This window comes from Aythya marila, assembly GCF_965140915.1.
Source record: "Aythya marila genome assembly, chromosome: 5".
NCBI classification, from domain to species: Eukaryota; Metazoa; Chordata; class Aves; order Anseriformes; family Anatidae; genus Aythya; species Aythya marila.
In genome coordinates, this window is record NC_139046.1 from 13576210 (window position 1) to 13648298 (window position 72089).

General features: G+C 35.6%; 1 long non-coding RNA gene across 1 annotated transcript; it reads right to left on the minus strand.

The window, feature by feature from the left end:
- Window positions 1-700: 700 nt before the first annotated feature.
- Window positions 701-35686, minus strand: LOC309879012. The gene is made up of 3 exons (XR_014317643.1): window positions 35622-35686; window positions 24518-24591; window positions 701-896 (listed from the first exon to the last, which is right to left on the minus strand). It is a non-coding gene; the product is annotated as an uncharacterized lncRNA (long non-coding RNA).
- Between the last annotated feature and the right edge of the window lie 36403 nt (window positions 35687-72089).

Below are 72089 nucleotides of genomic sequence, written 5' to 3' on the forward strand. Positions count from 1 at the left end.
AAAAAAAAAAAAGAAAAAAAAAAGAAAAAAAGTCTTTGTAAGATGTTTAAGAAGAAATAAATCTAATAGTATTATATTTACACTATGACATGATATAAAGCTTACTTAGTCTTCCTTGACAATATAAACATTACCCCAAGTCACTGTGACTAAAAGAGAATAAAATATTTTACCATGTTTTTAATGAACAAAACTGTTCTGTGACTCTTCTTCATATCAGTATTGACATACAGTGTGCAAATACTTCATGAAATATAAAAATCAATTCTTTCCCCCTACTACCAGTAGTAACACGAATAAAGTATAAGTGATATAACAGCTGAAAGTAGATGTAAATTGTCCATTCCCCAATACCAGATAAACAAGGACTGACTTTATGTCTTAATTAAGGATTTTTATGAAATTTGAAATCAGTACTAGACATGGTTTGAACCACCACCACCATCCCAACAACAAAATATTTGAAAGGTTAAATCATTAATATCCCAAATCAACAGCACAATGCTTTCTTTTGCAAGCAAATGAGCAGACTGGAACTGTCATCACTACAAGTATTTCAGAAGAGATTCCACAATCACCTGTGAAATAAACCTCGCTGCACTGATCCTGCCTTGAGACACAAGGAAGGGCTACATGATTGCTTGAATTCCTTTCCATACTTCTTTTCCAAGATTAAATGGTTCAATTCGTAACTATTGCTCTTATCAGGAAAGGCAAATAAGTGGATTTCCCTATTTTAGATGAGAAATTCATGGCTGATTTGCAAGACAGGGTACAAATTTATGATGGGATGTTGTTGTTATTGTCGTTATCAGTATGTCTCATGGTTGGTTGGTGCTGATTTGTCAACCTGGCTGAAAAAAATTATATTCTGGGTGTCCCCCTGTTACCACCTCCTGAAAAAAAAAGAAAAAATGTTCTGTGTCAGGGGGACACCTTTAAAAAGTCTAGCCAAAATGACAAGAACAGCATAAATGGATAAGACTTTCAGTCTCTTGTTTCCAAGTGAGTGAGGAATGGAAGGCTTTTGACCCAGAATCCTTATCACTGACAATCAGTATTCTCCAAAATGTTAGCAGTATTGGGAAAGCATGTCAATGACAAACGAAAGAGTAGAAGAGAAAATACACATATTCCTAAATTGCTTGGGATTTTTGGAATTCCCTCTGAGGTGCTGAAGAAAAGCAATTGATGTGTGTAGGACAGGCAGCCAAGAAGGACAGCAATATTTTGTTGACAGAACATTGCTTTGTAAGTAAACTTGTGCTGGGAGGCACAGAAATTCCCCCATTTCCCCAGGGCACCAAAACCTCTGGAGCCAACACTGGATTTGTGGCAAAATCTGCAGATGGCTCTGCAGGAGGAATGCATACAGCTGTGTACAGATGGTTTATAGCTGTGTGGCTTTGTATTGGCAACTCAGTTAACTAGATAACTTGTTGGAGGTGGAGACACAAAACAATATCCACAAATGGCAATACCCTCCCCCTCAGTTGGTTTAGCACTTGAACTGAAATCATTGAGCTTGTTCCTTACCTTGATAAAGATTTAATGCTACTTTATGCTGTCCCTTCAAGTAGGGAAGGAGGGCGCTTTGAAATAAGGTTGTCAGCTTTCTTTAGTTCTAAAACATACTTTGAATTAGTTCTTCTATTTATTTGTGAAAACACAGGAATAAAACACCGGGAATAAAGTGGAATTAACTTATATATTACTGACTCTTTTCACTGCTTCTAACATTGGCCAGGAGTACCTTGAGGTAGATAAAGTCCCAAGTTAACATGGAAAAGTGTCTGACCCAGTCAAAATGCTAAATTTCTGGTCCATGTGAAAATAGCAACACTTTAAATTTGATTCCCATTCTTTATTACTTAATGTTGTTTTAGAAACTTCCTTTATTTTGGAAAGTGTAGAAATGTTTAAAAGCTAATTTTATATTCCTGTATTCTTTTTAAATTATATCAACACATGCCAAAAATACTTATACATGATCTGCTGACAGATTATTGTATGGCATTTGTTAAAAAGTTCTACGGCTTTTAGTTTGTTCATTGTTTTTGTAACAAAACACAAACTTGTAAAATTTGGGATCATGCAGAATGTTTCAATCAGTACTAAGTAGCATCTGCCCTAAAGTCTAAAAATAATTTATTTAAATATTTTCTGTTTTTACAGGAAACCTAATAATATCCATGTAGCTAGCTTTGGGAAAAAAAAAAAAAAAAAAAAAAAAAAGTCACTTGCCTTAAAACCATATTTCTAACAAAATGTTCTGTATTAAAATTTTCCATATAGGATATGGATTCTAGTCAGCCTGACTGTGTCACTAAATGGAAGAAAAATGTACTCGTACAAAACTGACAAATGTTTATAATTCAATAATACTTGCTACTGGACATTCCCAATCTCTCTGACCAATTTTAATTCAGACATTCTAGGTCACTGACCTAGTTAATGATATAAAGTCTTCAAACTAATTTTTTTGAACTAGAAATGATCTCAGTCTATGCAAGTCTATGCAAGTCTTTTAATATGTTAACACGTTAACATATTAAATATGGCCATGACTAAAGGATAAGTATGAAACCCTAACACCACCAGATGCTGATTTTATTGATGATGGATGATGGACCTGTGACTCCCATACAAACTGCTAATTCATGCTGGAATACAAACTGTTTCTTGAGGCTTATGAATGCATTTCTTATTGCTAAACAATGAATATGGTGATTGAACAAAAACAGGAGTATTGGAGATCCTCTGCAATGTCACATGGCTAATCACAGTTCTGCAGAATGGATTTTCTAACAGTAGATAGGCAGAGAAAATGGGGTATTAGTTCTATCTCAGAACCAACTTAGCTCTACTTAGACACATGCAGATAATTCCTCAGGAAATAACACTTAACTGTAAGAGTGTGTGAGTGCGTGTGTCTGTGCAAACATGCTCATAGGGAAAGAGATGTATGTCTTCCAGAACAAAATTATGCTGGAGAAAAAAGTGCTTAGATATATTATACGGAACAAAATAAAAATGCACAAAAATAATTTCTCAGGAATATAACATAAATTTAACATAAATTTAACAATTTGTCTCTGAATAATTTAATTTGCAGTTTTAAGCCTTTAGAGTTATAGTCTATTTATAATTGAAGCCATAGTCTGCATGTATTTTAAATGCAAAGAGAGGTTCCAACAGTCAAGTTATTATATTACTCGAGAGTTTAATTAATAACACACTAATTGTAGAAGCCAACATCAAGAGCCACACCATATTGTTTCCATTACATTTTGAAACTGTTTGAAGTGATTTAGTAATAATAATAATAATTAAAAAAAAAAAAAAACACCACTGAGTAAAGTGTTATCTTCTCATGAAGACAGCATTTACTCTATGACTTCTCCTACTTGCAGGATGTAGAATTCTACACCAGGTTCTGTAGTAGAGCCTGGTTTTGGAGATGAATAGCAGTGCATACTCTCACTTTGACAGGGAAAGAAAAATAACTCAGTCCAAAGGCTTTTTTTGAACTTTGAGCTCCCACAGTACATAAATGTTTAGTGGCATAATATTACTAAAAATATAAATGATTCAATGCCAGAAAAATACTGTAAGATTATGCAAAAGCAATATATCCTGAGAAAATAAATGCCATAAATTGTATGTTAACATATAAACTTATTTCTAAAATACTGATTTGTCTTCATCTATGAGTATTCATTTTAGTCATTTCTAACCAAATGCATAGGAATCTCAGTGGCTGATAAATATAAAATCACAATAGGTCTTTTTTGCCATCCTCATCAGTAAATTGCCACCACCCTGTAGCTAGAGACACAACAGGGTGCTGGGAAATAGGGCAGGAAGAGACCAGGGCCCTCCTTTAACCCACAGTCTGCTGCTTCTTAGGGGACTTTCTCCCCTTCTACCTAGAACCCATGAGACAAAGAGCAGCTATAGTAACAAGGCACTGACTGGCATGTAGAATACATGCCATGAGGTACCTTCCCTGAAGATTTTCTCTCTCTAGCTGCCTTGCTTTACCCGGTTCTACACAAGTAGACTGGTTCTTCTGTCAGCACCCCACCACTCCCCCCTCCTCAACAACCATATTGCATAACAGCAGGATTTTGCCCTAAGCTGTTATGCTGACTCCAGAATTTCTGGTCTTATAAACTCTCTGTAAATTGATAAAATATTCCTCTCCCTCCCCCTGCATTGCAAAAATAACATCCTACTAACTTAGTGAGATCTTAGGGGCAATTAAAATTAATAAATACCATGGAAACCTGATAGTAGTGCATTGCAAAATCAACAATAAAAATAATATATATATCCTATTTCTGACTGTGATATAATAGGAATTTGCTCTAAGAATTTGAAATTGCATATATTATTGAAAAGATTGATACTGTAACAGTTTCTCATATCATATTAGCAAACAACAAATTCAATAACACTGTACATGCAAAACCATTAATAAGATTAAAAAATAACACAATATTTGGAAACCTACCATTCTGATAGGATGTGTCAGCAGTAGTACCAAAATTAGCTATAAGTCTGCTGCAATAAATGTTGATATTCTATTTAAACCTTAAACCATTCCATAATGATAACATTTTCAGTACCTCCAGTGAGGTGATGTTCCACCTCATGGGACATAAAACATGGTGTTTTATGTGTGCAAAATCTTTAAAAGAACTTTATTTCACTGTTTCCATAGACATGTCATGTTGTCATTTACATGAGAAAAGAGTGAGCCATGTGGGAACTACCAGTTTACAAAGGGCTATAATTTGATGTTCCTTCTTGATGGAGGATCAAGATGTTTTGTTTATCTAAAGAGTAACAAGTGACATTTAAAAAACTAGTACATTTTTTTTTTGATTCTCCATTTAGCAAATGGCAGCTCATCATTAAATATTTCTTAAGCCCGTTCAGCTTTAAAGTCCCCACTGTTCTTCAAAGGCCTGATGAAAGAAATACTTCTGCAGTATATATGCCAAAGGGCTTTGTCTCAACAGCAGGAGCAAAATACATCCATGTCTCCTTCAAGATGTTTTTTCCTTCCCAACAGCAGGTGAAGGACATATTGGATAGGTCAAGAGGTTAAGATCAAATTATCATAATTTAGCAGGAGTTCAATGCAAATACTGATTCCATAGAAGGTCTGGTTCATTAATAAACCAGAGGTGGAAATGAACATGGGAAAAGACCCCTGGAGAGGCTAAAGAAAAGAAGGACTCAGTACAGTGTTTGGTGCAAGAGGAAAATTATGTTCCTTTTTATCAGCTTTCTTTATCCTTTTACCAAGGGAAGCCACAGAGGTCCCAGCAACAGTTTGGGTCCAGTCTGTAAATTGAGAATGATCAAGGAGAGAGAAGTTTCTTACTTTGTAAGAAACTTTGTAAGAAACACTTTTTTCCAGACAGTTTAATGAACTTGCAACCTAATTAGACCACATCTAATCTATCCTCCTGCATTAACAGGACAGCAGGCAACACATTACCTTACAACTGAAGTCTGAGCTACTATTGACTGGGGCACTGTGGCCTTCCATGTCCTAGAGCCAAAATCTGTCACTAAGGAGCTTCCTTCTCTTAGTGTCAGGAAACACCATGCATAACCTCATGCTTGTTACATACAGTGGCAATGGTCTTCCTTGGAGGGTCAGGATCTCCTGATGAGGTTGGCTTCAGGCTGTCTGGGCATCCTTTACTTGAGGCAGGATTATCCTAACTCTAATCCAGGTCTAGTAGAAAAGAAAGTATTCAGAGCACCAGCTGTAAACTGGAAATTCAAGTCACTGTAGGTTGCTGTCCAATTTGCAGCAAAACTCAGCAAAAAGTGAGAGTTTTGTTGCAGAGGGCAACATGAATCTTCCACATTGTGCCTAATAAATCAGTTAGGCCATCCCTTCCTGAGAGTTGGCCCACAGCAGCAAAACTCGGTTCTGGCAGGCTCTTCAAAACTCTGGAAATATCAGCGCTCACTAAATATCCCCCTGGAGTATGTTCTGGGCACAGAAGAGAAATACATAACAGAAAAATCTCATGTATGGTAAAGCAGAGAGCAGCCATATGTGAAATGGAAGCATATTAAAAATAGATAGAATACATATCTTTCTATGCATCAGAATAATACTTAAAAAAAATGATTTGAAGGTTTCATTTCTGTATATGTAATATGCGATTTTTGCTATTTTTTTTTGTCTGAATTAAATATTTCAAACAGGGCAATGAAAGTAGATTACAAACTTTTTCCCTTTATTCTCCAGTTTCTCTTTGAAATTAATATAAACATGACACTGAATGCTGGTAGAAAAAAATTAGAGGTAAGCGGGAGTGTTAACTCCCATGGCAGGAAGAGTCAAGCAGTAAATTGTTCAACACTTAATAATTTCAAATGAGAACTTCAGTGCCAGGCTGCGTACCGAGACTGGTTAGTTCTCTAGCCTGTATTATTTATAAATTTTACAAAGTTTGAATGCAGGTCTGACTTTTCAGTTCCATGTTTTATTTGCTGTCCTCTGGTGGTTCATGTATGGAGTCGCTTGTTTTGGTGTTCACAACCCTCAGTTATGTGAACATGGTTTAAATATATTTAATCAGTATTCTTTTTGAATTGCATCTGACCTGCTTTTTGCTTTTAATGAGGAATAGTAAGATTTAATTTTAATTTACTCCATGGCCTTGAGTCTTGTCTCTTGGATTACCCAGAACAATAACTTCTTGGAGGTTTTAGAGGGTTTAATGAGAAAGTCTTCCAACAAGATTTCTTAAACTTATGAGAGCTTCCTAAGAAATGGTTTCTAGTTAACCTGCCCCTAACAAAAAATCCTCTTACATTCAAATGCAAATTCACTTTATATTCCTCAGACACAGATTGTATCTTCTATGCAAGTTTTTATCACATTAGCAGTATTTAAAGTTATACTTAGTGATATTGTTGGCCCAACAGTCCAGCAGTTAAGGTGAGGATCACTAGCAGAAAGCCATGAAAACTGAGAGCATGACCAGGGAAGAGAACAAGCTTACAGAACAGGTTTGTGCCTCAGTCCCAAAGGAAATAGATTTGCAGGGTTTTCTCACCTCAGCTAAGAGCTGGCAGTATCACAACTTGCACAGTAACTTAGCATAATTTTATGACTTCATTTGAAAGAAGCCTGAGATTAAAAGGCAAAAATAAGCCTCTGTCATGTAATAAATTGTTGAAATCCTGTAGCGAGCCTTTTCCCCTTCATATTTGTGCTGAAGCTGTTGGCAGACCAGGACAGAAAAGAGTGATGTACTCACAAGAGCTGAAGCCTGTCTATAACAGAAGCACATGTAAGTCTTGCAATCTCACAAGAATTCACTTAAACACACTAATAAATTGATTTTATTTCTTATTGATTTTTTCATGTAAGGTATCATTTATGCTTTGGTGAATGATGCTTTCAGATAGCAAGTTTTAGAGGGCTACAGTCCTTTTTCTCTCCCTATGTGTTTGTTTAGCACCAACCACATTTTATGTGACTTGCAAAAGCAAAAACTGAGAAACAGGAGAATTCAGAGGATACTGAGTAATAACAGGCTAGTCTTTTGTTTGCACTGTTTTATTTTGACTGTTTGGTTTTGCTGCATAACTGCTTGGTTGTGTGTTCTTTAATAGAGATGTCCATTTCTATTAATACCCAATCACTTCAGCTGCCTCTCATAACAAAATCCAATATAACGTGGCAGGGAACAATAGCTCATCTGTATCATTAACAAATAATACCAAAGGAATATACAGCAGAGATAAAATGTTCTATTAAAAACACATATGTTAGCTTTCAACTGTTGTAAGAAAACCATTGCTACTAAACTCTACAAGTTTTCCTTTTAAGTCCTTTCTGTGGAACTACATTATACGTTGGTATCACCAAACCAGCCTCAACCCTATTTAAATTCTTTACTGTGACTTACACAGTACATTCTGCTTCCTTGGTTTAGGGCTGGGAACTTGAGTACTGCTCAAGTACTGCTCAAGTACTGCTCAAGTACTGCTGTTGCTGCTGCTCCACTGGGCAGCAGGTAAGCAAGTCTCCTGTATGGCATGGTCAAATTCTTCTGGCTGGGCTTTTAATTACAGTGATTTGATCTCTTCACTACCTCCGTCACTGACAAAAAACATCTGAAATGTCTACCTTTCACCTGGAGAATGACAAGGCTGTTTGACTGTGCCAGGTATAAACTTTGTGGAAGGGCTCAGTGCTCTGTATGCTTTTTTAGGCAGAGAGTTCTCATAACAGTATCAGGCGCCCTACCTTTCCATAGTACTCTGCAGAAATCTGTCCAGACCTCAGGAATGTTTTTATTCACTTGAAGTGGATTAATATAATATGTTTATTATCTTCTATGTATATATGTCAATAACTGCTTATAACATAACTTCAAGCACACCATCAACACTAAGTTCTTGTGTATACTGTACTGCAGTCCACTACTGTCTGTCAGAGGAATCAGGAATTTAGCTGTAATATTTCTTTACAATTGCAAGGACAGCCTTGTTTGAAATAGAATATTTGAAACAGAAGAGCTTCCAAACTATATTCATTAATGTTTCCATAAGGAAAAATATTTTTAGGTTTAAAAAAAAAAAAAGGTGGAATTTGATTTTTTTTCACTGTGTAAAGGTCTAAAATACTGTTTCATTTTTCAGAAGAAAATATGAGTTCTTAAAAAAAAAATTCTTTATCTAAAAATTGTGAAATAATAATAATAATAATAATAATAATAATAATAATAATAATTATTATTATTATTATTATTATTATTTTCACAGCTGAAAATCTGAATATTGTTAAGCTCCATTTTCTACCTGTAAAATGTACACAACTCAACAGCTTGAATGTTCAGTGCAATTGATTGTCCCTAAACCATTCTCATTGTTCTTGTATGAGTGTGGAGACACAGAATTTTTGTTTATTGTAGGAGAAAGAAGAGGAGAAAATTTCCTTTTTCGCTTCCAGGCATATTAGACATTACTTAATCCAGTATGATTTACATTGTCACTTCAAAATAGTTGAATGCTTCAGGTAAGAATTTAAAAGCTTTAACAGAACTCTGGGGATACTGTACAAATTATGCCCTATATGGTCCTCATTCCTGAGTGATGGCAATCCATTTTTGGATTACAATTGATATAGTCCATTTAATCTATCACTGTAGATTGTAAACAATTTACTGGATCAGTGATTAATGCCATATTCAAACCACATCCTAATAAGTTTCCTAGTATACCAGATTCTGAAATTTGGCCAAAACTTGCAAAGATAGTGGGAACTGGGATTACCAATATTTGACAGGTTTTAATGACCTCTGAATTTTGAAAAAGTACAGAATTTGAAACTGAGATAATTTTTAAATCATACGAGATTGGGCACTAGATACATTTAACAATCTCCTTCCTTCCTTCCTTCCTTCCTTCCTTCCTTCCTTCCTTCCTTCCTTCCTTCCTTCCTTCCTTCCTTCCTTCCTTCCTTCCTTCCTTCCTTCCTTCCTTCCTTCCTTCCTTCCTTCCTTTTTTTTCCGTCAGAGGTTCAGTAAGGTTTTATCTTTTGCCTTAATACCAAGACTTGCATATCTGAAGGCTTACTGCACATGCTGCATGTACCATAAAGGATAAGCAGGCTACAACTTTTGCTCTATTTACCTCACCCCAGGGCCTATCACATGCAAGTGACCGTACTTCCACAGAGCCACTCAGGACTCCATCCAGCCCTGCTTCCAGTAAACACGTCTGCTTTTTCTTGTGGCTCACACTACACCTGCACTGTCTTCAGGATCTGTGCCTGCGTAGGTTAGTAGCTCAAGAAACTTTTCTCTGCATCATCTCCTGGGAAAGAGTTCAGAGAACAATCTATTAACTGGACCTTGATCTGGTACTAGTATACACATCTCTTCCTTACGAACTGGCACAGTAAGCTAGGTGGTTAGAGTTTCGTCAAACTACTTGTAATAAAAAGCAAGGAGTTTCAATAAATTTGACTTTGCTTCCCAGACCAGGTGAGTATGGAAAGTAAGTGGCAATGTGGATTCTCTACTGTCTAATAATGGGTGAGAGGTATTTAAGCTATTCTCAGAGAAAGGACACAAATAAGATCTTCATCTTCTGCCAGCTGTCTATGCTGGCAGGACTTGCTGAAACTCATTATTTTTGAAACTTTATCAAATTTAGTTGATATTAACCATTCGGTTCAAAGATTAGGGGAAGAGCAGGTAAAGAATTGGAAGACATTGGCTAAAACTTCAGTAGAAGGTCAACTTAAAAATTCCCAAATAGCAACATAGCTTGGGGTTATAAAAGATGGATCTGTTTGTTTGTTTGTTTGTTTGTTTGTTTGTTGTTTTTAAATAGATCTATAGTTTCTTTAGGAGAGAATCAGAACAGGACCCTAAAAGCTGAAAAGAAGCCAATGGTTGTGCTGCCCTGGATCAAATTGAGGTTCTGGTGTAATAGAAATAGGCAATTTGAGGACCTTCTTTAACAATGCTACAGGAAGGATTAAACTAGGCGTAAAATCTACCTGTTGTATCTCATAGCCACCTTTCATGTTACCTCTGTAATACTTTAATAATTTGGTCTTTGTCCAGGAAATGTAGGTATGATATGCAAACATATCAGGAAATGATATATGTAATGATGTATGTAGTAATGTATGTATGTAAACCTATCAGGAAATGTAGTTATGTTATGTTTACTGTTACAAAAGTGAGTAAAGAGACTTATTTTCCTTGTGTTGGCAAATTATAGTTTTACATTCTTTGGTATAAAGGCTTCATTGCATATGTTCAATCTTAGGAACTACTGAGTGAAATTCTATGTTTGGGAATCTCTAGTAGGTTCTTTATCCCAGTCATCACAGTCTGAATTTTCCACAAACCAATTCCTTTCCAAGAGAAGTACAACTTTCATTATTCACATTGACCACAAATATTTGCTGATCTTTGACAGTGACATTTTATCCAAAGGAAAAAGTTTGGAGCATCAAACAGAAGCTGACATAGTATCTTATTTTTGAACCTTTTTATTTTTAAAAAAATTGAATTTACCAAAGAGTGCCCCGAGTTTCCCTGTTACACCATTTTTCTTAAAGCCAAGTTTCCCAGTGGATGTGTTAATCATGTGTTTTACATGCTGTCATATCACATAACATTTTGAGTTTGACTTAACCTGGTATGATATGTCACAATCCTACAGTATGTGTGCCCTAGGGAACTTTAAATCAGTTTGCTGAAAAACACCATTAAAGACCCACAGTGAATTGAGTTTTCTTAAAAACTCAACACACACACAATACCACATCTCTTTCTCTGTGAAACAGTGCACACTATCTGTGAAAATATTACTATTACATACAACCTTTAGAATTTGCAAAGAAAATTAAAAACATTATTTTATAACTGCCATATCATCTAATAAAATCACTTGTATACAGTGCAATTTAATACCTCTAACTATCCTCCCCTTATACAGGAATTAAACTGATTTTCTTGTGCAGCCGCAAAATGAGATTGGAAGTGGCACTGGGAAACCCATTTAGAGTGCTTTATCATACACAATACTTTTAAACCTATAGGTAAATGCTTAAAGCATAGAAATGTGAGTCAGGAAGTCTCTGAGACAAGCTGAAAAAAGAATTTATAATAAACAACTTATTATAACTCTTGTTTTCCAAAATGTGCCTTTTGCACCTATTTCTTAGCTGACCAGCTATTTCTTAGCCCCACAATGGTTTCTTGCAGTCAGACTTCAATGTCCTGCTACTGGCTTGGGGACTGGTTGACGGACCTTTGTGAGTTTCTTTAGCCTGTGTTCAAAATGAATGTGTTTTCTCCCTAAACTATTTGAAATTTACCTGTAGGTCTGAATTCTTTATTTCCACAAATATAATGAAAAATATATTTTTATTGTTAAAGCATGACATTTGTTAATTTTTATTTTACAAGGTATTCTCAAAGTATTTTTCATGTAGTTGTGTTTTTCAGTTCTAATGGTGAACCTCTTGTTTGTTTGGTTTTGTTTTTATTTTATATCATATTCTATTGACAGTATAAGTAGTGACATACCTAAAATAGGTTAAGTGTTTTTCTTACAAATTTATTGTCTATAGTAAATGTGGTTTAAAACACAAGTGCTACTCCAAGCAAGAAGAAACAGACTTTATGTTCAAATTTATTTTACTGAGGTTCTTATTTTTTTGTATTAAACTGGATGTATGATCATGTGCAACAGTAATAATCAAAAAAAGACTAACAAGACAACATACTGTCTAAGCATGTGGCCAGGTTTAACAGTACGTATTTTGACACACATGTAAATACAGGCAGAGGAAAACAAACACGTCTTTTTCACTGTATATGATAGATATACAAATTCTAAAGGGAAATGACACATTTTGTTATTCATTAACATCCAATGATCCTTTCACGCAACACCCTGGAGGCTGAATGCTGTGACAGCATAAAAAGGTATACACCCACCAGTACTTGGCATCAGGCATCAAGCAGTTTGCTGGAAAAGAGCTGGCATATATTCCTTGATAATATGTCTCATAGGTTTGTTGGATGGCAATACACTGAAGTGTCTGACCATTAAATGACATACCAAAATGCTGACATTTAACCATGTGTGCCAGTTGCCAATCACTCAAGTTTTCCTGAATTTCTATTCTTTTTTTTTTTTTTGCTTGGAATGGTTGAAGTCCACACTGGAAGCAAGCAGAGACTGAGCAAAGTGTAAATATGTTTCATATGTGTTATGAAAAACAAAAATGTAAATTTACAAGGTAAGCATGGAAGAGAGAATTGTCTTACACTGCTACACACTAGATTAAACATTGCTGAAAATGATAGGCATAAAAGTTATTTTTTATTATGTATATAGACAGATAGATATAATATTTAAACTTCATTTACAGAACCAGACAGCTGCCACCAAATTAAACTTTTGTTTTTGTATTTATGCAAAAAAAGGTATGAGTGTAGAGAGGTACAAAAGGTACAAAGACAAGAATGTCTTTGCTCTTAATGTTTTATAAGAGTTTGTGTTGTATGTACCTACAAAAGTTACTGAAATTGAACTTTTCAACCACATTTTAGCTAAAAAGGGCTCTAGAGTTGAAAACAAATAAATTGTTTGCATCTTTACATCTTCCTCTCTTCAGAGGAGTTGGACTTCATGCAATCTTTGTAACTGATCAGGCAATACAACCTTCCATAAAAAAGTTAAAAATAATCAGGAAATTTAAAGGGAAACCCAGACAAGTATACAGAGTTTCGCACAATTGTGTTAAGGTAAGTTAAGTTCTCTTACTCTTCCCAAAATGGGAAAAAAAATAAAAAAAATGGCCAAGCATTCAAAACTGATCAAAGATAATTCTTTAAAACTAATGGATAATTAATCCCTGAGAATAATTTCTGCAAAATATCTTTGATGCAAACATCTGTGTGAAGTGCACATGGAAGGAGACAAAGTTGGCAGAGTACGAATTCTGTAAAAAAGCAAATTAGGATAGCAACAGCAAAAAAATGGATGGGAAGAACACAAAATGAGCAATGCAAGGAAACAGAGAATCCAGGGAAGAAATTCCTTCCAGAGTAAAATGAAGCAACATACTATTACTGGAGCAAGGGAAGAAGTTTTCTAGGTATCATTGTTATCAACCATTAGCATAGTAACCAGTTTCTGAAGCAGGGGCTAGTTATATTAGTCTATTTTTTTGTGTATGTATAATTTTCTGGAAGTCCAGAAAAGATACAAAGAGATTTGGGAGGAGAAGGATTTATAAGGCAGATATTTCACTTCTGTGCCATTTATGGTCAAAATGTCCAGTGCTACCCTTCATTTTTGTGTACTCACTACTGTAAGCAGAATCAACTGAGAAGCAACTCAGGAATTCACATTGGCTTTGTTCACAGAGGCACCTACAATATTCATGTGAAGACCTGTGAAGAAATCTTTTCTACATGTAAAAGAACATTGTCTTTGTGTACTGCATGACACAGACAGGCACTCTGAGCTAAAAACCTCAGCTTGTCACATTGCAACCTGACTCTGAAATGGCTGTCCTAAAAGTTTCCCTGAATGTGCTATTACCAGGCAAACTTCTTTACTTTCTTGTCTGTAATAGATATATATATTCCCCTGCAGGAACTGACATTCTGCTCAACAATTCAATAACAATATAAAGTGATCTACCCTTTCAGAGGCATGCTTCCCGAGCAAAATTTACTTTCTCTTACATGTTACATGCAAAAGGACATTGAAAGCAATTGATGAGCTCAACCACTGTCAGTCAGAAATGACATCATTTGGGAGTAATATTTAAGAGATTAGTAACATCTGCTTTTTTAAATATGGTTAGTAGCAACCCCTCAGCCTACTCCAACCATATGGGATGCTTTGTATGCACAGATAGGCACTGAGCACCACAAAAGCTTTGCCAGAAAAGAAGTATTTCCTCCAAATAACACAGTTAAAAAAATAAAATAAAATAAAATGAAAAACTGCATAAACTCTCTAATTTGGTCAGAAAGACAAAAATCATACTGCTACACAAGTTTATTGCTAGATGACACCTTTGCACTATGACTACTATTAATAATATAATCACTATTATTTAATATTTCTATTGTGTGGGGAAAAAATGTAATTTAACAAGACCATCAAATTAGGAATAAGATTTTGATTTTAAGCACTCTATTCTGTTAGTCTGCTTCTCGGTGATCAGCAACCTGTTGTTAATAATTGTGAAGAAAAAGCCTGAATAACTGCTTCAGAAACCCAGAAATTCTAACCTATAGCAACAGCCCCACCCCTGTCCCTGAACCCTATTCTGTCTTTGTTTTCTAGAGGTCTTCTTTATTTTAGAGAGCTTCTTTTTCAAGCACACTTTAATTCCACTGATCCTCACATAAAATAAAAAATAATGAATAAATAAATAAATAAATAATAAAAAATAAGAAAAAGACTTTATCCTACTATTAAATAATTGCACTTCAGACTGTAGTGGGCTGTCCTTAGACCTCTACACATTAGGAGAGATAACATCAGGTAGGGGAAGAGGGAGAAGGAAAAAAAATAATTTTCTTTTGGTAAGCATTTCTTCATCTAACAGATCTGAAAAATTCAGCAATTTGAAAGGATATTAATAAAAGGATATGAATGCAGTTTTCTCTTGATTTGTCTCAACATGTGTTCTCTCTTTCCAGAATTCAAAGTGGAAGGTGTAAGTTTTCCAAATGAGCCTTAATAGTTATAATTCAGTAGCTTTCATTGCAGCATAAGTTTTTACATTAATTTTATTGTTCTTTTTCTCTGCAGAGTCTCTACAGACATTCCTGAGCAATTTTGGCATAGGATAATGAAAAATGATTTTTTGTGCTTTTGTGTCTAAACCAGTCATATCATATCTATTACATAGAGGGGAGTATTTTGGAAATTATCATAAACTAGTATTGAATACAGTCCTATGCTTTAAAACATAACCTCTTCTATAGCCCTCTTTTTATGCCTTGCATTTTATTGCTAGGTTGTAAGTAGTGTCTGCTTTGTTAATATGTTTTACACTTTTGATAAATTAATAGCAATTATATCTGCTAAAAATGGGCACATTTCCAAAACATCTGGTCAGAACAGGTCAGGACTGGCCTCCTCCTTTTCATGCAGGAACAGTTGGGGCTGATGCAGTTGTAAGCATTAGAGTTCCCAAGGGAACATCATTTTACTTAATGTACTGGCCGAATGGCATGGATCACTTCCACAACACCTGCTTACAGATTCCTTTCTGCCACTCAAACCCAAGCCAGCAGAGCATGGGAAACTGGGAGCGGTGATAGAAGCACACAGAGAATAACTTGGGAGACCATGACATGGTGAATGGGAGCAGAGTGCACTGAAAAGCAAAGGCATACAATGGGGAAAGAAAGATGTCCAACATTTAAGTGGATAATGTTGTTTGACTAATTATGATTAATAATTATCTTTTCTTCCTACACAGGCTAGGTGTGGTATTGATTTCCTTTATGTTTATGGTTACACCAAGGCATATTTGACCCACAATGAGCCATTTTACATTCTTAAGCTTTTTAACATTATTACCTTCTATTTTGTCAGGAAGTATCTTTATTCTTTGGAAACTCTAGGGAGAAAAGTCAGGCCATTTTGAATTCAGGTCTTCAGCATCTGGCCTAGTAATGTGTTAGCCACCATTGCAGCCTTATAGTTCTGCCTATTTGAGGTAGTGATATTTGCATAAACTCATTCACTTGCTACAGAGTGGTTGCTCTCAACTCACCTCAAGTAGCTTTCTGCTGGTTTACCAAGTAGTCAAATGGCAGTAATTCTATTTTATGTTAAAAAAAATAAAAATAAAAATAAAAATCACTCATTAAACATGAAGGAGAATCAGACTAACACTAACTTCTCTTGTGAAGCTTTGGTGCTTTGGTGGAATAGAGAGCTTGTGGTTGGCATTTCTTGTTGGGCAAGAAGAAAAGCTGTAGAACTGCCTGTACATTTCTGCTGGACCAAACTCAAAATTTATTCTTCTCTCAGATTCTCTTTGTGAATACTGAAGCTAAACAGGATCAATCTACTGTGCCCAAATCTGGATTTAGATTTTCCAGAGTCTGCACTTCAGTTTATTGCTTTTAGATTGGATCCTTACTAACACCAATTGCAGGAGTTGTTGAGCTGCAGGACAGGAACATAATTATATGCAAAAAATTGGATTCTACCCTGACAACATTTAAAAGAGACATGACCAGTAAACCCACTTTATTTATGATCTTTTGGTCTCTTATTTATGAAATGAATGAGTTAATACAAACCAACTCTTATTCAGCAGTCTCATGCATGCTTCTGATAAGAAGATATTCAGAAGATATTCTTAGCAGTGTCAAAGGCAATACTTCTTAGTGAAGCCTAGTTTGGGGAAGTACACACCATTACTACAGACCTTTTTGATTGTACTGTTAATTGCTTTATAAACCTATTGCCCATACAGAATTAAAGCAATTTCATAAAAGCCAAATAAAGGTATAAATTAAATATTAGAAGGTCTGAATATGAAATAACTACCTATGAAAAACAGCTTTTGCTCTCTGTTCAATCTTTGTTGCTTAATTTTGTAAGCACCTTCTGGTGGCAGTGTGATTTACTGCTTTTGAAGTCAGCAGCACCAACCTTACAGTATATCATTGAGGTCTGTAAGTTGTTAGGCCCAGAGTGATTGGGTAGTTTATTTTCCACATTCCCCTAATGTGTCAACTATATGCATCATTCTGATTTACACACTGAGCAGCCATGGACTAATAATAGTGTCAAAACTTACCTTTTGTCAGCAGGCATTATGTATGTTATAACAAAAATGTCCATGGGAAAAAAAATCAGCCTAGCCCCAATTTGCTTCCACTTGTACCTTTTTTACACTATTTATATTAATTGGCTTTCCTGGAGTTTATCCAAGTGACTCTTAGTGATGTTCTACATCTCACTTAGGCTGAGGATTTGGGTTTGGCATAGAATTCTACATTAAAAAATATCTGTTACCAGATATTTGCTGGGGAAGGAATAAGTGGACAGATGCTGGTAACACTTGTGATGCAAGTTCTCTCTCTAGCTTGTCTCATGGACATATATCAAGTGCAAATAAACCAAAAAAGGAAAATTACCCCTTAAAATCTACTGCATATTATATTTACTAATGATTATTATACTTACTAATATGCATGCATATTAGTAAAGGCAACCAGAAAGTCTATGAGACTTGTGAAAAGAGGTATTTGATGGATTTTAATCCTTGTTATATAACCCTTCCCTTCCCTTCCCTTCCCTTCCCTTCCCTTCCCTTCCCTTCCCTTCCCTTCCCTTCCCTTCCCTTCCCTTCCCTTCCCTTCCTTTCCCTTTTTTCCTTTCCCTTTTCCTTTTCCTTTTTTTCCTTTTCCTTTTCCTTTTCCTTTTCCTTTTCCTTTTCCTTTTCCTTTTCCTTTTCCTTTTCCTTTTCCTTTTCCTTTTCCTTTTCCTTTTCCTTTCTTTTTCCCTTTCCCTTTCCCATTCCCATTCCCATTCCCTTTTCTTCTTCTTCTTCTTCTTCTTCTTCTTCTTCTTCTTCTTCTTCTTCTTCTTCTTCTTCTTCTTCTTCTTCTTCTTCTTCTTTCTTCTCTCCAAGCACCTGCCTATCTTTTCATAGACTACATGCAAGAACACATCCCATTATATTTTTCTATATTAACTTGTCATTGTCTAAAACCATTGGTCCAAACTATTATTTGTTTATTTATTTTCCTGTTGTTCTGGATAGTTTCTTTCACAAAGAGATTTCTTTCTTTAGACTAAATGTGGATGAAGAATTTGCAATTGAGAGATGTCTCAAAAAAAGATGAACCTATCACTCAAAACATTTTTTTCTCCTGACGCTGTCTCCATTCTCCCCCCCCCCCCCAGTTTAACTTAAAGTTTGCATGTCTTCATGTCTTTGATGCTGTTCAAGACAAAATCTGAAATTTAGATCAATTTCAGGTTCAGTTCTGTATTCATAAAGCCTATTTTAAGTTAATGAAAATCTGATTGCATTTACTACTTCCTTCTCATCTAACCATCACTTGCTACTGCTCTACTATATCTAATTCAGGCAGTTTGTGAATTAACTATGAGGGGGTTGTATTTATTTTTCTGAGGAACAGTGAAACTACCTTTTCTCACTTCAAGTCTGCCAACGTCATTGTGTGCACATCCTTCATTCCTTTCCAATCACATTGGAGGTTTGTTGTAATTTTCTAAATCCAAATCTTCTACTCAGTCAGCAAAATAATTGCTGGCCATGTACAGAGTACTCACTGATCTTTGGGGATTTTTGTTGTTGTTGTTGTTAATAATCTAATTTTAAGCGCTTTAGACATTAATTATATATCAATGGAAGCCATTACATAGTTGGATTGGCTTAAAAGCTTTATGCAAAATGTTGATTTGCAAATTAACTTGCCTTGGCAACCAAGGGAAAAGTCAATTTGAAAATAGGTGGCAGTGTAACATTTCACCTCAAAAGACCAGGGTTTGCTGAAAAGTGATACATACGTTCTCATGATGAACGATTTGTCATACTATTGACCATTGACATAAATAAGTAGTAAACCATTATCTTGAGGACAAAAATAAAAATAAATCAAAGTTCACTTTCAGCTGTCTATAAGAAGAATAACTTTCTATTGATGTAATTTCTGGCTAAAATTACTTAAGCATGTACCAGCTTCTTTGTCAGAAGTGTGTTTCTGGAAAAAAAAAAAAAAAAAAAAAAAAGGAAGTCTTGCTTAAGTCTCTCCTTACAAGTAAGGACACTAAAAAAATATTGTACAGAAATACATACACAAATTCACACTGCTAATTCCTTCATAAAAATCCTGTTTGCAAGTATGTTCCTTTATTTTGTAGTTATGGGGGGCTTGTGTGGCATGGGTTAGTGGTATATGAACTGTTCCACCAAAGACAGTACCCTCTCCAAAAGAGAGTTCATATTGGCTGGTTTGAAACTGACTGGTATGAGTATGACTCGAATGGGGTTGTGTCACTATTGACAGCTAGTTACAGAAAGCAGTACTGTTTGCATCACAGCATTATCTCACTGAGAGGATATGGTGAAGAGGTTCTTTGTTCTGGGAACTCAGCCCAGACAGAGGAAATTGTGGGGAAAAGAGAAAAAACTTTTTTTTGCTTTAGCTGTCCTTTAAACTTGTCAGCCTCCAGATTCACCCTGAGATTGCTGTGTGCAAGACCTAACTCCTACAGGGAAGAGAGGTGGCTGAGAGAGATGTGAAACTCAGGCCAACATCACTTTCCCTATAAAGTAGAGGTCCCACATCTCCTCTCAGTCTCTTTCTTTTGGGCAAAGAATTCAGACATGAAATTCCAGGTGATTCTCTAAAAGTCTCAGTCACTGCAGAAGACTCAGCCTGACCCAAAGTGGCTGAGAGTAGTGGTGGATGAACCCTGTTTCCCTGTTTCAGGGCTTTCCCCTGCTCCCTTGTAAATCTGTGATGGGACAGGAATCCAGCCTTGCCTCAGAAGCTGTGGTTACTTAATAATCATGTGTTGGACAGGAGCCATTTTGCTCAGCTCTATGAATTTTGAAAGCTATGTTTCTACTTTGTCTGAATGGATTATTATTATTATTATTATTATTATTGGTAGAATGAGAACAAGTGATGTTCTCATTCTACCAATAATAATAATTATTATATATATATATATATATATATATATAAAATGTACTTATTCCTGACAGCCCTGTGGTTAGAGCAGTGAACAGTGGACTTGGACGTAGAAAGACCAGGTTCAGGTTCCTCCTCTACCTAACTCTGAGTAATTACAGATAAAAATCAGTGATGAAAATGAGTAAAATGTGATTCAGGCTAAGAAGGGGCTTAGACTTCTTAGTCTTGGTCTTTTAGTATCCTTGGCTGGAGTGCACAGACATACACATATATGGGCATTTTCACCAAAGTAGTATAAGGGTTTGTGGTTCTACAGAAAAAAGAAACAAAAACATGCCGAACTAAACTAGACATGAAGTCTTGAAAATTAATATAGCATGGGACTATTGTCCTCCAGTAAGCTTTAATTGCTAGTGCAACAATCATTGATTGTTGCACTAGCAATTAAAGAATTCACATATCCCATGTGAATTCTTCAATTTTTGTTTATAATTTGTCCTCCCTGCAGATCGTCCTTAAAGTAAGTTTATTTATAAGAGTATTCATGGAAAGTGGAGCCCAAAGGGGATGTAAATCCAGAGTAAGTGAATTTGTTTAAATATTTAAATGAACATTTTTATGATGTATTTTTCCAGCTCCAGTCAGCATTCAGGACTTGAGTGGGATGGAGAATAATTTTCATAAGAAAATTTTAAAGATGGAAATTAATTACATTTCAAACATCTAAAATGTACTATGTAAACTAATGTCTGTTTCATTTAGGAATCAGGAAAGTTGTTAATATCTGCTATGAAACAATATTTACATCATTAAAAAAATTAGGAAAATTAAATATTTATATTAAGTGACAATAATTTGAGCATAAAATATATCTTGAAATTTTTATCTTTTATTTATTTATTTATTTTTAATTAAAAAAAAAAAAGTTTTAAATCTATTTTAGACTTTTCAGTTTGTTAGGAACATGTTAATTTAACTTGAACATTTTCCAAAGATATTGAAACATGATACTAATCTACTACAGTGAAACTGATTTTATACACTGTGTAAATGCAACATATTAAAGTTTGTTCATCCAGAAAGAAAAAGAAAAGCACCGCTGTAAGAAGGCTAGTGCTGAGGAAATGTTTTGAATTGTACTGAAAACTCTATGCAGTGGGTGGGGAAATTTGGGAAGCTGACTGTAAAAGTCCATGCTTGCCCCAAATGTATTTCTGTGGTCAGCTGCACACTTTTTGCTATGAATTAATTTTAGGCATGTTTGCAATTTCTTGGGCTTACCTGCTGCAAACGTAGCAGGGATTAAAGCCATCTATGTCTACTAAAGTAGTTTAAATTATTTTCTTATTAAATATGTGTTCTAAATGACTGGCACCACAGAGTACATTCCCACTAGAGTGTTAGTGTAGATTGAGAGCTACCCTAACATCAGGAAGGCACTCTCATTATGTAAAATCAAGAATATGTTTAAGTGTTTGTATCATTAGGGCTAATCCATAAAATTCAGAGAAAAATAGAATATACAAGGTATATGACATTTCTACAGAAGCCTATAAATGAATAGACTTAAACTGAATGGGTAGTTTATATACATGTATTAATTATGCATGTGTTTGTATGCATATGTATATGTATTAACATGTTGAACTTCTGCACTCAGATTTTTGGAATTGGAATGACCAGTGCTAAATACTAAATACGTGCCATGATTAACATAATGACTCCTTTTCTTCTCCTCCCCCCCACCCAGAAGTGGGTTGCAGTAGTACCTGTTGCAAGGAGATGTGATTAACATTGTGTGGGCCCTGTGGCATTATACTTCTTATTTATTTTTGACAGAATCCCTAATCCCTGCTTAATTTTATGAACTGTCAAAATGATTCTAAATATCTCTCTGGTTTGTATTTTCACCTCAGGACAGGAGGCCAGAGGTAGAGATTTGTTGTACAACAGTGGACTTTAGGTAATTTTCATCTTTTAATGCCTGCAGCATCCAAGGTTGAATTTGAAATAATCACCAGATTATCTCTGAAGGATCTTTCTGTTATATTTGCAAATGGTACTGCAGGAAAATGCAAAAGATATAGAAGAAAAATAATTGATTAGACGCAGGAGATTGTTTTGTCACCTAATCCCAGATGGAAAAGAAAACAAATGCTGATTTTATATATATATTTTTATATTAAATGACAGTTGAAAGATAGTATGGGAAAGACATTTGCTATTCTCGTAAAGCCAGATGCTGGTCTCAGTCCCCTGGTTAGACCTTAAAATGCAGTAAGAAAATATGTAAAAATAACACTGTGGCTAGAATTTTGTTTTAGAATGGGAATAAATTGTTCTAGTGGTGTTTTTAACCATAGCAGCTAACAAATTAATGTGGCTACACTGTTATTGACAGGCATATAATGATAAAAGGTGTATATATAAATTTACTATAGATGATATGATTATTATTTCTTTAGACTATGAATATACTTTATTTTGGGGGAAACTATAAACAAATCGGATAATACCTAGCATCAGAAAAGGGAACAGAATCTGACAACAGATTTCACATATTGTGTGTACGGAAGTCAGATGATGGCACTCATTAACATTTAATAAATGTTGATAAATAATTTACATTTATTATTGGTATCACAAGTGAGACCCAGTTCAGATGCAATTTGTGGGCTGACAAAATTTTCTGAATTTTGTTTTTTAGTAAGAAATTGAACCCCATTTATTTCTCAGAGCCAGGATGAGGATACCATTTTGCTCATATTATCAATTCATTTGAATTCCACTAATGGCATCAATACAAATTTACAACAAAATAAGAGAAAAAAAAATGAGGAAGTTGGGCTGACAAAAATTGAAGGATAGGCTCTTGAATTGGAATGTTCATTCCTTTATACATAGATTAACATCACATGGATTTTAGGATTTTTAGAATATTTGAGGAGGCATCATTGGTGCTGGACATTGAATGAATGGTCAGCCTGCAAGGGCAGAAGAAGTACAAGAGGGCCATGGGCAGTAAGGCATATTTGTCATTAGGGGAACCAAGAAAGGACAACTTAATGGGCATATTAAGAGGCAAAAAGAATTAATCGGTCGTTCTGTGTTTGTACATTGAGCAGGTTCAGTGGGTAGCTGGTGCCTGTGCAGAAGGAAGTTGAGAGTTGAGTTCTGTGGGGAATCACAAAGGATAAATGCATAGGAATGACTAAAGAGACAAAGATGGTTTTCATACCATCACTCTATCTAGCTAAACTTCTTTTGGGATAATGCAAAAAAAAAAAATAAATCCAGAGATAGCACCTGCACAATAAATCTAACCAAGCCAAACCAAACAGACAAAACCAAACCAAACAAACAAACAAAAACAAACAATAAATCCAACAAAAATGCAGTGGTTCAGTGGTTTTTATTGTTAAGTAATATGTCATACTAAAGTCACCCTGGATAGCCTGTTGCCTGAAGCATGGGTCAGGCAACCCAGAGGCACGGTGATGTCTCCAGTCATTTTTCTTGTTGCTCAGAAATGCAGGATGTCCTGAGCATCTTTGATACTTGAACAGGAAAGAAATAACAATGGTTCTCAGAGCTCCACCCAAAGCAGCTTGTAAGAAACTAAAACTTATGAAACCAGTGGATAATTAAAACAGAGCCAGCAGCAGAAGGGTAGAACGTGAAATCTATCTGAAGCAGCATACATACCTACTCCCATCCTACCACTGAGTATAAAGTGTCTTAAACTGATGAAATTCTAGTTCTCATTTGTTGTTTTTGAAGACTGAAATATCAATGCCATATCTGAGTAGTCAGTGCTGTTAAAATTAAAGTTTAAAAACAAACCAGAAAATTGAAACACTTTGTCTACTTTCTAGTTGTATGTTTAAATGAATGCAGGGAAAAAAGAAAAAAAAAGGGAAAAAAAAAAAAAAAAAAAGCAAATAAATAAATAAATAAAACAGATTGAAATTGGGAAGCCAGATGATCAAAATATCATGTATGGCCAGAGATATAGAGACATTAGGTAGTCATCAAATATTGATGGTGCATTGAAGGTATAAGACTAAAGCAGAGCATTCCATTTGTTTGTTTCGTTTGGCCAATGTGTTAAGTAGAATAACTTATGAGAAATGTTAGAATTCATCCCTTCTACTTCCTTTGTTAACAGGTTAGCACTCGACCACTTCACATATCTAAGGCTTTATGTATTATTAATCAAAAGAGTTAAAAAGTCAATCCAATCTGGTTATATACAGTAGTTCTTGTGGTTTTCAAACCTTTAAATAATTTATGGTGTCATCATTTTCCCAGTGGACGTCAGGCTGGTAGAATGTCTGGAATCAGAATCCCACTGGGAAAAAAAGAAACATAGTCAGAAAAAGTAGTATTTTTTTTTTTTTTTTTTAATAATAGCAACTCCAGCCTATTGTATCATCACTATCAGTCTCTAGAGAGATCATTTCTCTGAAAGAGAAGTTTTTCTTATAGGAATCCTTTTGGGATCAAACAATCCTGACAAATCTATACCTACACAGTATTCTAACTGGATGAGTGTATGTTTACGTGTTGAGCATACATACACAAATGAGTCTTTATTAAAAATTAAAATAAAATAAAATAAAATAAAATAAAATAAAATAAAATAAAATAAAATAAAATAAAATAAAATAAAATAAAATAATAAAATCCTTGATCTTTACTGACTTATTTCTAAATAAATGTACCAGGTATACAATATTTAGATTTGTCTTAATCTTTTGAAATCAATCTCAATTCAAGATAATGTTTTAATATAAATTATAATCTATTTGTCACTATGATGTTGAGATCCATTCAGCCCTTCTGAGTTCAGACTCATTTTTTCAGTATTTCTTTTGAAACAATAAGCTCTCACAGATGATCATTGTAATCTTAAATATCCATCTTTTTTTTTTTTTTCTTTTTCTGTAAGTGTGTCCCAAATTCAGTCAGCCATTTTTGATTATGTGAATACTGGGAGATATGCTTTTGAGCTTTTAAAAGCTTTCTAGGTATTCAAGAATATAATAATAAAAAAAAAAAAAAAAAAGTTATTTTAAAATAACGTACTTAATTTAAAAGAAATAATGGTATTATTTTATGTGTTAGAATACTAAATTCTGGATCCACAAGTAAAGGACTTGACTTATATTATTGAATAGACTGCTATCATATATTTAACTCATAACCTCTTTTCAGAATTAAAATCTGCCTCTCAGCCCAGAAAATCATATATTCTTCCTCTATGCAAAGCAAGGTCATTGGAGGCCAAGGATATCTGACAGGTACTCTGCTAGTTCTGCGGGAGATTATCAGTTTTTATACCTCTTTGATTTGTGACATTGAGTTTTATTTTGCAATCAGTGTCCCACGCAAAGCTATTTTATTTGCACTCAAACTCTCAATAACGAACTCAAGAACCATCACTTAAGAAAGTTGTCCCATGATCTTTGAAAACAGTTGATTCTTCTTTCAGCTGCCAGGTCTCCATACTCTCTCCCTTCTGCCAGGTTCATAACCCTTCCTGCTGCATCCAAATCCTGCTTTCCTACACATGTAGGAAACTTCCTTCTCAACTCTGCACTGCAACCTGAACAATCGTTAATTGAACGAGGTGAACATCAAGGATGCATTTGTATGTGCAGTTCAGCTGAGAAACATGCTGCCTGAGCATCAGAATTATGCATTTATGTAAATTAAGACTTTGACCTGAAATGTAAGTAAGCTTCTGCAGCTATTAAATGTTTTTCATGTCATTATGAACGGAGGTTGGGAAAATTTGGTGGATGTTTCACTTAAAGAATATCAGTGTTTGAGCCACTAATTCCTCTAATAACAGCAATAAAAGTAGAAGCATAACATGCAATATTATAATAAATTAAGAATGTGAAGAATTTAAGTTCATGCATAACATAAATTTCCATCAGTACCAGTAACTCAGTTGTATTGATGACATTATTGACTCATATTGTGCTTTCAGTAACACTTGTGCAAATCCAGGGTACTGCAACTCCAGTCACTTTGGTGCAATTCCTCATGATTTACACTTGTGTAACTGACAGCATTTGACCCTTACACTATACATATATCTTAAATTATGCATTTAGCTTCCTGAGCCGCAACTGAACAATAAGGCAGTATATATATCATCCGGTATGTACCATGCATCAGCTTAATGTGGACATTCTAGTTTTACAATTCTTCCACTCTTGTGCTGCCATTCTCATACTTGAAAGGGTATTAAATTATACATAAATATATATATATAAACACACATTCATACACTTTCAAGAAATTTGTGTGATTCTTAGATCATCTTTGGCTCCAGAATACTGTGTACTTTTGTCATCTTTCCTAAACAGTATGTACAAAAAATGATGGGAGAAGTGTGAAAGAATTTAAAATGATCTTAACTAACACTCTCCAGGTGACCAGAACCAGGCTTGCTATTCACAAGGACGTTTCAGTTCTAGCTCACTATCTCCAATAAGGGACAAGGTTCCCTGCTGAAAGAGGCGAATGTCTCAACACAAGTCTAAAGATATGAGGGAAAAGAATAGGGGTGCCCTGGGTCTTCTGTTGATTTTGGCCATATTTGTGGAACACAGTTCCCATTTCATGTGGTAGGGTTACATCTGTGGAGACTTTATTTTTTTTTTTTTTTTTCTCGCAGGGTAAATCTGGCGGAATTTTGCTATATCAGCATGACACTGCAGATGTTTTCCTAGCTCTGAATTGCACTATGCTTGCTCTGTAACCATGTTCCCAGAAGCTTCTGTTGAAGGCAAAAGGGGCTTCCAGAAATGCTTCAAGAGGCAAACAGCAGATAGGCTAGGCAGTCTGCATAACTTTCAATAAATACAGCTGCTCCTAAGCACCCATATTTCAGGGACCCAAGATAAGCATTCTGACCTACACTCACTATTTATATAACAGGCACAGTATAGCCACAGTCCAGATGAGACCAGAAGCAGAGAAACAGTATGCATCTTTGGAAACACCATAATACTCTGAAACATTTGCCCTCATTTTACTCTAAGTAATATTCAGCACTGCATTAAAACATTTTCCCAGACCCTTCTTTCTAAGGAACTTGTATTATTTCTGTGGTTCCTGCAGGCTTCCAAAAGGGATGTATACTCTGAAAAAAAGATTAAAAGTAACGGTGTAACAGTTATCTTTTAAAATGATATTGCTAAGAAATGAAAATAGAAATTCATTTCATTTATAAACAGAATCAAAGGGAGAAAAGAAGAAAGTTTCACAGAAAAGCAATAAAGTTTTGGACAGTTCACAAGGTCTAGCTGCCTGTGGGCCAAACAATAAGCAATTTGTTGAGGAAGAGAGAATAAAGGCATTCTTTCAGGCTGGCCGGCTGGCATGGGGAGCTGCCCATTGTGCTGCTGGCTGCAAGACCTGGGATTAAGGAGCAACTCAGGTTCCCAGGCTTGGCACCAATGGAAACTCAAGTTTATGTATTTAGTCTTTGAACAGAAGAAGAGGTCACAGTTCAGTGCCATTTGAGAGCTGATCTACCAAACAGCACTAGTACTGGCTCCAGAGGATGGATGTTCATCTGCCCATTTGGTCAAAGGTGAACTGACCTAATAATGCCTCTAGCAAGGTAGAAAAGATAAAAAAGCTTGCAAAGTAGAGCTGAGATGGGGGAGGGGAACTCTTTCAAGTGATAGACTCCAGTGAAAAAACAAAGCACAGTCATAATGACTATTTGCTGCCTGAAAGTAGCACTGTGGGTTAGAATCAAATAATGCAAAATATACTAAAATACATTTTTTAAAGTTTTTCTTGAGTTCTTCATGTGAAACTTTATGCCAGATATATTTCTGCATTATGAAACACAAAAAGAGAGGTAGAGAGGAAGCTTCTATGCTATACTAAAGTTTCAATTTCACAAAACACAGCTATTTCAGTATGAACTTTAAAAAAATAACAACAACAAAACAAAGAAGGACCACAGAATAATAAAAACAATATGGCTTTCAATCAAGCATATATTTCAGGATTAATCACATGGAATGTCTTTCATAGCTGTCAGATTCCCCAGGAGTTACAAGCTGGGAATAATAAAGCTGCATTAGCTCTTGTAATGTCCAAAAATTACTGATGACCATTAGGGATCTTGTCTCAGGAAGTGACATTCTCTGTCAATAGGTGGTCATTATAGATATTCTAAAATGGGAATTCTTCAAAATTACAGCTTTTCTTGACCAGTTTAAATGATTATAACTTTTTTGACAGCATCCAGATATTGAAATATTATCAATGTCATTTAGTGTCAGACCTGACTTCTCCACAGCGGATATGTATTGTAAAAGAAAAATGATTAAGTAATAACACACACATTAGTAAGATGATTTTGTTCTTTGCTGTTACAGCTCATATTTTGATATTTTAATATAGATCTAGGTTAATTTTAATAAAGTGATGGCCTCATTTCACATATTCAAAAACTAAGTTTTTACGGTCATGTACACTAGAACTTTACACTTTATGCTTTTCTTACTTGCTGCAAGCACTCACAGGATAGAGTTTTTCAAATTTTCATTTCTCAGAAATGTTGAGGCTTACATGTATGAATGTGAAATTAAATAGAAGCAGAATGAAAAGGACATACAAGCTAACAACCAACAGCTACATCACTCATGATTACTCAGTAGAATAAGGAAGACAAGAATGAAGTTGAACAAACAAAAAGCCTTAGAATCACAGAATCATAGAATCATCCATAATGAATAGATTGAACATAAATGCAGTCTGTTTATATCTGTTTATGAGCATCCTGTGAGCAGAAGTATTTAAATTTATGACCATCTCTGGGGTATAAACTGAATCAAGATAACAGAATCTGGCCTCATGTGAATTGTTTTTTAAAGACATGAAGTACTATCTCTACCTAAATAAAAAATTTTGGACAGGTTTTGCTGAGCAAGCACTTTTCAGATAGCAGAGATTTAAAATAATAATAATAATAATAATAATTAAAAAAATCTCCAAAGCACAAAATTACATGAGGACTTGAGATTCTATTCTAGTTTTCATGTTACATTAAGGTGTAACATATATGATATTGCTGTTTTCTTCCCATAAGAAGAGAAAATAAACTTTTTATTTTTTGCAAAATGAGATTTCAGGGTAACTGGGCTGAAGAATTGTTATAAGATACATTATGAATACTAATACTTATTGGTTTGAGATTCCAATGCAAGATAGGATGACACTTCAGAGTTTCAGTTCTTCATATTTTGGTGATGTAAATCAAGCCCCGTGTTCAGCCCAGAAAAGGAAGAGAGCATATCACACAAAACCCAGGGCCTCCCCTCAGAAGGGCATCCCCATTGACCACGTGTATGCTCTCTGCAAATCATTTGGCCTTGAATTTTTGGTGTGACTTTTCTTAAATCCAGTGAGAGTTTATTTATTTATTTATTCGCCAAATTAATGCCTAACTTTCATTGGTGTTCAGGAAACCTGGAGAATGCTACCTTAGTTTTGGTGAGACTCTGGACCTCTGACAACAGAGGAGTGCAAAGAGAGAGCAAGTAAACCCTCCTCACAAAAAAACTGAGGGGCAGATGCCATGAGGCATCTCTGCTGCCAGTGATGGTCGGAGGCAATATGCCTTACCTTTACAAAACTCACACATGATGGGGTCAGGGAGTTGACTCTGACGGCATCCTGTTGCTTCAATTCCTGCCTAAATTAAACATGTCAATCCTTGGCTTGAAAGTTATTTGGAATAAATGTTACATCCTCCTTTCAGTTTGTTCTGCACCTGGCATCAAGGGGAAGGGGGAATACTACTTCTGCCGTGCCTGAGCATCACACTGACAGTAATATGAAAGAGCAACAAGTAATCCTCTACCTTGGGGACTATAGTTCAGTTAAGTTTGTTAGTGAGAAACCTAAATGTGAGTTTGAAATTCTGAAAAGATCTCCAAGCCTTAGAATCTTAGAGAATAAATCACCCCCTAAAGATTTTTTTTTTTATTTTTTAATTTCAGCATAGCTTAACTGTAACTTTATGCATAAAGCTTAGAGAGGGGGTTTCCATCTACCTCTTTCTTGGTCATGTTGTGCTTTCATCTTTGCTGTAATGCTGCTCCCCTCCAGTGTCAGTTCTCACACATCTTCCAGCTTTGCATCTTGATGTGTGCCCGTCCTACAACTTCTGTCACCTGTGTGTGCAGGGTACAGGCCCCACATGCCACCCCTCTTTTTTTTTTTTTTTTCTTGCTGTCTCTCTCTTTCTCAGACCACAAGGGCCGCAAGCTTGGTCTCTCATCACCACTTTCTCAGTGTGGCATTTCCTTCTGCACATTGGTCTCGCATGTTGTTTATCTCTCGGAAGGATTGTAACTATAGATAGCATCAGTGGAACTGTATCTGTCTAGGAGCAGATGTCTACCTCTGCCATATCATCTTAATTGCCCTGCTGTGGCTCACCTACAAGAAGTCTTTTTTCTGTCTTACTTTTTTTTTTTTTTTTTTTTTTTTTTTTCCAATTTTGCAAACGATTAGTTGAAAAACAGCAGGACTAAGCTTGTAGGCATAGGATTCACACGAGGATATTTAAACTTGTAAGCAAAAAGAATCTTTTCAGTCTGTAACCAACTGGACAGTACTTTCTAAGGTCTTTTCATTTTGGTCTCATATGTTTATTTTGTACTGCATTGAGTAAACACCACTGAAAGAGAAACTAAAGATGTGGGAAATTATTATAAAAATATCTGTCAAGAACAAGGTACTAAAGTTTGAAGCATAAGCAAGTCATGTAAGTAACAATACTAATGGAGACACACTCTCACCTGTTTCTAGGGCTTTCATAATTTTGAGTTCTTTTTTTTTTGTTTGTTTGTTTTTTTTTTAAAGACATTGATTTGGTCATCTTAAATATAAGTGGACGATATTCTGCCTCTCAATCATTCTTGATTTACATTTGTCAACAGCAAAATCTGGATTTGTAATGATTTGACATAAAAAATTATCAAATGAATAAAATGAATAAAAATGAAAGCTGGAAAATGATTTATCTATATTCAATTATAATTACTTTTGCAGAGACCTGAAGAAGGTGTAAAAAAAAAAAAAAAGTTTCAAAAAAAAAGCTTCAGAAAGCTACACTTGAATTATTTTACTGTTCTCCACATGAGGAAGGTAGGTTTGAAAGGTATCCAGCCTTCAGTCAGCTTAGAGTTAACTTCATATTTGCAATAAAATCTGAATCAGATTTCACCTTTTTGTTGTTGTTTTTAATTATGTTGTATTATGATTATGTTTCTTATGATTAATCTAAATTATATTCATCCAAAAATGTGTGGCCCTTTTGGTGAAGTAATGTAGGCACGGTACTTTTAACAAGTGTATATATATACCAATATACAGAGATTTACTGTCATTGTATAACATGAAATTAACCAGACTGTACCATGTGTTGATGTCAGTATATAAAATACTACAATAACTTTCAATTACAGATGGTACAGATCAGTAAATGAATAGGACTTTGATATATCGAGCTACAAAAACTTTTATTTCCAGTACTTATATACATATAAACATAAAACCATAAGTTTCAACTCCTCATCCCTTATACTACTTTAATAAGAAGTATCTTTCAATGCAGGATGGGCATATCCAGTGCCTGGCGTCAGGAATGAGTCCTGTCACATGACAGCTACCATTAGAGTAGTTTACAGAAATTTTGGCAAAGTTAATCTTTGTTCTCATCCTCCTCTTTCCCTCTTCTTTCCCTCTTCTTATGGTTATGTTTTGCTTAATTTAAGGTTTTAAATTGTCTCCAGATTGCTGAAGTTGAGAAAAGTAGATCTCTCTACCTTATTTCAGTGGCACTGCATTAGCAACAAAAAAGTTACTGTAAGTTTCAAAACAATTTCAGTTCAGAGCAGACTCCCCATTTGGTTTTCTTTAGTTTTACTTCGGCTTTTTAAATACAGATTAAATTTAGTCTAAAATTTCCCTTTCCAAGACAGTGTCTTTTTACTCATCACAATTATTTCCAGTGTCAGCAGAATTTTATTTTATTTATTTATTTTGACAACTTCAATATCAACAACAAACTAATACAGATTTGGGAGGTGAACTTCCATCTTCCTTGGTAACACATCAGATCTGTTAACTAAAATTAACTTGAAAATATTTACTATACATCTTGTTGAACCCCCCACTCTCCCCTACACATACACACACACAAAAAAAAAAAAAAAAACCCTCAGGAAAGAAAGTGAGACTTATAAATCTTTTTTGCCTTTGTAACCATTCTACTTTCTTCATTTGATTTGAAGAATTCTTAGTGGTAAAACAGCACAAAAGCATTTTTAAGCAAGGCAGTGTTGCATTCAAGGTAAATTTTTTGTATAAATATAAATGGTGGATCTTTAGCATCTAAAAATCAAAACACAAATTAAACAAACTGCTCTAAGACTAAGATCCAGTAATTGTACTTTGAAATGCAAGTAAAATTACAAATTTAAGAATGTGTCTCAGACAGATGTCTTCCAGAAGTTCCCTGATCCAGAAGATAAGTGTAGCTCTTTATCTGCCTGTCTCTTTAGCTTCAAAGATCTCTAGACACCTAAGACAACTTGATTTCAAGTTAGTGTCCCTATTTCTTTAACAAGGTCCCTTTCATCTGACCCTACAGCAATGCCAGGCATTATAAATGCCTACATTTTTGTATATTCCTTGCAATCTAAGTTTCCATCAACTTTTATTTGTTTGGATTGGAGTTCTTGAAGTTCTGGAAAGACTAAAAATAATTCCATTTGACTGCAGTGAGCAATAACAATTAGAAACAATTGTTGCTATGTGATATTTAAAGTAAGGTGATCTAGTGATGAATCCTCCTATTGCTTTGAGAGATATTAGTCTGAGAGTCCTTCCCCAGCTATACCATTAATCTGTGTTTTTTTTGTTTGGTTGGTTGGTTCGTTGTGTTTGTTGTTGTTTGGTTGGTTGGTTTGTTTTGTTTTTGTTTGTTGTTGTTGTTGTTGGACAACTGAACTGACTGGACTTTCAAAGAGAGTTCCTATTATCCTTTGGAAAAGGGTGTTGTTTGTTTGTTTGTTTGTTTGTTTTGTTTTGTTTTGTTTTCTCTCTCTTTTCTCTGTTTATTTTCCTATCTTTGCTGAATAGATTTGAAGTTTTTGAAAGACTGACACTTGCTTTTAAATGTAGGTAGAGGTAGTCAGTACAGTATCTCAGAATTTCTAACTATTCTATAAAACCAATTATAAGAATAGTAAATATCTGAATGATGAATTGATGTGAAAAGGAATTTGGAGCTAATCTTAAACCTCAAATGTATCCAAACTGTTTAGATGGCAGTAGTCCAGACATTCAGAGTCATATCTGAATTTCTTTCAAGTATGCAATGTTTGGGTAGTTCAAGCCCAATGGACTTAATTATCTTCATGACTAAACTTGTACTATCTCCACGGAATTGGAAATTCCTCCCTATTTATGCAGGCAAAATAGGGCTACATGTAAGAACAATGTGAGTCAGGTATTAAGTGTTCACTGTCATACAGGATGACTTGGAGCAAGTGAGCTATAGAAGTAGCACCATTCAGAGAAGTGCAGGGTCTGCCCAACATCCTTTTCTGGTCATTTCTGCCTCAGCAGCAATCAAAAGCAGCTCTATTTAGTCATTTACGATTATTCTCAAGTAATGATAACATTATTGTGATTTGAATTTGACCAGAAGGTTCCTTCTTCACACTTTTCCCAATTTTTTTCTTTCTGGTGTGACAATGAATTTTGTCCACATACAGTGTCAACAGAGCCAATACCAGCATCCAGTACTATTATATACAATACTGTTATCTGGAAATATTGTAACCATGTGCGTATTATAAGCTGCTCAACTCTGCATCTGATGCTCTTAATTCACTGTGACAAGATGGAAGCATTTTATTTAAAAATAAAAATTAAAATTAAAATTAATCATTAAAAAAAATCTGTGTATTTAAGAGAGGGAGGAAGAAGATACATAGCAGAGTAATTGTGCCATGATGCATATGTACTGTAAGCTGATTCAACTGATAGGTGATTGATAACACCTATCAGTTGACACTGAAAAGAAATGGTCGCTACCCTGCTGAAAAGTGTTTCTGAGGCTCTGTTCTTGTGTGTTGCCCTGCTTGGTCACCTTGGACACAGGACATTGTGGATCAAGAAATGAATCTGCTTACTCCCAGAGTTTTCCTTCCAGACCAAATCTGTTTCAGTCAGTATTAATGATTTCTGTAGATAAAGTCTGTCAATATGAGAGCAGAATAATTTTTTTTTTTTTTTTCATAATAAACACGGTATATGAACCTGTACTAAAGAATAAATCTGCTTTCTACCTTTTTTTTCATTTACTCTTGGGTTGGACATATAACGTTTACAACATATGCACACTTTTACCAGACCATTCCTATTACCCCTGCAGACTTTATTTACAAAGAAAAGGAACAAGAATTACATAAGTCTTTGCTTGATTATGGGAACAGAAATTCAAACTATTTTCTGGTCCAGTTTTAGAGCAAGCAGAGACATAAAAGAACAGTTTTGAAGATGGCAGTACCATACAGTACTAGTTATCTTGTACATACAGTACATACAGTACTAGTACATATGTATGTACTGTATTTACAGTACATATATGTACTACAGTACATACAGTACATACAGTACTAGTTAGCTTGTTCTGTGGGGAGGATCCATTGTGTCAAACTGCCATGAGGAACAAGTCTGTCATTAAGTGATACTTTTCATTCTTTTATGGTAAAAATAATAGAAATAACATTTTCTTCTACATAAAGTTGATCTTTTTTTTTTTTTTAACAAAGTTTACAAAGGTTGTTTTTTTTTTAAAAAAAAAATAATTTACAATACACTGCCAATTTTCACAATATATTCAATTAAAAAATGTCAATGACTGAAAAAATAAGGAAAAATTAATTATTTTTTTTCTCTTTATAATTTATTCTTTCACACTTTGCATGTGTTGGTGTTTAAAAAATCATATATTTATCCAATATTTTAAGCTGTTCAGTGAAAAGGTTTTGGACTTTAGTGAAACAATTTAACAGTATCAAAACAAATGTATTGTTTCACTTATAAATAAACATTTAGAAGTTCTTCCTTGATGCTCTTTGAACGTGCGGTTCTACATTTTTTTCCTAGATTGGCACTAAAGGAAAAATCAGGTTTAATTCTACCATTCCCAGTGGAGCCAAAAAAAAAAAAAAGTGGAGTGGAGGGAAGGTGTAAGGAAAGATGATCCTAGGAGAGAAAGGAACCCACATTCGCTTATCTTGTCTTAGACACGTTACTCACCTTTGGAGTTTCACTGAAATGTCTGGCTCTGACCCTTCACTAGTAGGGCTGGTCCTTGTTTTTTTCATGGTTCCTTCTATCTGTTTGTACAAATAGCCTAATCATAACAGAGTTATAAATATTAAGAGTTGTTCAGAAAAGTTTCATCCACTAACCAAGATTTTTTTAAAAAACAACAGCAACAACAAAACATTTAGTTAAAGTAGAACATTCTATGTGGTAGGTAACATACCAGAGAGATAATGGAGTAAAACTTTACCTACCCACTGAATGATGAAGTCATTGGTCGACAGTATTGTACAGAAATATTTGTGAATAGTTCCAGTAAGAGTATCTCAACGTAAGGAAAAAATAATAATAATAATTTACTTGGCCTGTCATTAGTGAAGCTATAACAATGTCAGTAGGGAAGAAGGTAAAGAAGCCTAACATACAAGACAGAAAAAATGATAAAATCTAATTAATGGAGTTTGTAGATTGCAAAGCCTATATGTGGTTCATTTAAGCATGAATATCTAATGAAAGGCTAGGCAATCCCTTATAGCAATGACTTCTAGAAACTGTAAAAAAGATCATCCTTCTGTCCTGCTATTACTTTACCTTGATGATAGGAGGTTAGAATATGCAGTTTGAAAGATAGTACCATTTCTTTGATATATCAAAAAGCACTCTGCAGTAGACTACTACTTTCGTAGGACACTTATAGTCAAAGCTAGTATTTGACTATGCTCCTAATGTCATATTACAATGACAGAATCTGTAGGTATATCAATTTAATCTTGGTTCAAAAAAATCTTTTAGTTCTGCTGTAGCAAAGTCAAAATGGATTTTTATAGTTTTTTTTCAGCTTGAAAATGGACAATGAACAACTTTTGTAGTTAAAATGAAATGCAGAATATGGTAGATAGGACAATCATATTTGAGTTAAAAAATATTGCACCTTCTACTTATTTGGATTTAAAGTTTCCAAATACGAAGCTATGCTAACAAGAATAAGATTATACAATTAAAAATTGACTCCTCTGACTACTAAAATATATCGGCTCTGTATTTCTTTTTCATTTGTTTTATACTGTTTAAGGGTAATGGTGTCTTTTAAATTACTTCTGATTTATCCTGATGAAAATGAGAACTAGACCCAATTCATAGATATTAATTTGACCAGTTTGTTATATAGAATATTAGGTATATAGTACATTTGGTACTATAGAAATTAATAATGTAGAAATGAATGAATTTTTAATCATCTTATTGATTTTTTAATTTCATCAGTCTAAACACTTTAAAAAAATAAATAAGCAAACAAGTTCATTTCTAGAATTACAACACGTAAAAAAAGTTCTTACAATGGATAGGTGTTACCAGCTACTGGTTTCACCAGACTGTAAAATGAATCCATAGAGTGAGTCATGCAGTTCAGTCATGATACCTGGCAGCTACTTCATTACTCACAAAGAGATACGGAAGTGGTGTGTACACAAAGTCATCACCAAAATATTGTTTAACAGGTTTACTTGACTTTAAAAAAATTCCAGGTAAAGATATAATCTAACTGAGGATTCAATTATGTAATTTAATTGACTAGCCTTAACGATCAAAAATAAAATAAAATAAAATACCTGCTGTAGATAACATTGGTAATTCTCTCTATTTCTGTATAGCTTTTTTTCTAGGCAGCATTGTAAATGCATGAAAAGACACAAAGTATGAAAACTTCTAATTGCAGAGATCAGCATATTTTTTCTGTCAGATATAGCACTTAGAGGCTTCTTGTTTCTCAGTTCTTACTATATTTGCTATGTTTGACTAGGAACTCTCATCCCAGGAAGAAAACTGACTTCCATCTTTCTACATCTCAGATCTATTAGGATTCCTTAATGGTGGCAACTGTGACCAAAAAAAACCCCAAGCACCAGCTATTCATGAGTCTATATAACTTCTCATTTTTCCTTCGCTGACATGGCTGCAATAATGAAATTCTGTGGAGTACTGTGGAAGTAAACTATCTAACTCTGGTTTGCTTACGAGGTAGTTTGTGGTTGGGTACCAAACAGACGTGTCGAATTACCTAACTCTAATTTCAAGTAATTGGTGAACAGAATTACCCTTGGGGTTGAGGGAATTATAAACAATGAAGCTCCTAGAACTTTTCTCCCCTCTGGATAGAGCCAAGTGGAAATTGCTGCTGGTAGGTATGTTACAGCTGCTTGTGACAGACTGAGAAGGTGGATATTTGCAAATAGTGTATTTCACTTGACCTTCGCTTCTTGGCAATGAAAGAAAAACTATATGAAATACATTCTTGGGGTTTTGGTAAGCACCATCCTTCTTTCCTATGATTTCAGTAATAATAATTTAAGTCTTGGTAATCATTTAAGACAATTTATTTTGAATAAGCTTTGATTTGAACAGAATTAGTCTAATAAAGAAGACAATCCAGATCTGACCTCAAATGCTGATTTTTACCTATCATTATGTCTGGAAAAGAAGCATAAGGCTTATATTGATTAGGCATAAAAAGAAGGAATAATATGTCTGATATTCCCTGCCTATATATTGTTGATCCTTTTTGTATGAAGGGGGTGATGCAGAGGAATTAATGGAATTTTCACTTCCCAGAAGACTTTCTGAGAACACGCAGACCTGATGAAGATCTATTTCTATTGTCAAATCCAAAAGGTCTAATTCTCGTGTCACTTATATTGTGTATTTACTTGACTTGAATGGGTTCAATTTTGTTTTATGTAGAAAATGTCAACACACTCTTTTCATGGTATTTTGTTCTGGACTCTCCAAGAAGTAAGGATAATTCAAATCAGATTGAGATAAATACCTGAGTTCAAGTGGCCCTTTTCAGGCTTGATTGGTATTAAATAGGAACACAGCAGGTCTGTTGAATCCTTTCTTAACATAAACTAGTCAGATTACTTTGGATGTCTCCATCCCTATTCTTCATGCATTGCTCTGCTTCCTCTGCTGCTCTGACCACTGCTGAGGTTGATGGGATTTTGTTGCATTTAAACCAAACTGAGCATGCACTGGGCCACCTGGCTTATGAAATACCTTAAGGAACTTGATGAAACAGTCTCTTGACCACAGAACTAACAACCAGTTGCTAAGAGTTTAAGTTAGATGTACATGCAGGAGCAGTGACAAATGGCATGAGGTATGATGACCTGGTAATGATGAGGTATGATGGTATGAGGTAAAACACCATAGGTCTGAAGGGTCCTGTGGTTTGGTATTACAGTTCTAAGGGTGCCAGAAGAAAAAATGTGGTAGCCTGCTGTATTGGGAGTTAACAAAGGCCTCCATATCTTAGTATGTTTTTGGCAAAGGCAATAGTTGGCCAAAAGTTGTATACCCCTGGTCTTGTGGAACAGCTAACTATTCTAGTGCTCGAAGAAAAAAAAAAAAATCTTTTAGGAAGAGCACAGTGTTTAATAGACTCTACTTACTGTGTGTTTTAGATGGTGAATTGCTATTGTTTGTAAGATGAAACAAACTACTGGGGGAAAAAGAGGGGTTTATTTTTATGTTCTATATCTCTTTTCAAAGTTATTGTTAACGGATGGAGGCAACCAAGAACCATACTGTGAGGTATTGTGTGGCTGTGCTGTAAAATAAAAATTGAATTTGAATTCTTATAATACAAGAGATGAAAGGCATTACTGTGTTGATTTCTACATCGACTCCCCTAGTAATGAACAGTGGCAGTCCAGGCTCACTCACCAAACAAAGAATTGGGTTTGCATGATGAAGTGCTTCTTTCAAGAGAAAGAAAAATCAGATATCAGATTTTTTACTTTCCAGTGCCACAGGACATTTGGTATCTTACTAGTTCAACAGGTTTTATTCTCAGCTGCTTGTCAGGGCCTGAACATTGCCTCCATTTTGTTTGGCAACTATTTATAATTTAACCTGGGACTGGTCTGTTTTATTTGCAAATGGTATCTCCTCTTCAGGTTAGAGCACTATCCATAATTATGACTCTGTGAATGAGGTGCTGATTCATTATTTTTCATGGAATTACATATGGCATACATAGAACTGTTTGTCCATAAGGACAGCCATGTCTGTGTTTTTTTTTTTTTTGTTTTGTTTTTTTTTTTATAGGGGGTGGTATCTAAGGAAAACCCAAAATACCCCACGGTCCATTTCTATGGGTTTCAGAATACATATGAGATTTAAGGAGTCAAATCTCAGGCTTGTGCATGTTGTTGTATTCCAGTTGAGATCAACGGCAGATAGAGGTTTGGCCCCAGGTGTTTAAAGCCTTTCCTTCCTTTTTTACTACACTTGCCTTATCGGCACTAAACTGTTTCAAGTTTGTCAGCTTTTAACTGTGGGAAACTGAGTGAGCAACAAACCGAAGATCTGCCTGCTTATGGGAAGCTGCTGGTTTCAATGTCTGTCCATACCATTTGCACCCCAGCCCTGATTCTTGCTTGCAGTACCCATCAGCAACATGTGTGCAGGCAAAGTTGCCTGCTTCATACCCTAAAAACACTTGTTAAATGCATGTCAGAGTTTGAAATAAAGCCACTATATTTTGGTGTTTCTTTCTCAGCTGCTAACACCTCTCTTTGGAGCCTTTATTTATTCATTATCAAGCTGTCTGTGAACAACTGGAGGAGATAAATTCTCTGAGATTTTCAAACTTTTTAAAAGTTATGAAGCAGGAGGTTCTGTAAGTTTAAGTCTTTCCTCTTTTCTGATTTATTTCTCAGTTAATATTAAATGTTAAAAATTTGCCCCTTTAAAATCATAGCTCCAATGACATGTTTTCTACAAGCACTTATTCATTGACACTTGCAGTACTTCCTAGACTAACTGGAAGATATTTAATTTTCTGTTATGTGTTACACATTCTTGATAATACTGATGTAATGTCACTAGTGTGTTTTGATCCTTCTTTTCTTGCTCCCAATACTGAAAAAAATCAAGGACCCTAAAAATGAATCAGGTCCCTGAAATAGGTTTATTCTGAGCAAATTTTCAAGTGTGATTTCTGCTAGAAACATTTTATTTTATGCCAAGAGCTGAAGTTCTTGTGAAATCACAAGACTCCAGGAGCTATGAATTTAAAACAGTAAAAAATTGAAATCTTGGCAATTATTAACAGGTCTCCCAGGTCAATAGAAGAGAAAAACAAAACAAAACAAAACAAAAAAAAAAAAAAAAAAAAAAACACAAAAACAAAAAACAAAAACAAAAAAAAAAAACACCCACTAGTGTCTCTCTTATTATTACTTCTAATTTTTAGTGAACTTCATAAAGTAAGCATTAGCTTAATCTAGACACCTGGTTAGCATCAGAACACTAATTTAAAGAGTTTTAGCAGTGGCTATTTCCTCGTATTTGGTCATTCTGATTTGATATTTGATTTGTGTATTTTTGTATGAGTCATTTCTCCTGAGGATTATGGTGTTATTCTTTCAGCAAGAAGACATTTTTTCTCCTCCCTTACATTTAGTTAGTAAAAAAATCTAGTAGAGTGTTAAATAAAACTCCTGGTGGCCACAGGCATTATATTCATGATGTCACCTTGGACCAGGGTGTTTCAGAGAGATAATAACCTATGAAGAGGCCCACATTAATGTTTTCAGTTTGCTACCACTGGCAGAGGTGATCACGTAAGCTGTACTGTAAGTATGAACAAGTCCACTGTCTGAATTCCTACAAGCTAATGCAGAACATGATGAGTAATGAAGAGCATACATTTTGATTCTAGCTGAGAACAAAACTATAGTATTATTTCTTTGCAGAGTCATTTCACGATGTCTTTTTCTGCTCGTTCAGTCAGAAAGTATTTTGACCCTGTTGGGCCAAGTTTTGTCATGCTTATTTAAGAAAATAGGTAGTTTTTTTTTTTTTTATATAGTTTTGTTGTTGTTGTTGTTGTTGTTCCTTTCCTTTGTTAAAGGCCTTTTCTAATTAACAGAGAACACAACCCCTCCTCTGCCTTAGCAATGTTTAATGTCCCAGTTTAGAAAGCAAATTAAAGCAGAGGTCTAAAGATATAAAAATCAAATTGAACAACAACAAATTAAAAAGACTCTCATAACACACAATAAAGCCAGGGCATGAAGAAACATAGCAACACAGAAATATTAAGACTCACGTGGTGCCAAATTACCAGCAACTCTCTTCTGCCTGTTCAACCAGAGACCCAATATCCTGGTTCTACATGGAAGAGACCAGAATAAACAATGCAACACAACCATCTGAAATACAGTGGTTGAAAACAAATATGACTAGGCAAGTAGAGGGTGTAGTAAGCAAGCTGAAGAGGCAAATAAGCTAAGAAGCTAAAAAAATTAAAATTAAAAAAAAAAAAAATATCTATATCACTAAGGAGAGAAATAGTCTCTGCAACACAGCAATTCACTTCACATGGAAGCCTCACCTTCAGTGATCTTTATAGTCTATATGGTGTATATTATTTACATCTGATCATTCAGTTTAGTAAAACAAAAAAGCACCATCTGCCCAACCGCACTTTCCTTCCAGGAAATTGAAATGAGAACGGATGTTGTCTTTCGTGCTTATTTTCATTCTTTTTCATGTTTAACTCTTAGTACAGTTGATGTATGCTCAAAAAGAAATGTAAACCAATCTACTCCTTCTTTCCCAGTGCAGAAAAAAATAAAATAAAATCCAAAATGAAAAAGATTTCCATGCCCAATTATCAATATTAGAATTTGGGAATGCTCATTGCCTATGTTCCATTTTTCCTATAAGACATATAGTCAACTGGATAGAAAATAACAACACAACAAATTGGGAGTTATCATTCCTAAGAACAAGTTTCATGTCCACCTTTGAGATTTCTGAGATGTTAGAAGTAACTGAAAGCCAAATTTTACCTTCCATCCCCCAAACAAGTCAGGCTGTGTGCTTATGTACTTAAGCACATACGTCAAAAAAGTGTAGAAGAAAGACTTGCACCTATATTCTGATGCATGGGCATCAGTTTGGTTGCAGAGACAGAGCTGTTGTGGTAGCTAGAATTTTTACTGCAGTTCTCAGAAAATTCTGCAACATCTGCCTGTCCATTTTTTTTTTAATGCTTGTACTCCTTGTGTAGTTAAAATTAAGGAACTATGTGCCTACCAGGCATAAATAGTCAGGCTGCAGTCATATTCTCTAGGGAATGCTGTTCTTCCCATACTCATTTTATAGAAACTGCCTGTATATATGCAGTCTAATCCTCATATTTGTCTGATCACCTGTGAGTATCTATGAAGTGAGAAGGAAGGCTGATGAATTGCCTCTATGCTCCTCACCACCCAGAGACTGCTTTTGGCACACAGTTTAAATGAGAATAGCCACAGATTTGCTTAAACCTACACAATAACTACTGCAGCTTACTCACTACGAGCTGCTCCACTTACTCACTAGCTGGCATTCTTTGTCTTTAATTGCACTTCTCCACATGTTGGACATGAACCATTCTTCACTAGATGTTGATGTTTCTTCATGCCAATGTATTAAGTACACCTCCTAGTGGTTGTGGAACAGGAAGCTAGAAATGGATCAAAAACCAACACAGAGCCTACACTGAGTGAATGACAGCTGGACTTCTTCTTACTTTCACCCTTCTGGATTGTCTATTTTTGCAGAAATATTAGTATGTGATAGATGGTTAAAGTCCTTCATAGTGTTTTTAGGGATTTATTTCAACCACCAAAATGACCAGCTACTAATTTGAGTTTTCATGAGAATTCTAATTGCAATCCCAAAAGGTTTTGCACCAAAACCCAAAATTTCTTCTGGTAGCAGGAGAAGAGAACTTTTTTGAGAAGACAGTCCATTGGTAGTGGGGTCTGTGAAAGTTTGTTTTTGTTTTTGTTTTTGTTTCTTTAATTTTTTTTATATATATATATATATTATTATTATTATTATTATTATTTTCCCTAAATGGTGCATGTAACCCATTCATCAGAGTTTCTGTTCTTGCAATGCCCATGCCTAATACAGCCTTAATATCTCTGGCCCAAATCTTAAAAATTATTTGAAACAAATTTGGTTTGTAAGTATTTTTGAGATTCAGGCTTCTAGAGCTTCATTTCCCATGTCTGTAATGCAGATAATAGATGCTCTTCCTTACCCAGATGGCCTAAGGATATTCATTAATCACATTAAGATTACAGGTGCTCAGCTGCTATAAATAGTGGAGTTGTATGAACTCCATCATGGTGGTTACCTAGGAGATACATGGATCAACATATCTCTGCTTTGCCCCTCTGTTCCTTGGGGATGGTATGACCATTCTTTTCACTGATCAACTCCTCCAGGTTTTGTAGTTGTTCTGGGTAGGTCCAAAACCCTGAGTAGAATATGGCTACAAGAGATGTAAAAGTTGTGTCTTTCAATTGCTAGCTTTCCATCTCCTCTCTTCCCCATCAATGTATTAAGTCTCTCCTTTCTGCTTTATCAATTAATAGTCATTAAAATGCTGTTTTGGAAACTTTAACATTTTTATTTTTATTTACACCAATGCAACACAAAAAGCCTCCAAAGCTACCTACTTCTACATTGCTCTTTAGCTCAATGATAAACAACTCTACTTGTCTAAATCAACATTATGTAAAACAACAGCAAAAGCTTAGTGCTTTGCATGTGGAGATCCTTCTTGATGGAGAAAGAGTACACCAAAGGAGACCAAAAAAGAATGGGACTGCATGTCTAATTGGGATGTACCACCATACGGAGAACTGCTCAGCTGTATGGTATAGACCCAGAGCTGCTAACAGATATCCTTCTTTAGCTACAAGACTGTGCTTTTGGAGTAAAGAAGATCACAACTCCATCTGTACTGTTGCTGTGATGTACTGAGTGGGAGTTGTGTACAGGACAGTGAGAACCATGAAGCTCAAAAGTAGCCATGGTTTTATTATAGAGAACTCGAGCTGTTTCTTTGTCGTTTGTTTTATTTTATTTTGTATTTGTATTTTTCTTTTTGTTTTCTTTCTGCTTTCTTTGGTTTGTGTTTGGTTTGGTTTTTGCTTTTTGAATGCCTACCTTGAATGAAGATTTTTAAGTTTTTGATGTGTTCTGTTAACTATCTGAGAACTTATTTTCCATTTTCATTGTCTTTTTTACTTCTAGATGCTAAGCAGAATCCCAAGAACAAAATACCATGAAATGTGGCACTTTGTGTGTGTGTGTATATGATATTTCTGCCTAGAAATGGAAAAATCTGATGAGAAAGGATAATGATATGAGATTTATATGCCAGTATCCCAAATTCTTTTGGTACCTTTGCTCTAATTATAATTCTAATTCTGAACTTTTTCCTTTTAGAAGCTGAGTAATGTTGATTTTAGGACTATAAAAGCAAGGCTAGATCCTAAAGAAATTCAAAGAAGCAGTCTTTAGCTGAACTTTCTGTGTGTTTCCAATCAAAACAGTCAAAGATTCAAAGCCATTCTGAATTTTGAAATGGATATGAATCTGTTTTGTATGATTCATACCTCCTTTATAGAATAATGCAAGGAAGCACAACTGAGCCAGGCCATACCAGCAGCCTGTCTAGCCAAATTCTGCCTCCCCAGACACAGAAATAGCTGTCCCCAGCCACAGAAATAGGGGATGTTGTTTAGGGAAATCACACAAACCTGGCTGCTTTCTGTAATCCAGTCCCATCCACAATGATTGGATTAGGGCTATTAGAGGGTACACCTTCACTTAATCCTTTTAACATTCCTTTTATGAACCTGTTGTCCATGACAAAACAGCCAGATGTAAAGCCCATTACAAAATATAGTCCTCTAGGGGAAACACTGACAAGTGCCTTTAGTCTGTTAGCACTGTTGGGTGCTACTTCAATAAAGGAACTCCATTCGCACTGTGAAGCAAGAGCAATGCGTGACTGCGATATCGCTGTCATGTGAATGAGCTGTCCCAGTACTGCAGAGTCTGCTCTTTACTGTACACAGAGACACATCAATACTGAATATAGTGTGTTAGCAAAACAGAATGGAAATCTTTTAGGTGAAGAATGGCTTCGCTGATTGCTTTGCTCTACCAGAATGGGGTGTGTTTTCAGGCATTCTGATAAATGTGTGCTATTTTTCAGCCATTCACTGTGAAGTGCTGTAGGTTTCATATAAACTTTTATTGCTCACCACAGGCACGGAAGGATTGATTACATTGTTTGGGGATTTCCTAACTTCTGAGACTGCCTCTTTAGCCAGACTTAACACAGTGTATGGGGCGGGGGGGGGGAGGGGGGTGGTAGCAAAATGTTATAGTGCTACTCAGTAGTCTGCTTTCTACCTTTGCATTTTTGAGATCACCCATTTGGTTTCAAACAGTAGACAACAGTCAGCCTCATTCATGTAAGTTTTGTATTGTTAGTGGTTGGTATGATGGTGTTCTGATACAACTATGGGGAATAACGGCAAATCCACAGACAGAAATTAAGGATTATTTCATGTCACTACTTATGCTTTTGTCTAGTTGAGAACATCACTGAAAAGTAAGTAACAGCTTAACCTTGGGAACTGGGCTGTTATTGATGTCTGGAGTGTGCAAGCAAATTTTGATGCATCTATGCTGAAATCTCTTTAATACCAGAGAAAGTCAATGGCAGATGATAATTTTTTGAGGCAAACAGCAAAATACACTTTGGTGGGGACCCTTCTGAGTAGGGAAAATTCATGCTGAGCCCTGGCAGCTAACTCTTAGTGAATTTGTAAGATACCTTAGGGTTTCTGAAGCAGTTGCCAGAGTTACCGCCTCTTTCCAGTTTTGACATAGTGAACTAGTCAGATCTCAGGTTTACCAAAACTCAGTTTTAACAGTTCTTAGGTCACACATAAGATGGGCATTATGCTTTTTTTATATTATTTTGTACTTCAGCTATGGGACCAAATATCAGAAAATTAGATTTTATTATGATCTGAATTTCTTGTAAGACTGCTTATAACCCTTGCAAACCCACCAACTTATATTTCAACTACTTTACAGCTTGAATCTATTCAAATTCCTCTCTAGCTTCATGCAGGATTCTTGTCACCAGCATTTACTAGTTACTTGGTAGAAATAAATAAATAAATAAATAAATAAACAAACAAATAATAAATAAATCTATTATCGATTGCTGGGCAAAAGTCAGGAATATTTCCCTTAAAATGAATTCTGTTTTCATTGTTAAAAATCTAACAAGAAGAGACTGGCGCCCTAAACATTATGAACATTACAGGCTTTCAGTAAATAAATAATTCAATTCAATTAAAACAAATGTCTGCCCTGATGTACCATAGTTTCTAATTTATTTAAAATGCATTCTTGGGATGTGTTTATGGGAAGTGATCCTCAATGAAAGCTTCAAGGAAGGTTCTGTAGGAAAGCAGAAATTGCGGTGCCATCTTACTTTCCTGTCAGGAGTGTGTGATGTAAAGCTTAAACAGAATTCCAGCTCAGAATAAGCCTTCAGAGTTCATGTTGTATATGGAAACACAAGTTCAGACAGACTTCCTACAGTTATGTTTTGGCCCCTCCTTCCTGGTGGCAGAAAAGCTCCACTCAAAAAGGGGCAGTGGACAAAGAACTAGGTAAGGAGCTAAAGAATGACATAAATCCTGTGCTAGCATGTCTTTAAGTAGCCTATGCACTCTGCAAAGATGTAGGTGCACTGAAGCTCGTTGTAGCAGCCTTGGCTAGCTCTGTGCACTCCCAGACTGCACTGCCAGACTGCGCTCCCAGAGGCTGCAGGTGGAGATGCAGCCTTGTAGACAGCAACAGGCTGAGTAAAGTGGCTCTGTAGCCATCTACTTAAGTCCCTGAGCTTAATGTTCCCTACCGACTAGTTGCCTCTAAGCCTTCAGAGACAGCCTCTATGTGCAGGTGTGGGGATGGAGTTCAGGTTTGGTCTTACTGACCTGGGAACTAAATTTTCCTTGTACTTTTCTAGCATCTTTATCACCTTCAAAACAAGTCCTATACCCCTAACTCAATACAAAAAAACAGAGGGAGAATGTGACTCAACAGACTTGCATTAAAACCACTGGGGGAGGTTCACCATTCTGTTTCTCTGCCTGAATGTATATGTGGGAGGGTAACAATGTGTTGAGAAGCGAGAACATTTAGGGACAATCTTCCCATGACTGAGTGCTCAAACTGCCTACCAAAATTACTTGAGGGCAGAACCTGGCCCTTAATTAGACATCTGGGCAAATAGAACCAGTTTAGCCCAAACTGTCTCTTTTTTTTCCTGAACAGAAAGTGCTCAAGATGGCAATTTTTGGAAGTAAAACCTGTGTGAGTGCTCAGATCCTTTACCCTCCCTTCCCTTTGAGGAGAGATTTATGGTTGTGCTTGAAACCAGACATTAACTCAAACTGAAATTCATATGGTGCAAACTTCAGCTGGTCTGAAGCCTCAAAACTCAGATCTGGATCCAGATTTCAAACGATGAGACTGGGGATGGGGTAACAAGCTGTCTAATCCAAACCCACATAAATCTAAATCTTTCCCAAATTTGCTTAAAGCTCACCAATACTCCACATTGCTTTCAGATTATAGAAATAACCTTTGGGCATTTTTCAAGAGAGATTAATTTAACTTTGCCCCATCATTACTTCCTCACTGCACACTCTCTCCCACAGGTATGTGATCCTCTCTCTATAGAAAGTCTTCACAAAAACCTTACGATATGCACAACGCTACAGCCAGCAAAAGGGGAAAAGATGAAAGAGAAAAAGAAAGCAGAGATACAGAGAAACCAGCACTTTCTTGCCATATAAATAGTTGCCAAGTACTTTTCATTTACATAAACGACTTAATGATGATTTTATGATATTTAATATTACTACGACCCACCAGAGATACATTAAAAATTTTATCAATATGTTTCTTTTACTATCTCTTTGACTGTAAAAAATATTGGGAAAAAATAGCTTTGTGCCAGTCACAAAAGCAATTCTGTGACCTTTCAAAAAAAAAAAAATCTTCTACTAGTATCAACACGATTTAAATTTACATGAACAAATAAGCTGTTTCACACAATAGAAACAAGTAATAAACTAGGACGAGAACTGTGTCCATCCTGGGACCTCTTAAAGACCCCTCTGGACCTGGCAGGAGCCTGCTTTTCCTGTCTCAGGGAGAACCCCCCACACTGGTCTAATTACCTTTTAAATTCATATCTAAAACCACAGGCTGCCTCATGGGATTAAACACAGTATGCTTTGCAAATTGAAAATAAGATAGCTGTTAGGAATATATACTTGCCTCTATGATTACAGCAACAAAAAATGGCAAAACATTAATTTACATCTATTATAATGGTGAAACAAAGCCCGAGATTTTCTTTGTGTTATAAGCAAGAGATAAATTTGCAAAGGTGAGATTTTAAAAGGTGTAGGCTCTAATGAGGGAGATTCTCTGCTGAGCAGGTAACAGGCAGGATGACATCAACTCAAAGTTATGAGGATTCAGTATATCATTAAATTTATTTACCATAAAATGGATTGTATTTTTTATTTAATAGTAAAACTATTCACAGGGGAACAAAGTTTATATATTTGTGGGGTGGAAAGCATTTATGTGGGGTGAAACAGTGCAGGGCAATTGCAACAGCAATCCAGTCATGCCTGGGTCTAGGATTTTTAAAGGTGTTTTATCTGGTAGAAATGAATACAGCATTTACAAATTGAAAATAACTCTGTAAACTCAGATAAGATTGTCTTGGTAATATTTTACCAAGGAAGCAGCTCACCACTGCTTACTTTCAATTAGCCATCTAAATCATAGCCTATACAAAAAGCAATCTCTGCTGCCTTGTAATATGATGATGATGATGATGATAATAATAATAATAATAATAATAATAATAATAATAATAATAATAATAATAATAATAATAATAATAATAATAATAAAAAGTTAGACTATTTCCTAAGAGTTTTGATTCAAGTTGCTGAATATGGAAGATCTGTAATCTTCTCCTTGGAGTCTATAGTCTAATGTAACTGCTTGAAAGTACTTTTCTTCTGCTGCTGACAAAGATTTTTTTTTTTTCTGAAATGAATGGTGATTCATTATAGATAACCCTTCCCGATTAATTTTGTTTTGACTTCAACTTCAAAATAAGAATATAAGCAGTAAAGTACCTTCCCAGATAGTAACTATGCTGTTATTTTTGGGCCCCATTTTAGTTGATGTAAAGAGAAATCTAAATTTAGAAGGAAAAAAAAAGAGTTGATTGTCATCAAAAGTTTTAGCTGTAAGATAAAGAGTGGCATTTTATTATTGTTACTTGTCTGTGATGAATAATAAATAAGCATTCTTAGAATCAATATTCAACTTTGCCAGCTTCTGTCTACATAATCCACAGGACTATCACTCTTGGACGACTGACTGGTCAAACTGAAGATATTTAATTTGCATCTACACATTTCCAGTAATCCACACGTAATATGCTGGTAAACTTCAGGAGACCAAATATGATGACACATGACCTTGCTCTGATGGTGACTGGTACTTTTTAAGGGTCTGATGCTACATGAGAATGAAATTGTGAAGGATGTGCAGGTCATTTTGATGATTTCAATAATGAGAGATCATTAAAAGCCTGAAAACAAGACATAGTTGCTGTAAATCACCATGCATAACATCTTTTCCACAACTGAGTCTGATTCATCACTTTGAAAATCAGTTTCCCTGCTTTCTCTCTGTTTTTTTTGTTTTTGTTTTTTGTTTTTTTTTGTTTTGTTTTTTGTTTTTTTTTCTTTCTTTTTTTGTTTTTTTTCTTTTTGTTTTTGTTTTGTTTTTTTGTTTGTTTGTTTGTTTTGTTTGTTTGTTTGTTTGTTTTTTGTTTTGTTTTTTTGTTTTGTTTTTTGTTTTTTTTTTTAACTTTCTCTTTGTTGTTGGCCAGTTCTTCAATTTCTAATATGGACCTTTCTTATTCCTGTTGAAAAGCATTTTACCTGACTCTGCTGGCTAAACTCTATGACTAGAACCTTTCCCCTGTTGTTTATTTTTCTTTTTTCTTTTTTTTTTTTTTCCCTTTGGTTTGTTCTGCATTTTTTTTAAGATGAGGATGATGTTCTGATCATTTGATATGTCTGAGTTACCAGCAAAGATCATCCTCCCCCACAAAGAAAGAAATATTTCAAATAAATGTTAAAATTAAAAATTAATTGTGTGCCAAAACACAATATTTACAACATAGTGTATGTAAAGTCTTTTGGAAAACTGGAGGCTATCAAATACACCTGAATGAGTTTTACTTGCCTTCACAAAAAAATGAACCATACATGTACCTCCCTGCAAGCAGTTAGTCCCAGGAAGGAAAGGAGTTTTTTTTACTCTTCTTCATTCTTTGCTATTTAATAGTGATTTACTACTAGGTAAGCACATGCTCAGTGTTTTAAAATTGGTCAAGGGATTACTGGGATAACTCCATGGTGAAAGGTCACAATGATGCTTCACTCTCTTGTTGAAGAAAGACCTAAATAATAAAGCATAATCTGATGTTCCATTTGGTCTGTTAGGACAAGGTTATACCTAATTTTCTTTTCCATATTTAAAGACAACATTTTATTTTGTTTTGTTTGTTTTATTTTTGACTTAAGAGATTCATAATTTACAGTAATGAATGAAATGTTTTAGCCTTAAATAAATATAAATTTTACATATATCTTCAGATATGAATGAAAAAAGAAGCCTAAGTCCATTAAAAATATATAAATAAAAAATAGATCTACTCCATCTGTGGCTTTCCTAGGATTTCAGCCTACCTGCATCATTTTGTTGCATGCCTTCACTGAAGCTCCATATACTGCTGCAGATGAACCCACTGCTCAGCTTATGTTAGTAATTCGTTCTCCTGCAAAGAAGCTGGTAACATCTGAAACATTGCTGTGACTGCTACCTTCAGTACAGCTTGCAAAGTTTTACTCCCTAGCACTGTCCATGTTCAGCCACAGTCATTGATCACAGCCAGCATCAGTAAACAGTCAGGTATGTAGTGCAGACAGCTTTCATCTGATCCTAACACACATGAACTGCTGTTTACTTACTATATTACTTGTATAGTGCACAGGAGCATTTTATAAAATCAGAGACAAGGAGGAGCAACTATAAAAATGCAGTAACAATTTATTTTATAACGAACTGTTGTACCTTGAACAACAACAGCCTAAGAGCTGCAGTAAATATCACATTGCAGATTTTTTTTTCAGGGGAGGTAATATTATTATTATCATTAATTATTATTAATTATAAAGTTCATTTATAGTATATGCATATTTAATTCTTAAAAAACAAACAACAACAACAAATAAGTACAACAACAACAGTAAAACTGTTAAGTAGACCTACGTTATTCGATTGGCTATAATTTTACTTTTGTACTGATGCTGACTACAGCTTTCCTTCTTTTGTGTACATATATTTTTAAAGCATCGATTCATTCTGCAGTGAAGTAAAAGTGGAATATTCTACAAAGGCCAAAAGCTCAGCTATAACACAGCCATCCAGCTGTGATCTTTCCTGTACCTGAGCAATGTCTCAACACAATCTCGTGTGTGTGTCTGTGTATGTATATGTATATATATGGACAGAATGGAACCATCTCTGCATTGTTACACTTGACTTACTCTTTTTTTTAATTATGTAAAAAAAATCACATTAAGCTGAATCTAATTACTGCAATGTATATTAGAAGCAGGGCACCATCAAAATTTTATTTAAATTAATCAGGTTTTGATTTAAGATATTAAATTCAAATTAATCATGTAAAAATGGAAATGATCCTTGACGTGCTTCCAGCTGTGACTTCAGTCTGTTTTCTCGTGTGAGTCACTTTCGGGATGTCTTGGGGGGAACATTACGAAAATTCACGCCGGTGCTATTTCAATTAGAGTTATTTAGCAGGACAGATGTAAAGAATACGGTATAATTAAGAAGGAGCTGATGACACGGCTACAGATTTTCAGGATCAAAAAAAAAACTGTTAGTGAAAATTGACTACTGGTCATGTAGTCCAAGTTCAAATATGCTGGGGTTAAGCACTCATTAATGATGGAATGAGGTCTTTAGATAGACCATTGGATTCTTTCTCTGGAGCAATCTGCAGAAATCTGCCCTGGAAATAACTTTGAAGCTTCATTAGCAAGCAGATGATACCTGATAACATAATTTTTAAACTCTTAAAATAATTTTTGTCCCCCTAGTGCCTAATTTTTTCTGGCCAGCCAACTTCAAAGGCCTTCAGAAAAACCTGGATGTGGCATATAAATGCTCAGATAAGAGCACATATACAGAGATGTGTATATGCATGCACTCAAAGCATTGTTAAACTTATGATGAATATGAGCTGCCAGGAATACTGTAATATCTTCTAGCACTGTTTGAGCAGAATTAGAATCGGTACTACCTGCACATTTCCTGACTGAAACCAACAAAGAGGATGGGGGCTTTCCCATACACAAGTTTGACTTTGTATTTATTCATAACTCTTTATAAGATCAGTATTTCCATTGTGAAAAGTGAATTGCTCATTGTTTCTTTAGTCAAGTATAGGGTGACACAAACATGTATTTTTAATATGTGTCATAATAGTATGCAGTATAAACTTTGGAAGTTATTTTTACAAGTTTTTTATCTGAAATTAAGTCTCTCAGGTAAAGCTCTCAGCCTTTCCAACATGAAAAAAGATTAGAGAGACTACAGTCCTTTCCTTCTCATACTCACAGGTCTCCTGGAAATATGTGTATTTAAATGTGCTTCTTATGGTTGCTATCCAAGGCTCTCAGTATCTGTTCCCCTCCTACTGAGCCATAGTAAAAGCCAAGTTAAATATAAAAAATGCACAGTACATACTGTACACCCATAATTATAGATTAAATATTGATCTCCATGGCGTTTTATCCATATCACTGGCAATCTTTCTCTTTCCTCAGAAATGTCCTATTGTCACTTCCCTCTGCAAAACACTACCCAACTGAAAATACTTTCATTGCTTTTAACCAGAACAAAAACATAGTGGATGACAATAAAATAGTTAAAATATCTAGTTCTGTATATCTGTCAACATTTTTTCTGAAATTGATCCTTGAATTCCCAGTCACTTTATTTGCTTGGCCAGGGAGCAGCAAGCAGCAGCAGCTAAAGGAAAACTGATACACCAGAACATGTATGCCTGGCTATTGACAGTGGATGAAAATTAAATAGCATATTACACTTGCTACAACATACCTATTATGTAGAATTCAAGGCAGGAAACTGTCTTCAAAACAGATATACAGTGGGCATAAACTTTTTGATATTAGGGTAGTTGATCACGGTGTCATTACAGTTGTAGGAATCATATGATTCATTGAGGATTTCTGCTTCCTACTCATAAGATATAAACCTACATAATGATTGTTCTTTAATAGTATTTAAAGATATTTTTAAAACAAACTGTGTGGGAGTTTTACATAACAACGGCTTCAGTTTACCAGGAAATACTTTTTGGGGAAGTGTATGACTGTTAAATATTAAAAATGGTTCCTCATAAGAAACTTCACAGAATTACAGAATCACAGAAACTTGAATGTAGTAAGTAATTTGTGAGAAAAGATGTGATAAAAAATATGCTTATTTTATACATCTGTCCTTTTTAATTATTATTATTATTATTTAATTTTTTTTGGCATAACAGCTGGAAAGAACAAATCTGGTTTTACATTTATTTTTTTTCCATGGGCTAGGCTTCTGCCTGGATGACTGAAACACTTTTTCCCATGAGAAATACACAGGTTCATTTCGCATCTGTGTGTCTTTGACCTCCTGTTTACTTTCTCTCTGCACCTCACCACAGCCAGGATCAGAGCATATTGATAGACATTGGTTTCCATTGGCATAATTTCTTGTACACCTAAGAGATTGTACCAAACACAACACTGCTCTGTGTGAAATACAGATTACCCCAAAGATATGTGTTCACCTCTTTCTCAGTCCTTCATCCATGTTTGAGGTGGGGGGGGGGGGGGGGGGGAGGAGGAAAAGGGAGGAAGGGGAGGGCAGGGGTGTTCCCTTAACCACACTGACTGATTTGTAGGATGAAGACAGAAGTAGTTCAGACTGGTTTCTCAGGTCAGTTAAGAACTGGGCTTGATGATTTCACGAGGGAAAGCTCAGATTCCTGTCAATGCCCTGTGGGGAGGACAGTGGGACAGGTTAACACAGAGGTAGTATGAGATGAGCAGAGAATTCCTTTGGGCAGTAGAGACTCACTGTGCACCAGGGGAACTTGGCCTTGTCCATACAGTAAACACAATTTCCTCCCTGAAGTCAATTAAGTTGTTAAACGCATGACACTTGCCAATGAGATATTATGCATTTCTGTCAGAAGGGTGATGGTTAAGAGCCCAAATTGTGGGAAAGTTGTTTTTTAATGAAATGGAGGCTGAAGCTCTGGACTGGGACTTCAAGTTGATTATGCCCAGTCCATGGATCTTTCACACATTACTGGTGCTATTGCATGGCATTTGTATAACTTTATGCAGTTCCCTGTGTGTGTAATAATTCCTTTCCTTTTTTTCCTATTTTTTACTTTCCAGCCTGGCTAGACAGCAAACTCGTGACAACATAAAGCTTTGTGACAACGTAAAGCCATGCATTTCTCAGTGCATTGTCAATAAGGCTAAGTTAAACCTAAAAATAATAACTTTTAATAAATAATAATTATAATTAATAATAATAATAAAAGTTAAAATAATAACAATAATATTGGCAATAACTACAATTATTTCTGTAATACCTCAGAATTATCATGAATCTAATATCTCTTTGGAACTTCTGCAAATATTTTACAGGTGGGGACTTTCTAAATCAAAGAGAAATACAGTGATTACCCATGGCCTGAAACATCAGTCTATGAGAGAGCAGGGCTAAGATCTCCTGATTTCTGGTGTTTACTCTAAATTCATGAACAATCACTATCAAAATTTATATTTTACTACATTTTTAGTTAATTTATTTGATTTAGCAAAAATCTATAAACAGTTTTCTGTTTCTCGATTTATAACTAGCGTGACAGATAAAATATAAGCCATAAGGTATCATGGGACTCTAGAATTGATATGAAGCCTGGTTAGTATATCAGAAAATTATATGTGAAAGATCTGACTTCTGCAGCTGGAACTTTCATTCAAAGGATATGTTGAGGTGTTTCTCTCCAGAGGCCATTGCCAGAGGCACTTGGGCTGACTCAGCAAGAAAATCCGGTACTTTGAGAGAATCCTCCTGAGAGAAAGAGGAGTTGCAAAGGTGAAACCTTGATTTTTACCAGTCTTTTACCAGTCCTTTTGGAGGCGATTTATGTCTTCGTGTACTAGTAGCACTTGAGCTAAGGTTGTAGTTGCCTCTCATCCCTAGATAACTGAGTTTTCTGCTTCTTTTTGTGCAGCACAATCAGATTTGGCCCTCATAGTATATTCTTTAATTCCTTCTAAGGGCAGCAAAAAAAAAAAAAACACATATAATACTTTACAGAGCAGACTCTAATTTCAAAAGTTATTTTGCAGGTAACATAACACGTCCCATGGGAATTGAATGTTTATGCTAACTTTGGAAAAATCTTTTTTAGGCTACTGAGAGATGAATATGCTCGTGTAAATATGTATTTTAGTGGCCATGCAAAAATCTGTTCCCTCTGTGAACTGATTAACAAAATTTTCAGAGAAGTCCTCACTTACCAGCTGTGAACACATGGTGTACACTGCCAGTGGAAGAGTCTGGGTGTTTCAGCAAAAAGAAAGCAGAAGGCTAATTGCACTGAAAGAAATCTGCACCTTCAGCATACCTTAGCCAGCTCTATAGAAAAACATTGACACAGCACAGCACCTAAAACCACCCAAAATACTGAGCTTGACTGTTAATTAAAAACCAGGTCCCTAATTCCAGGCTACTCTGCTCTAAGAAGCAATAAACATTGACACATAGCAGAAGTCAATGCTGCAAGTCTTTCCACTGAGGATAGCTATATAGGCAGTACAGTCAATTTTCCAGGTTTCATCAGGAGTCATGCCATCTTTTATGTTGTTATTAATACCTGTAGGATTAAAAAATAAATAAATACATAATTCCTCTATTTTATTTTAATAATATGAGCATTTCTCATCCAGTTTGCCAACAACAGTTTGAAAAACAGAACAGTGGAAGGTTGAGATTCTTTATTATTATAATTTATTTTTAAAAGGTAATATTTAAGATGCTTTTTTAAAATACTGTGATTTCTACACTGGTCTCACATTCCCTTGGGAGCTGATTCTAGACTTTTTAATTTTGAAGGCTGGCAATAATGGACATAACGTGTGAATGGGGTTATATCCTAACCTATGGGAGTGAGTGTGGTACTGGAAAAACTTGAAATTACATGTATATTTAGGTACCTCAGGTCTGCATCTGATTCATGTAACTTATGATAAACATAAGTTAATATAAAAGGATGGAAAGACAAAAAATGCTACATTTCTCTGCACACACAAAGTAAAAATATTTAGCCTATCAAGATATTCAACTTCCAATTCAGATAAAAATAAAAATAAATAAATAAGTAAATAAATAAATAAATAAGCACACACAAATTTTGGAATCTGCCTCTTGATGAACATACTCAAAGTAGAATAACATTGCACAGGATTTAGTTCTGGTATCAAACTTTTTCAGACTAGGAGACTCCCAAAGTCTGCTCAACGTAATATCAGCACAGATAATTATTCAGTCAAGTATTTAACAAATTTCTTCTTTGATGAGTTGTGATGTTACATCAGCTTTTTAACCTGATACCAGGTAGCAATGGGAATACTTCTACTTTCATTGTAGGGGAGAGAGATGTACAAAATTAATAGTCTTCTAGGCAACTGTGCTGGGGGTTGGGAAATCATTCAGAGTTGAATAATATGTGCAGATTTGAGAAATATTAGATGTTCTCTGGGTTGAAAATGGTGACATGGAAAAAGACAGCTTGGTTAGATGTATACAAACAGGCCCACGAAGACAGATAATTCTATATGTGCAGAGAAGCCAGCAGAATTAGTTTCAGTCCAAAATCAAAATTCTGTATTAATCTGCTGTCCAGATCAGAAAATACAAGGAATCTTTTCTTTTATCCTTAGAGGAATAAAAAGTAGATTTGCAAAAGAGATGTTCTCACCTCTTTTAAAGTAGAGACCACAAAATCTTTGATTTGTAAAAATCACCCTAACATAGTTGAAACCCATGGTAGTCAAAGCTCTGGTTCACTTTATTTTTAAAGATAATAATTCCTTGTAAAGCTAAAAACTAAATAGGACCAAGTTTTATCATTTTCCTGTGGTATCTCTAGCACTTTTTTTTTTAACTTTTTTTTTCTTTTTTTTTTTTTTTTTTCTGGATTTCCCATCCTTCTATTTCTAACACATTTATATGAGGATATTTTTAGGACATTATATTTTCCTACTTCAGTAGCAGCACAATGCTCTGAATAGCTTAACGATTCAGTGGAACTTTACAATATCTTAACCTGAGACAGCAGACTCCTATTTATAAACTGAGTATAAACTGCAGCCTTGTCAGAGTGATTTCATTATCCTGATTGCATCAATTTTGACCCTTTATGAGACTGTGCGTTATTTGGGACATCAGGAGTCTAACAACTGAAAACAAGCAGAAGACAGCTGCTTTCTGCTCACAGAAGTCTCTGGATATATTTAGCAATTTAGGCTTCAAAGTAAGTTGTTTTTCTTGTACTATTGTAAGATGCATCATTTCTCAGTAGGGCCCACATGTTTGCCTTAATCTGATAGGGTTCTTCTTGTTGTTCATAACCTACTTCCTTTCTGAGAGAGGTAAGGAAACATTAGCAGCAGCCGTCAGTAGCAAATGAAGTGGGAGGAAGCAAAGAATAAAAAATAGGCTGGGATTTATAAAAAGAATGTAAAAATCTGTGATTACATAATGAGGTACAGAATATGCCGACTACCAGAGAAAGCTATGTCATCACTGTTAATTTAGCGAGCTCCATACTTCTCACTTCTTTGACATAAAGGCAACTTCTGGAGTAGCTTGAAACCCATAATCTTTAAGCTACAGGTTGAGAAATGATCCCAATACTCAGTCAAAACTGAAGGAGAGCCTGTTATCTGAGGGAAAGTCATCGACCTCAAGTTAACTTTAATTTAGTTTCAGTGGACTAGAAAATGAAATGAAAAACCATGTAGAGTTGGAGGTGGATGTGGAGCATGCCCTGGAGTTTTTGAATGAAGAAGAAAGTAAACCAATACAAAATGGATTAACCAAGAAAATTACTTGTGAATTAATGCTAAATGATGACCAAATTCATACAGCAAACTGATCCAAAAACCTAATAGTTCTTTATAGAGGAAACTGTATTTCTGTAAAAATACAGATTTTACCATTTCCAGATAAAAGAACAAGAAGTAGAAAGCAGATCTGTACCTTTAAATGATTTCTGTTCTGCTCTATAAGGACAGACTGGCAGCTGTGACCACTTTCTCCCCATCCTCCTGTTTTGCAGAGATGTGAAGCCAGTAGGGCTGCTGCACTGGGAGCCCTCCTGGCCACAGGTGAGGAGCCTTGCCATCTGCAATACACAGTAGGCCAATCAAGCTGGCCCTGCGTGAGGTAAGAAGGATAACCTCCCTGTGTGCCCTGAGCTCCCTCTGAAATTTCAGCAGATCAATGTCACTGTGGCTCTTAATTACCTCTCTGCTTCATCATTATTTCATGGACTTTAATATGCCCTGCAGGACACAGCATCACAGAGTATAGATAAACATCCACCAAGCCCCGGTGCCTCTTGGGATGCTACAGTCACCCTCTAAAGGGAAATGTCATGGTATTGGGCTCATTTCCCTGGGTAAGCTGACCTCAGGGTTTCCAGGATAATTTCAGCCTGAGCTGAGATACAAGGGCAGTCACCCCACCACTGTGTTCTGGGCTAAGAGCTCTTATCCTTCATACTAGAACTTGTTGCTATTGCCACATGCAGTTACAGAGATCAGAGTAGCCAGTAGGGCTTTTGCACTTTACATGTGTTTTCTGAAGAGGAAACAAATCTATCCTTGCAGACCCTGTGTGGTAATCCATAAATGTTTGAGCAGATTGGAGGATAGGGCCTACCTGTAGAAGACAGTGAAAGCATCCCACAAGAGGCTCAAACAGCCTCATGCTCCTCCGGGTTTAAAAGTACTCAGTGGCTTGCAGAAAGAAACACATCCTGAAAGCTATGTGTAGCATGTTCTGTTGGAGGGGGTTGGACTAGCTATTGTCAGTGGCACAGGATGAGTGCAGAAAAGGTTTAACAAAAGACTACACCTCTGGCCTTCCCAACACCACCTGCTTACCTATTGCATCCAGTAAGTTTGGAGCAATTTTAGTTTTTTGTTGGTTTTAATTTGTAAACCAACATGACTTGTCAGGAAGACAGTACTTGTCTGGATGTTGTGAGTGAAACTGAGGGGGAAAAATGATATGATGAAAATCATACAATTTGAATTGGAATTCTTTCAGAAGCCCAAACCCATAGTTTTTGATCAATAAAAAATGTCAGTATCACTTTTGATTGATGCTGGGGAAAAAGGTCATATGCAGCTTCCCTTGGAAGGTGCTGTTAGATGCCTGCCACCTTGCTTACAAAGTAGTTTGCAGTAACTTTCTGAGGTGCAGTACTGAGCCTTGTTTAGCAGCTCTGCAAATTCTTCACAAGGGGAAAGATTTTCCTTCTTGGATGTTGTTCCCAGCCTAGAAGCAATATGGGGGTGGAGGAGCAAAAGGAGACACAAAAGATAAGACATACACCGGGTTTACACTCTGCAGGAGCAAGCAGACCTGGGAGTAAGCTGTCTGTAGCTCTCTGCACCTATCATTAATGGTACTTCTTCCATGGCAGTTAAGAGTTGAAGTGACAGAGAAGGTGCTTCAACATGTGAATAAGACTGTACGAATGTGGGCAGTGACATTATTGGGAGCATTCCCACATGGCTCTCGCAAGTACAAGTTGCTGTGCCTGGACTACAGCTCCTGCTCCTGGGCACGTGACAACAGCACCTGAGAGGACACAATCAGAGGATATGCTGTCCTCCCAGGTTCTACAGATCGGGAGTAAAAGTGCGTAGATCCTACAAAGGGCATCTATGCTCATATAAGAGGCCCACAATAGAAAATAGCTATCTCAAATGTGGATCAGTGAGATTTTTTTCTTTTGCTACTGCCCTTCTGTCTACCCTGCTGTATTCAGGGACAAGCATTATGCTAATTGGCTTTTTTTTATTATTTTTTTTTTGGGGAGGAAGTGTCAATGAGTTGTGGGCAGTGCAATTCGTTGACTCATTAAAGTCCTGTGTTTCTGGAGTCAGTTCTCAGAGTGAAGATAACACTTGCGGTGGGTTTATTCCCTTGGGACTCCATGCAAAGCTTTGATAACCCACTGCCTGATTGAAAGCGATGCAGCTATGTTTAGACAGACAACCCCAAGAACCAGATGAAACTGTACTGCCCAAATCCTTATCCCAGATACACAGTAACCAGATTCCTCTGTGTGGACCTGAAGATATGCATATTAAATATGCATATTCATACTCAAGCTTCAGGATGTTTTGATTGGATGTGAAGGTTCCTCATCCATGGGAAAATATTGTTGTGTTTTTCCTGGGTAATTAAAATCAAGCAGTGGCCAGTTTAATGAGGTCTGAGATTAATGAGGCCTGGAGATCCCTTTACTTTCAGCTATTTTCATTTGTATTCTTGTTTAAATAAAAAAATAAAATAAAAAAATGTGTAGCTATTTGTTTAAGAAAATAACAACTCTGAGGTTCCCCAAATGTTTTATGTTTTCTGAAAATTTGGCCCCTTATAGTTGTCTTTGACAATTATGAACAGCTTTTTAAAAATATATTGGCAAGAGGCCATTTGCCAGCTTTGATCTAGATCCTGATATGTAATTTGAACACACCCAAAGGTATAAAGCAGTTGTCTACTTCAAACAGGCATTGCAAGTGAAGCTACAGTCACTGACAGCATTTTTAGCTCTGAACTATGCACCCTGGGAGAGGAGGAGTCAGTAAGTAAAGGGCTATCCCCAGCAAACTCATTTCTGGAGGAAAAAATGGAAACTTCAACTCGAAAGACCACCACCACAACAACAACAAAAACATAACTCTGCAAATAATCTGAATTTACAGTCAAGTGTAAGAGTGCAACAGGCTTCCAGTTCTCTGAGGGTTGTATGTAGACAAAGTTATTGACAGTACTTTTGTGTAAATAAATAAATAAATAAATAAATGTTTCCCTTTCTGTCTGTACCTCTCTTTTTGATTGATATCTGGAAACATTTTCTCTTCAAACAAATATGCTATGCAGAATTCACCTGATGTAGCAGGTTAATGCACTCTTTCTCTGTACCTGCAGACAGTACTCTGTCCTGGAGGCACATGAAGGAGTATCAGTCACAGTCAGGATCTGGCAAACACAAGGTCTGCCAGAGAAGGCCCCAGCTGCATTTACACCAATGTTTTGAGAGCACTGTGGCTTGCATTGCAGAGCAGGATCAGGGAGCACAAATTGGGCTTCTTTCAGATAAAATTAAGGCAGAAGTTGTGCTCAGAATGCACACCTATGCTCCACCTGATAGTTTGCAGTAGTACCCCCTAAAAGACCTGCAGTAAGAGCATGTGTTCCTCAACACCAATTATTTCACTCTACATATTTACTCCTATGGGCCAACTACTTGCAAATATGATGTAAGCCAGAGGGGCATATTGAGTGGTGTCATAAAAGGGTACCTGAAGGAACCATATTTCTACAAGCACATTAGTGTTTATCATTTGCACTGAAGCACAATGTGACAACCATAAGTTCCCCATTGTATGAGGTGTTATGCTAACACAGAATAAGAAGATAGTCCCTTTCCCTAAAGAATTAAAACCTGGAAATAGTTTGGGGTGGAGCTTTGCCTCCTGCTCCAACCCACCATGTTCCCGGGTGCTGCACTGGCATAACAAAGCTGTAAATTCAGTCATGTAACTTAGCTCTGTGAAGGAGGCACGAATGGGGAGAGGATTTTAAGTTTACACAAAGTTTGCTTTTCCTCTTGTCTTCCCTGGGTTGAAATGGGTGGAAAGTAGCCAGCATCCAGTAGAAAGCAAAGGATGGGGAAATACAGTACTGAAACAATATCCTGGTGATTTATGACCTTCTTGGGACACCATGAAGAATAAGTGAGTGACAGATTATCTGCTGACCTGCTGGATAGCTCATTTGCTCTTGTTCAAGCAGCAGTTTTCCAGTAGCATTTCTCTGTTCAACTGAGTTACCTCACTGCTAAGTAAATATGTCAGTCAGCAATGTCACAAATTAGCATTTCTGGTGGGAGGTATTTGTCTCACTCCAAAGGGGATCCTGAGAGGATGCAGCGTGGGCATGTAAGAGATGGAGACCCTAGGGCAAAACAAAGCAAGTCAAACCGATGGTAGGGACACACTGCAGAGTTCCCTGGAGGCATGGAGCAGATGCCCTTATTCAGATTGAGACGTGAATTCTGACTTTATGTAGTACTTTTTAAATACTTTTTCCTCAAAGTTTGGAGTGGTTTGTGGTTTCTACACTGAAGATAGGTGTTCTCAGATTTAGAAGCTGCATTTTTTTAAATTCAGAAAGAAATCATAAAGAATCTTATATTTTCTCTCTTCAAAGACATATTTAGCCCAGTCCTTCGTTTACACATGCCTAATATTTATTTTGTAAGATAAACCATTTTGCTTTATCCATCTGACTTTATATACCTGAAGTGAGATGATGATGATGCAGGAGTGTCCAGACAGACTGTGGAGAAGAACAGGCTGGCATGCTCTATCCTGGTGTAACAAGCATTTGCACTGATTATGTTTAATTTTTATGTTGTCTCCATTTGCACAATTGAGACTGTAAAGTTAATATCCACTGAGGAAAAGACAAGGGTACATGGGAGATAATGTTATTTCCTGTTTCTTTAGAAAGAAAATGTTTCAGGAATCACAATTTTGTTGATTTACTTGGTTGTGAATTGGCAGTGAATATACACAGCCAGGCATATATTTTGAACACAGAGACAAAACATAAGGTAAAGCCTTGTACCTTATCTGACCTTGCAAGGGCTCTAGCAAAGAAGAGTAAAGAAAACATTTCTCTCTCCAATACTGATGTCCTCTGTCTTGCCCTCCTAATAAGCATTTAAATAATGTAAATGTGAAGGGTGGTGCAGTGTACATGTATGAGTGGGGGGAGCACACAAACCTTTCTAACTTTCCTTTTTCCCCCGAATGCTGATGCCATTGCATAATTATATGGGTTGGTTTGAAAGAATGAAACCCAGTTCAAAATGTATGAGTTCATTTTTATGTTCTACTGAGAAAATTTATTCAGTGTGACTGCTCAGTAGCGAGAGCAGTAAAACACCTTAATCCCTGGTTGAAGAAAGGTAATACCTTGACAGATGTGTGCCTCCTACTTTCCTTGCGGCCATGTTTCAACAACAAACCTTTATTTCTGCTTCTCGGCTGTAGCAGAAAAAAAAAAATGAGAGGAGCAATAAAGCAGTCAGACAAATCTCAGGAGCCAGGCGGCAATGCAATAGTAATGACAGATTTTTAATGTGGCAGGAGAGATTGACAGGAAAATGTCTTCAGAGCAAACGCACGCCAGATGGAATGAAAACGGTTTATTGGAGTATGGAGGTGCTGCTGAACTGAATAGAGGGCGGGTTTAAGGTGGGTGTTTTATCTGCTTTGAGTAAACAACAACAACCCAAAAAATTTCCACTTACCAGGTATTGCCTTAGACTGGTCTTTGCACCAAGGGGATTTTTTCTTTCTTTCTTTCTTTCTTTTTCCACAGTACTACACCAGAGGAAAAAAAAAAAAAAAAAAAAAAAAAAAAAAAAAAAAAAACACCTTTAAAGTCAAAAGTTCAGTCATTATATGCACTGTACAAAAGGAGAAGGCAAATGGGCTTGGTTCAAGTTTTCTTTATTTGTCTCTCTTCTCTAACACCCCCCCCCCTCCTTTTCCCCCCATATCTGAAGGAATTTGTCACTCAGTATGAACAGTAAATATGTTTTGATGTGCTTTTAGATAAATCAGAATGTTGTTGTTTTTTTTTTTTTTATATAAAAAGAGAATAGGTAAGAAACAAAACAAACAAACAAAAAAAATCCCAGCTGATCGAGTAGCTATCAAATCTAGGACAGATGAAGAAGCCTGCACTAAAAATCCTATAAAAGCCAATATAACTCTTTCAGCATCAGGAAGAGCAACATCATTGTGTCCTTTTCAGCTGAATAAACTTAAACTTGCATGCTATGAGTAATGATAATAAAGTCAAATTCAGCCCTGCATCTCACAAGAAAATGTAGCTCTGAAATATTTCATACCCTCTGGAGTAAAGAGAGTAAAACAGTCATAAATGGGAAGAAACCGCACAAAATAAAATATAAAGAAAGAAAGAAAGAAAGAAAGAAAGAAAGAAAGAAAGAAAGAAAGAAAGAAAGAAAGAAAGAAAGAAAACTCTAAACAGTGTATCTTCCTGACACCTTTTTATTATCAGCCTAGTCAATGAAGAATGCCACGAAGGAAAGAATGGTGTCATATTATTGAAACATTCTAGTTTGAGGGGTTTCTTGAAAGATGCTCTTGTATAGTCTCAGTGGGTAGGATTTTTTTTTATTTCACTATATTTGCCTTTATTAACTCTCTGTAATTGTATCTTATGTGCAGGGCTTTGATAAAGTGTTCTGCATGTATTGTCTACGTTTATACTGCTCTTTTTAGAATTTATTCATTGGCATTTTTGCCTTACACAAACACATCAGAAGGAAATCACTGAACTACCTCCTTTATTTGTATCATACTTTAAAACAAAACAAAACAACCCTCTTTGTCTTTCTCAACCTGCTTCTCTTTCACTAAGGAATATTTATTTAGAAAGTAAAATACGGAATGGTTCTTTTCAGTACTGGTACTATACAATGCTAGTATATATGTATTGAATATGCTCCAATGCAATTTGCAGAAAGTGAGGAAAATGCTCTGGAAAGTAAGCAGGGAGTTTTGCCATGTCATTTCATCTGATAACTACAATAGTACGATAACAAAGCTTTAGGCAAAATGCTTAATACTGACAGGAAAAGTAATTGGCAAAGCCTTTTACTGTTTGTATTTTATAGATTTACTGATTGTTTTAAAAATATACATATTACAATTTTTACATATTTTCTCCTACTTGAAATCCTGTTCTAAAGTTCTGTTTAACTCTCTTTTTTGTATTGCTCCTGGAAGAGCTATAAAGAAAGACTGCCTGTGTAATGCATACAGTCTTTGGGGTTTTGCTTCAATTTCCTTAACATTTGACCAAATATTGGCAAACAGGCTGTTCATCACAGTGCAAAATAGAATACTTTTACATTTAAAAATGCCTTTAAATTCTTAAGTCATCTTTCAATACAAAGGGCAACACAATGCTAAATAAGATAAAGTGAAGCGTAGCAGTGAAGGCATTCATGATAATAAGTATACTTCTGAAATTATCCTATCTCCTTACGCTCAAGTGTGACTTGATTATTAGTGAACTTAACTTTTTCTGGTTGGGTTGAAGCTGTTTTGTAAGGCAGTTCTGCAAGAGGCATCACTTCATTAGGAGCTGTGTTTTAGAGGGGAAAAAAAAAAAAAAAGCTAAAGCCTTTTTTCAGTTTATTTTAGAATCTGTTTCACTAGTTTTTAAACACTTGAGAAAATTAAACTCAGGATGAATATTAAAGCAATGTTGAAGATAAAACTTGACACAACAGGATGTGATGGCTGCCATTCTGTCCTTAAACCACCTCTTTGCAACACACATAATACAGAATATTAATCAGTGTTCTAAGGCGGTGGCAGTATCCAGAGACACAATGACAAGTTAGGGACAGAACAGCCGGCTTTACTATGAATGGCACTGCTTTATTCTGCACCAGAATCCTCATAACACTTAAAAATAGATTTTAGTGTGTCATCAGCTCCATTCTGGTATCACTAGTATACTGCACTAGGTAAGACATTAGTTACTACCGATAGTGTACAATAGCTGGAGTTTTCATTTCAGAAGACACTAAATACTGACTTTCAACCTCAAATTTTATTCATTAGTAGATTCTGGTTTTTTGGTTTTTTCCTTTTTTTATTCCTAAAATCATACCAAGTATATCAGCATGCTCTCATGCACCCCCGCACTGTGGAATTTTGATAATGTATGTCCTAACCGCTTAATTGATTGATTAGCTTACTGCAGCTTTCTGAGGCACCAAATTTATCTTTAATAGCCGGAGTCAGGCACGGCAGGCAATCGAGGGGGGGGTCCCTTGGCGTCGATTTGCTCTTAACTGGAAAGTCATTACCACTTAATACATGTAGATTGTGTTGAAAGAAAATTATGTGTAATGAAATGAGGGAAAAATTAGTGGAGTGTTATGGGCGAAAGCAGATGTTACAGAGGAATTATGCTAGCAGAGATAATCACCTTCGCTAGCATTGTGTGTGCTGGGGTGTTAACTCAGGGAGAGAGTTGGTGAAAGAGCTAAATAAATGCATTGATTTACACAGATTCACTTTTCAAACTACAGTGTATGACTAGCACACACATCTACAAACATATACATATACTCACACATACAGACATGCTCAGGGCTTAACTTTTATACTTCTGATGCTTACACCCTTTATTAAGTTATTTCCAGTTACTCGTAATATATTGAGAAGTCCTAGCTGGAAGCACAGGGAAGTACATGTAGCTGTCGATTTGCATAGTATCATGAAGATGAGAAGAATATTCAAGGGCAGAAATACTCATATAAGCATTAAGACAAGACCTTGTATGCTTCAAACTCTGGACAACCTCTCCTGAGAGAAAATGATGAATACAAGGGAGGTTTTGAGAGAAGCACCTTACATTTTAGAAGCCGTAAAAATGAAATAAATAGCAGAGATAGCTGCAAAATAAGTGTATATATATATATATATAAACACAGAGAGTTGTACCTTTACATAAATAGCTTGTAAATAAAGATGCTAGAATAAAAATAATAATATTTAAAACAAAAAACAAAAAACTTTCATTTTAATGCAAGTTAGGCACATGTTTTAAGGTAGTTATTTTGCAGAAAGACAACAAAAACATTCAAAATCAAGCCAGGGAAAGAGAAGCACCACAGATTTTATTTTGAACACATTTTAGCACTCTGTAAATTAAACTTTCACCTGTGGGCATCTCCCTGTCCTTTTCCAGCTGTGACTGATATATATGCTAGATTATATTTCCTATATCCAGGCATGCAAGGTCACTATTAATTTTTATCTTCGGTTTATCTATTTCATAAAATATGTGTTTGGATTTAGAATTATCTCTGCTTTATCACCCATTTCATAATAAAAAAATGTGGTCCTAGGAAGATATTAGTTTGCAGATTTTACTATCAAAACCATTGATAATTAGGGCTTCCTCATATATTGTTCTGTTCCTTTGCTAATAAATGAGGCTTTTATGACTATAGTTATTTAGTTATTGCTGGTGATAATAATACAAATTTTAAAAATTAAAAAAAAAAAAAAAAGAAAAAAAGAAAAAGAAAGATTCAAGGTCTTGTATTCCCAGTATTACTATTCAGGGATAGGAGGTTATCAAGAGGACTGTCAATTTCCTTGTCACTATATTAATGAGTCAAAGAAATGCAGCCAGCCACTCATGAGTCAATTGGAAAACTATGATGAATGTTTCAATAATTAAGAGAAAAATTAAATTGCTGAATATAGGATAGCATTAAATGAAACAGTTTTTATAACTGCAGCATATTGCTGTTTATAAATACAAAGGACTACATTTAAATAATGCTGTGAGTCCAACTTAGATTTATCTGCCTTATTACTCTTAATTGTTTGAGCGCCCAATCCTTTTTTTATAAAAAAAAGCACATGCTGAAAAAACACGTTGTGTTTTATACCTTAACCTCATGCACAGCTGCAGTATTCAGGCATGCAAAGCTAAACACTCACAGAAATCTACTGCTCAATCTGAGACTTTCCATTTATCTATGTGCCTTTCTACCTGGTTATTGTAACATGGCCACCATTGTGGTATTTTGGTGATAAGCAGCTAAACTTAAACAGATAACAAAGCCAGTGAATTTGCAGTTAAAGCTGACACTCTGCTGGTAACACGCATGATGCTCATGGACATGCTTTTAAAAGTTGATACGTGTTAAAGATGAACTGTAAAGCTGGAGTAAAAATTATGTTAAGTTCAAAAGTATGTCCTGAATTTCTCATCCATCAGGCAAGTTTTACTGTAGCTTTCAAAATTCTCTCTCCTTCTATATAATAATCTGGCTTTTTCTCCTTGATAAGGACATTCCCAAACATAACTGTGTGTGATATCACACATACCAGAACCCCAAGGATACTATAAACAAGACATTCTAGAAAATCATCTTTCAAAACAGTACATCTCAGAACAATGCACGTGCTTAAAAAAGTATTATTTTTTTTTTTTTCGGGGGGGTGGGGGGGAACTGGAATAGTAATATATAAAGCATTCCCAAATGCAAAGCTAAAAACCTTTATAAATTTTCAGGGGAAAAAAATACGTTGAAACCAATGAGCTTGAATATACTTGTGTTTATTGAAAGCATGTCACAGCTCTTCAGTGGCTGATGAAACACTCACTTGTTTGGGAGAGGTCACTCAAAAAAGGTAGGATCATTTCAGGTACAAAATTCAACTGAGTGCATAAAGGCCACTCACTGACTGTGTATAGGCAGCACTAATCTTTCCTCAATTCCTATAATGTGAGAGTTGAATTTTGTTTTCCTGCCTACCAAAAGTGGTTTCACTGTTCCCTCTGTGTCACCTCCTTTTCCATTTGACTGTTTTTGTTTTGTTTTGTTTTGCTTTGTTTTCTTTTTCCCGTTTTGGTCTTTTCCCCACTCACCTCTTCCATTCATATACTTCCTACTGTTCCCAAATGTGATTCCACCATAAAACCATCTTCCATTGCTCCCTACCTTTCCCCTCCAGGTACATGGGTTTTATTTGCTTGGTGGGAGAAGGATATGGAAGGAAATTTTCCTGGAAATTTAACATCTCTGAGTTAGCCGCTCTTTGTTGCTCAGCCTTCATGACAGCCTCAATTGCACCATCACCTTCATCCCCTATATTGCTAAGTTTACCCTTCCTGTCTCCTGCACTAGCATATTCCTTTATACTAAGAAAATCCTTTCTGATCCTTTCAAATTTCACATTTGTCTTTCATCCCTCCCCATCTTTGTTCCTATGAAAAGAGTCACCTCAGATGCTCCCCTGAATTCCATACCCCCAACATATTTATTTTTTTTTCCATTTTCCTCTTCCACCTTTGAATGCCTCTTTCCTACTCATCACATAAATATATGTTCTGACATATTTGAAAACCCAGCATTATGTACTTGGCACACTAGTGATTTGAGGTGGAACAGAGAATAAATATAGCCATAATATACTTTAAAATAGGTGAATTAGTTGGGCAGGAGACTTTTAATGCTACATGGGTGGTCAGTAAAAAAGTAGCAATTACCATGAGATGGAATCAGATATACCACAGTTATTTCCTATTCTAGACACAGGGTAATACCATGGTAACCTAGACTCTATAGTATGGCAAATGTTGTTAGTTGTATGTTTTTTTTTAATTGAGATAATTATATTTCTTCTGTCTGAAATCAACATTTACTGGCAGTGACCAATGCCCAGAAGGATATTCTCAGAAGGATGTTGCATGACCCACATTATATACATTTTATATTTCCTACTTCTAGAGAGACAATTTAATTCCATCAATATATCAGGTAAAAACTGTTCACCTTTCTGATAAATCCTGGAAAGCAATTAGAATATTAAAAGTGCAGGTGGATAAAAATTCACTGTCACCAATATGTTAGGGATGCCACATACTGATAGGCTAAACGTGGGGAAAGTACACCATACATATTATATTTGATAATTAGGCAAATGCATTTTCAAGACACCTTTCTTTAACATTAAATTTAGTTTTCCTCAAGGACTACAAACAGCCATATCTATAAAGATAGTTTGAAATTTCCATCAGCTATATCTACTTTCAGTAGATATTGCTTTGCCAGAATTTATCATTTTGGTCAGAAGTTTTCTGTTGCATGGCTCTATTTCAGGTGAATATTCACTTCTGAGAATATGATTAGGGAAAATATATTGTCTTCCAATGTTTAAAAATAAATAGACCTTTCAGTTGTTTCCTTAATTGCTCTGCAATTTAAAACTGGTCAACCCCTAAGATTCTGGGAGGGAAGGGAAAAAAAATGTATTTATGGTCATTAGAGGCTTTTTATGTTTCTCACAGTTTCTATGCATCAATCATATTGCACAGATATTCTAGGTCCCCTATGATGCATACATGTATTTCTGCCATGAGCAAGATTTTGCTCCAGCTCACTGGAGTTGGCTGGATATCTTTATCCAGGACTACCAGCAGAGAACTTTTCTCTCCCGAGCTCCTGCTGGAGTCCAAGAGATACGCAAGGGGAGGAAAAAATAAGTTTTACATTGCAAGTCAGTAAAAGAGAGGAAGGAAAGGGACGTAAGGAACCTGGGAATGGAGAGCTCCAAGAGCAGGTGATTTTGCAGAGCTTCTATTTAGTAAAAAAAGAACAGCCACTTTGGACATGGAGCTAAAGTTCACACAGAGATCAGTATGTGCATGTGTTCTGCAAAATAGGGAAAAAATGAAAAACTATAAGGGCCCAGAACATGCTGTAGTAAAACTGGTCAGAACATTTAGAAACATGGAAACTTTAAGATTTTCAGTAAGGAGTAACAGCGTTTGGGAGATGGGAGCAGAAAAGTAGAGATGATTCATATCTATTCACACATAGGAGGCGGATAGAAGCTCAGGGAAGAATTAGAAATGGGAAGAAAGGTATGCATGAGTACTACCAGAAAGGGGGGTAGAGAGGAGGAAAAGGATGTTGAGATTGGAAGGAACAAGAAGTAATCTAATCTATCTATCCAACTCTGTTTGGGCATGAAACTCAAATAATGAGTCCTGAGTTTGGATTTCACTGTGATGTTTAGCCAAATGACAGCAACATTTGCTTGAATTTGTTTCCATTCCATCCCTAATAATAGGTTTCACAGATGATAATAGCCCTCTACTGCTTCTGCATAGAGACCAGAAGTTACAGCCAAAGTCACTTGTGCTGATTGAATTTTTTTTTCCAGTTTCCAAAACACATCCATGTTTTGAAATTATATCCACGAGTTTTAAGTTAAACAATAAGACGGTGAAGTTCATCACTCAAAGGGGTTATAATCAGGTTCTCCAGACTCAGATAGCTGAGTCTTTGGAAAATGTCTACAACCTACCTCTCTTCCTGGCAATAGGATTCCAGTCTGC